The 72,089-nt window shown below is 42.6% G+C and overlaps 1 protein-coding gene across 1 annotated transcript; it reads right to left on the bottom strand.

Annotated features, from left to right (window-relative positions):
• Positions 1-13,148: 13,148 nt before the first annotated feature.
• LOC121531524 (sodium-dependent neutral amino acid transporter B(0)AT2-like) lies at positions 13,149-70,770 on the bottom strand. The gene is made up of 12 exons (XM_041836775.2): positions 70,597-70,770; positions 68,600-69,149; positions 55,521-55,678; positions 52,198-52,324; positions 51,754-51,935; positions 27,093-27,203; positions 22,180-22,421; positions 21,659-21,851; positions 18,356-18,548; positions 15,234-15,393; positions 14,756-14,918; positions 13,149-14,174 (listed from the first exon to the last, which is right to left on the bottom strand). Exons 2-12 carry the CDS (start codon positions 68,925-68,927, stop codon positions 13,800-13,802), a joined length of 2,232 nt encoding a protein of 743 aa, XP_041692709.1. The 5' UTR covers positions 68,928-69,149; positions 70,597-70,770; the 3' UTR covers positions 13,149-13,799.
• Positions 70,771-72,089: the final 1,319 nt, after the last annotated feature.

The raw sequence follows: 72,089 nt of genomic DNA, 5'->3' as shown, positions 1-72,089 counted from the left end.
TTTCTTGCAAAAAGATCAGCAAATTCATCTAGATTCAAGGCCTTTGCCCTCCTTGACTCAATACTTAATACACCTAAATTGCATAATTGCTCATCTGACATTGTGGACCTAAGATACATTTTCACCAGCTTTAGTGTAGAAAAACTCTGTTCACAAGAAGCGGTACTAACAGGGATTGAAACAGCTATTTTGCACAGTTTAAAGAACTCAAAGAAAACTTTTTTATAAGGCTCAATGAATAATGCTAGTTCTACTACACTGGAGGGTCTCTGCATGCCACTCTGTATTTTCCTTTGTAAAATTATTCTGAACTGATTTAGTTCATGCCCCAAGTCCTCAATATTTTATTCATACATTCTAGCAAATGGAAACAGGGACTTCTCTTTGAGAAATGCATCACTTTTGGGGTTTAGAGTTTGGATGCCATTCATTATGTCACAGTTTTTGCTAGAGAACCGTCTGTTAAGCTCATCAAGCATCTGATCTAAGACAGGGAAGAAAAAGGTTGTACGAAAACTGTCTTTATTTCTGAATCTGACCTCTGACCTACTATACTGAGTACACAGTCTCCATTAAATTGAGAGCGTAGCTCTTTTGGTCGTTTTGCAGGGGGCTGTATTGCAGTATCACATTGCTCAGCTATGTTCAGCACTTCATTCCATAGGTCATCAAAAAATGACTCATCCCTGTAGTCATTCAAAGTTTGAACTAAGGCTTCAACTAAATCAACAGCCTTTGAGTCGGCAACCTTTCTCATGTGTAATGCCAATTTATATTACAATTTCTACCAATCTGCGTGCCAGACAGTTTCATTTAATTTATAATAAAGTCTTCATATCTCAAAATCATTGTCACGGGGTAAATCAAAATTCTATCCAAATCTAAATTAACTTATACAAACCTAAAAAGTAACTTCTATTGCCATTGCCAACTATGTAGAAATAGCCTACATAAAGTAAACAAATAAAAACATTGCAGCCTGCAGGTAGAAAATATCCTGATAAAAATAAATATCCTATAAATCATATTGGCTACACATGGCCTGTCTGCAACGAACTTGAAACATTGTATCGTGGTCCTCTGTAGCTCAATTGGTAGTGGGTTTGATCCCCGGGACCACTCATTCGTAAAAATGTATGCACACATGACTGTCAGTCGCTTTGGATAAAAGCGTCTGCTAAATGGCATATTATTATTATCAACTATTAACTTGGGTCTGGCCTGAAGCTTGTGCTAGCAAACTTGTAACATTGTATAAAATATTCTGGGACCTCAGAGTTTCCTGTGACAGTGAGCTCGGGACAGACACAGCTGTAGGCTATTTGCGCTAGGGATAAGAAGCAGTGCTTGACTTGGGCAGGAGCTCACCGGAGCTGAGTACCAGCACCTCAAATGTTCTACTGCTTGAGTGTCACGCCCTGGCTCTGGGGACACTGTTATGTTGAGCCAGGGTGTGTAGATCTATGTTCCCTATTTCTATGTTGGCCTGAGTGACTCCCAATCAGAGGCAACGAGTGTCAGCTGGTTGCTGGTTGTCTCTGATTGGGAGCCATATTTAATCTGTCGGGTTTTCCTTTGTGTTTTGTGGGTTCTTGTTTCGAGTTGGTTGTGTTATACCGTGTACTGTCACGTTTCCGTCTTTTGTTGTTTTGATGTCGTTTCGCTTAATAAATGAGTATGTTTGCCTGCAACGCTGCGCCTTGGTCTACTCCTTACCCTGACGGTCGTGACATTGAGCTCCTGTTCCTCTTATATAATATTAGCTCAAAAATATTGTTGAGCTCCTGCACCTAAATATAAACAGTGCCAGCAACCAAAATGAGTACAGGAACCTATTTCAGTCCAAGTCAAGCATTAATAAGAAGTAATCAGGTAGGCCTATTTGATGATATTTCCATTAGATCAGAGCATGACATTTTCCCCTTTCACGCTGAGTGGTTATCGAAAGGGAGAGAGCTGGAAAGATTTTTCAAATACATTGAGGAACTATTGTAATTCCCAATGGATGTAAAAACCAGACTTCGTTTGCTTGCTGTTTGAGGTGAAGAAAAAATTACTTTGAGAAGCTCTACACGTCATTAGTGGTGGTACATTAAGCCAATCAGAAATACTATCAGATCCCCAAATAGGCACATTTATATGCCTACATTTGCATGCAGGCCAGGTAGCCTATAGGCCTACTTCTATGCACGTCCTGACAGGAGCTCTCCAAACAAAAGACAATGACTAAATTGACAAAACTCATAGATGGAATTAAAGAAAATGAACAATTGTTTCTCACAAATGTAGCATAGGTTGTGCACTCTGCAAACATTGTGTCCACTCCACCAATAAGAACTGGAAGACGGGAATAATAATATTGAATGCATTAAAATACATTACCGAAACCAAAGTAACAAACATAGTAGATAAGAAATTATAGGAATTACAGGTAAATGTACTACTGGTGATATACTCTACCGATCAAAAGTTTTAGAACACCTACTCATTCAAAGGCCATTTCACCGTAAATGCTGCATGGCCAATGCAGACGTCAGATTGACCATGCGTCCAGATGAACAATGCATTTCTCTCCCCTAAATACGGTCTCTCAATTTGTGCACATTCATTGTTTCATAACTTCATTGTGTGAATTGTTTGCGTTTGATTGTTAGTGTATATCAACTCCCCATTACATACACTACCGGTCAAAAGTTTTAGAAAACCTACTCATTCAACAGTTTCTTTATTTTTACTATTTTCTACATTGTAGAATAATAGTGAAGACATCAAAACTATGAAATAACACATATGGAATCATGTAGTAACCAAAAATATATATATTTTATATTTGAGATTCTTCAAATAGCCACCCTTTGCCTTGATGACAGCTTTGCACACTCTTGGCATTCTCTCAACCAGCTTCACCTGGAATGCTTTTCCAACAGTCTTGAAGGAGTTCCCACATATGCTGAGCACTTGTTGGTTGCTGGCTTCTTTTTTTTTTCTAGAATATTTCAACACTCAAAATCTTGCCAAAGCATATTCTGTGGGAGGATATGAATTTAAAATAATTTGACATGATTTATATGAATCGGGTCATGAACATATGGACTTTGAAATGAATAAGGGAGAGGTTAAACGTAGACTAAATCTGGCATAAGCTTATTCTCACACTTTACAATAAGTGCAGTGGTCTTAGGTAGTCTCCATATAGGCTACTCCCTCCATGGCGACACTGCTGTCCAGTTGAAGAGCTTGTGATCTCCATGCAGCACTACAGCACCATGCGCCTTGGGAAAAGCACACCACAGCCTCAGAAGATGCCCTTCTGGAGGCATGCAGCCATAGAGTCACTATACCCTAATGTAGGCCTATTTGCCTACTAGCCAAATAAAGTGCAGAGCATGCATGATGCGTGCAACTCATCATTCCAACATATTTGAACATTTAATTCATCCTTCATTGAGTTCAGTCAGTCAGTATGTCATCCATTCTGTCATTTGTCTGAGTTGTAATAGGAACTAAATCAAAGAGAATAGAACAGTCTTATCCATTTGTTTATTGAAATCCACGTGCGTATTCAAAATTATCTAAATACTTGAAGGCCTATCCCCAAAAAAAGAATAGGCCTTCAACTTGTAGGCATTGCAATTTAGGCTATCATTTTGGGTACTGGTGTCTTGCGGAATAGTTTTAGAACGCTAATTGTGTTTTATAACTGTTTTTATTATAGGCCTCCCCTTAAAAAGAGACCCTAGCTCACAGGCCTCTAAATATAGCCTCTAAATAAATGTTCAACAAAATAGTTGAAGAAGCACATGCAGTGGCTGATAGGGAAAACAGATCTGGCAATATGAATAGGCTATAGATAGTCTTGACCATTTGGGACCTCTTGGCTATTTCGCTCAGGACAGGTTATAGCCAAGCCTTAACCAATATTTGGTTTTGTCTCATTTATCGATATGGATATAGCCTCTGCGTAATGGGGTTGTGCAAAGCAAATGGCTATAACAAGCCAACATACAGAGTGGAATTCGCAAATACAATATAAGGCCTACAGTCCATGCTCCCAAATACTGGAAGAAGTGTGATTCATTAGGTTACATGACCACCACAGCAGCCCCACGTGTCTATAAAAATAAATTATGCAATTATATGGCCATTAAATACCGCACAACATCATGGCATATTATAACTTTTAATTTTACCCCCTTTTTCGATCTTGTCTTATCGATGCAACTCCCCAACAGGCTTGGGAGAGGCGAAGGTCAAGTCACACGTCCTCCGAAACATGATCCACCAAACCATGTTTCTTAACACCTGCTCGCTTAGCCCGGAAGCCATCTGCACCAATGTGTCGGAGGAAACACTGTTCAACTGACGACGAAGTCATCCTGCAGGCGCCCGGCCCGACACAAGGAGTCGCTAGAGCACTATGAGCCAAATAAAGCCCCCCCTCCCCGGCCAAACCCTCCCCTAACCCGGACGATGCTGGGCCAATTGTGCGCCGCCCTATGGGACTCCCGGTCACGGCCGGTTGTGACACAGCCTGGGATCAAACACAGGTCTGTAGTGACGCCTCAAGCACCTTAGACTGCTGCACACCTCGGGAGGCCAGCATGGCATATTTAGATAGTGGAATAGGCCTAGCCTAAATCATATTTACTTTCTATTTTGCAGCTCAGGCGATTATTCTAGACATTTACATTTACATTTACGTCATTTAGCAGACGCTCTTATAGGTGCATTCACCTTATAGCCAGTAGGGATAACCACTTTACAATGTTTTTTTTTTTGGGGGGTAGAAGGATTACTTTATCCTATCCCAGGTATTCCTTAAAGAGGTGGGGTTTCAAATGTCGCCGGAAGGTGGTGAGTGACTCCGCTGTCCTGGCGTCGTGAGGGAGCTTGTTCCACCATTGGGGTGCCAGAGCAGCGAACAGTTTTGACTGGGCTGAGCGGGAACTATGCTTCCGCAGAGGTAGGGGAACCAGCAGGCCAGAGATGGATGAACGCAGTGCCCTCGTTTGGGTGTAGGGACTGATCAGAGCCTGAAGGTACGGAGGTGCCGTTCCCCTCACAGCTCCGTAGGCAAGCACCATGGTCTTGTAGCAGATGCGATCTTCAACTGGAAGCCAGTGGAGTGTGCGGAGGAGCGGGGTGACGTGAGAGAACTTGGGAAGGTTGAACACCAGACGGGCTGCGGCATTCTGGATGAGTTGTAGGGGTTTAATGGCACAGGCAGGGAGCCCAGCCAACAGCGAGTTGCAGTAATCCAGACGGGAGATGACAAGTGCCTGGATTAGGACCTGTGCCGCTTCCTGTGTAAGGCAGGGTCGTACTCTCCGAATGTTGTAGAGCATGAACCTACAGGATCGGGTCACCGCCTTGATGTTAGCGGAGAACGACAGGGTGTTGTCCAGGGTCACGCCAAGGCTCTTCGCACTCTGGGAGGAGGACACAACAGAGTTGTCAACCGTGATGGCGAGATCATGGAACGGGCAGTCCTTCCCCGGGAGGAAGAGCAGCTTCGTCTGGCCGAGGTTCAGCTTGAGGTGGTGATCCGTCATCCATACTGATATGTCTGCCAGACATGCAGAGATGCGATTCGCCACCTGGTTATCAGAAGGGGGAAAGGAGAAGATTAGTTGTGTGTCGTCAGCGTAGCAATGATAGGAGAGGCCATGTGAGGATATGACAGAGCCAAGTGACTTGGTGTATAGCGAGAATAGGAGAGGGCCTAGAACTGAGCCCTGGGGGACACCAGTGTGAGAGCACGTGGTGCGGAGACAGCTTCTCGCCACGCCACTTGGTAGGAGCGACCGGTCAGGTAGGACGCAATCCAAGAGTGAGCCGCGCCGGAGATGCCCAGCTCGGAGAGGGTGGAGAGGAGGATCTGATGGTTCACTGTATCAAAGGCAGCAGACAGGTCTAGAAGGACAAGAGCAGAGGAGAGAGAGTTAGCTTTAGCAGTGCGGAGAGCCTCTGTGACACAGAGAAGAGCAGTCTCAGTTGAATGACCAGTCTTGAAGCCTGACTGGTTTTGATCAAGAAGGTCATTCTGAGAGAGATAGCAAGAGAGTTGGCTAAAGACGGCACGCTCAATAGTTTTGGAGAGAAAAGCAAGAAGGGATACTGGTCTGTAGTTGTTGACATCGGAGGGATCGAGTGTTGGTTTTTTGAGAAGGGGTGCAACTCTCGCTCTCTTGAAGACGGAAGGGACATAGCCAGCGGTCAAGGATGAGTTGATCAGCGAGGTGAGGTAAGGGAGAAGGTCACCGGAGATGGTCTGGAGAAGAGAGGAGGGGATAGGGTCAAGCGGGCAGGTTGTTGGGCGGCCTGCAGTCACAAGTCGCAAGATTTTATCTGGAGAGAGAGGGGAGAAAGAAGTCAAAGCATAGGGTAGGGCAGTGTGAGCAGGACCAGCAGTGTCATTTGACTTAACAAACGAGGATCGGATGTCGTCAACCTTCTTTTCAAAGTGGTTGACAAAGTCATCCACAGAGAGGGAGGAGGGGGGGGGGAGGATTCAGCAGGGAGGAGAATGTGGCAAAGAGCTTCTTAGGGTTAGAGGCGGATGCTTGGAATTTAGAGTGGTAGAAAGTGGCCTTAGCAGCAGAAACAGATGAAGAAAATGTAGAGAGGAGGGAGTGAAAAGATGCCAGGTCAGCAGGGAGTCTAGTTTTCTTCGATTTCCGCTCAGCTGCCCGGAGCGCTGTTCTGTGAGCTCGCAATGAGTCATCAAGCCACGGAGCTGGAGGGGAGGACCGAGCCGGCCGGGAGGATAGGGGACATAGAGAGTCAAAGGATGCAGAAAGGGAGGAGAGGAGGGTTGAGGAGGCAGTATCAGGAGATTGGAGGGAGAAGGATTGAGAAGAGGGAAGAGATGATAGGATGGAAGAGGAGAGAGTAGCGGGAGAGAGAGAGCGAAGGTTGCGACGGCGCATTACCATCTGTGTAGGGGCAGAGTGAGTAGTGTTGGAGGAGAGGGAGAGAGAAAAGGATACAAAGTAGTGGTCGGAGACTTGGAGGGGAGTTGCAGTGAGATTAGTAGAAGAACAGCATCTAGTAAAGATGAGGTCAAGCGTATTGCCTGCCTTGTGAGTAGGGGGACGGTGAGAGGGTGAGGTCAAAAGAGGAGAGGAGTGGAAAGAAGGAGGCAGAGAGAAATGAGTCAAATGTAGACGTAGGGAGGTTGAAATCCCCCAGAACTGTGAGGGGTGAGCCATCCTCAGGAAAGGAACTTATCAAGGCGTCAAGCTCATTGATGAACTCTCCAAGGGAACCTGGAGGGCGATAGATGACAAGGATATTAAGCTTAAATGGGCTAGTGACTGTGACAGCATGGAATTCAAATGAGAAGATAGACAGATGGGTCAGGGGAAAAATTGAGAATGTCCACTTGGGAGAGATGAGGATTCCTGTACCACCACCCCACTGACCAGATGCTCTCGGGGTATGCGAGAACACATGGTCAGACGAGGAGAGAGCAGCAGGAGTAGCAGTGTTTTCAGTGGTAATCCATGTTTCCGTCAGCGCCAAGAAGTCGAGGGACTGGAGGGTAGCATAGGCTGGGATGAAGTCTGCCTTGTTGGCAGCAGAACGGCAGTTCCAGAGGCTGCCTGAGACCTGGAACTCCACGTGGGTCGTGCGTGCAGGGACCACCAGGTTAGAGATGCAGCAGCCACGCGGTGTGAGGCGTTTGTGTAGCCTGTGCGGAGAGGAGAGAACAGGGATAGGCAGAGGCATAGTTGACAGGCTGCAGCAGATGGCTACAATAATGCAGAGGAGATCGGAATAAAATGAACTAAACATCTGGGAAAGGAGAGAGCGGGGCCTCCCTCACCACAACTCCCAAATATAACTCTCCCAACTTCCACCTCAGAAACTATAATTGTTGTAAACTACAGCGGTTCAATGTTTTCTAGGAATAGACTAACCTAGTTTATTCAGCTAGCTAACTAGGTGCAGTATTATTCCGTGAAAAACGTCCGGGCACCTCGTCATAAGACGCTACAGCCAGCTAGCATGCCGGTCTCCAGCAGCAGGGTTTAGCGCCAATACTCAGCCACAACAACCACCAGTGTATCAACACACAAGCAGATCGTTCGTGTCCGTGTCTAACGTTGTGGGTTAGTCCCGACAGCTTGAGCGAGTCCGTCGTCAACTTATTCAGCCAGTTAGTTAGCTAGAATAGTTAGCAAACTAGCTAGCCATTGCTTTCAGACAAAGAAGAACCCCTCCTTTCACGGCACGAACACACAGGAGAGCCAAACTAACGTTAACTAGTCACCCATGTCCCGAATTCCTTGAGCGACTCGGGCTATCAATATGTAAAAAACAAAACACAAGTGTAGGTTATGACTTACCCCTAGCAGCTACTGTTAGCTAGCCAAGTGCAAAGCTAGCCACTGAATTGACTCAGGCAGTTCGCGTCTGTTCGCTCGGTCGTTCCAGATATTGTTTACAAGTAGCTATCCAGGTTGCAACAAGCTTGCTAATTTTCAAGCACAGTAGCCACTTGCTACCTAACGTTAACGGTTCAGACAATGAGGTTAGAAAACAGCTGAATGGTAGGCAGTTATTGTATGTAATTATTGTAGGCAGCCAGCTGGCGTAATTACAGGCACTCTCAGGCGTGAAACAACTATACCGTTGCTAATAGCTACTCGCCAGCTAGTCCAGGTGGTGAGTTAGCTAGCTAGCTAGCTTCGTGCTACACCCGGCACCGACGAATACAATACTAACCTACAATAATTACATACAACAACTACCTACAACAACCCACGATACCTACCTACAATACCTAACTACAATCTAAATACATAGTTTAAGCCTTACTCGACAAAGCCCAAGCTATGTATAAAGCCAAACTTACCCGACGCCAAGCTTACTCGACGACCTCCTCCCAGCTCGGCACCAACCAGACAAGGCTCTTCTGTGTCTTTATAGTATCATTCTCACACAAGTCATTTGCTGAAGGCCCTAGCCTATACTACGCCATCTACTGGTATAATGTCATTTTCGATTGCTGTTCTAAAACAAGCTAAGACTTTTATTTTGGAAATGAAACCAGAAGCTGCAAAGCAACTAACGTCTTGGCTAGAGTTGCTTGATTGAAGGGGGGAGTGCGTTTGGAAGGAGTAAGATGGCGGAAGTGGATGCCGAGTTTGAATTAAGCAGCGCGTCGAGTAAATTTGTTGAAGATGAATGTTCTGAATGGACAACAGTAGTATCGAAAACTGGAACAAAAAGGAAATTGTCTAAAATTGGAGTGGCGGATACGTGTGTAAATGATAATGTATCGCTTCTTGTTGGGATGTGTGTGTTGAGTAAGGATGCATATGTGGGAAACCTGTTTGAGATGTCGAAAACGGTGAAGTATGCGCTTGGAAAAGTGGAGTCTGTCAGAGTGACCAGGAGTGGTCTTCTTTTGATTAATTGTATTTCTGAAGAGCAGAGGAAGATTGCAGTGGGCCTCAAAAGAATCCGGACAACAGAAGTTTTGTGTTTTGAACTTCGGAGTAGAGCACCAGTGAAAGGAGTCATCTCAGGGGTGAAGACGGATGTTCAGGTTGAATACCTGAAAATAATTCCTGGTGTGGTTGGTGCTCGGCGTCTGTACCGCTGGGTGAATGGAGAAATATAAGAAAGTCTGTCAGTTCTGTTGTTTTTTGATAAAGAGCAAATACCAACGCATGTGAAGCTTGGTTATGTAAGATACACTGTAAGATCTTTCGTCCCCAAACCACTGCAGTGTAAGCATTTTAACGGATTTGGCCATGTTTCAAGTGTGTGCAGACAAACAGAGTATACTGAAGAACAATGTGTAGAAGGACGACGGTTTTGCAATGGTGGTGGGGATCATGAACCTGAGTTCCTGGAGTGCCCTGTAAGGGTGAAGGAAATTGAGGTGGCAAAAGTTAGAGCGGTCAATCAAATCTCCTATGCGGAGGCGATTTAAAATAATTGAGAAAACAAGTGATGCTAGTGAAGAGATGGTAGTGGATACACCACAGCCTGTAGTAAATGTTTGCTGCCAGACAAAAGATACCTTGTGTGTTAAAAAGGTGGATTTTGTTGCATTCATTGCCACGGTTATAAACTGTACAGCACAAGTTTCAAAGAAGTCGAAGAAACTGGACATTATTGTGGCTGCGGCAGAAAAGTTTTTGGAACTGGCGCCGGAAGAACCACCCTCCCAGGTTCCCCCTTGAGCCTGTGTAGGGATCAGATATTTTTTATTTATGTATTTTTAACAGAAAAGTTGTTTGATTTAGTTTATTTTACTTATTTATTTTTTGGTCGTTTTTGGAATCCTGTTTCCATCCCGCATAGTAGGTGGCGGGATGCACATTAAATTGTGTGATCGCCAATATAACTTAGAAGAAGAAGAAGAGTTGCTTGATTGACTAGCTAACTTCGACAAGCTACGTTCGGTTCATGTCCTTTGCAGATGCCACATTCCTGACAAAAGTTTATACGTATAAAAAATATCTGTAACCGAGTAAAGGGAGACGTAAAGTAAGAATTGAACGTGTAAATGTTCATTCATAGTCATAACATAGGGTTTGTACAGTTACAGATCTAATTTAACGGTTACGTTCAATGTTTCACGCATGGCTTTTCTTACAATCCTAATGATATGTACATTCAACCTTTTGGCAGCTATCTGGCTCCATAAAAAGATGCGAGAAACTCTCGAAGTAGACTACGGAAAATAGTTTCCTCTGTTGCAAAAATACTGAATCTTTGGAGTCGATTCTGCTAGCTTGACACCCAGAAATGGGAGTCGACGGGCAAGGAGTCGAGGAATCTATTATTTTGGAGTCGACTCCCCACCAGGAAATGTGTGCCCACAAACAGGAATAGTCTCAGGGCTTGATAATGGAGGGCTGGCAGAAGGGGCAATGATACAATTAGCACTGGGATAAAACCATGCGGCCATCAGCAGCTTTAAAAACAGTGACATGCTGTCATACAAACATCAATGAAAAAAAGATTACTAAGTTAGCTAACTAGCTAATTAGATGAGTTGATAACGTTAGTTAACAGTCGCTCACAGCAAACAGAACTCTAAGTGAAGATAGCTAACTTTAACAGGCTAGGTTAGCTAACGTTAGCTTGGTAGATTATAGCCACGTTAATGTTAGACAACAATAAAAAAACTAGTGTACATCTATGAAGAACTTAGGCAGCTACACCATAGACACAGCTCAAAGTGAATGGCAAGACGTTAGCCTAACTGAAATTCCTTACTGTCATCTCTGCCGAGTACGACCAAGACCACACTCGGAAAGTTTGAAAATACAGCAGCCACGCAAAACGGTCTTGAGTGGCAACAAATCTGCCCATTAGCTGATTCGCTTTCCATACACCCACTTCTGTTGATCCTCCCACTTCTGTTGATACGCCCACTTCCAGAGATATTCCATGTATGCAGTTACCCATGACTCCAAAAAGCCCTTAACCTCTACGGGATTGGCGTCCCTTATATGGGACGGTTGTTGCTCAATATGCGATATGTGACTAGAATGGTGTTGTAAACAACAGCCAACTCTCTGGGACATAGACATGTCTTATATGGGCAGAAAGCTTAAATTCTTGTTAATCTAACTGCACTGTCCAATTTACAGTAGCTATTACAATGACAAAATACCATGCTATTGTTTGAGGATAGCGCACAACAACAAAACACTTGTATCACGGCAACTGTTTTGATATATTCACCTCTGAAGGTAAATAATGTACTTACATTCAGTAATCTTGCTCTGATTTGTCATCCTGAGGGTCCCAGAGATAAAATGTAGTGTAGTTTTGTTTGAAAAATCAATTGTTATATTCAAATGTAGGAACTGGGTTCTACAGTTTGACCTCTGACTCCACACCCACCCCACCCGTCCATCTAGATGTGTGAAGGTTAATGTATTTTCTGTAGGGAAGCTAATGATCCATCATTTATTACATTCCTGGAAGTGTGCAAACTTAAATGTTGTATTACCATAGCATTTTTGTATGTTCTCTATAGTTATGTACTGTACTTGAAAACCAATTCGGCACATTTGGGAATACTCTTGGCAGACTTGATAGAAAATATTGTGTAGTGATGTAATTCTTCATTGGATCAGTCTGAAACGTTGCACACACACTGCTGCCATCTGGTGGACAACATCTAAATTACATCTAGAATCCTACATCACTGCTGGCCTTTCTCTTGCACTTCAAAGATGACGCAACCCCCCCCCCCCACCCCAAAAAAAAAAAAATTGTTTGTAATCTTTGACCAGATCTAATGTGTTATATTCTCCTACATTAATTTCACATTTCCACAAACTTCAAAGTGTTTCCTTTCAAATTGTATCAGGAATATGCATATCCTTGCTTCAGGTCCTGAGCTACAGGCAGTTAGATTTTGGTATGTCATTTTAGTTGAAAATTGAAAAAAAGGGTCCGATCCTTAAGAGGTTAACCTTATGCACACTAGAGGGCAATGCAACACAGTTAAATACGCTACCTATTGACGTAGCCTTAACTCAATATAATATGAGTCTGTCTGCATCTGTTGTTTGATCTGACTCACGGTTAACGTTTCCCTGACAAACGGTGAGATGAGGACAACACTGAACTACATAGACATCAGTGCAAAGTATGGACCAAGTTTGATCTTTAATCTCGACAGGGAAAAAAATACATTGTGTTTTGAAGCCATTTCATGGAAAAAAGTATTTACACGTTATCAAGAGGAGTCAAACTCTTTACATAGACCGACAGCACATCAGTAGACAACAAAAGAGACCAGCGTTAAGGATTTTAAGCACTTCTTACCAAAAAACAAGGAGTTCTGATATCCAAACTATTCAGATAAATATATTTATAATATTTATATATATTTACAGAATACCTTAAATATACAACGTCCTCCATGTATTCTATAAACATATCATCATAAGTTATTTAGGCACACATTTTCTTTTAGAACAATCATTGGGGGGTATCAGTTTCAATGCCATCCTTTCGCTGTTTGCACTATATTGTACTTACACCAAAGAAATGTGGTCAGTATAGCATCATTGTCAACAAGTACGTCATCCAAAGCGCCTACACTGCTACTAACTCAGTACTCTGGGCCAGCGGTGAGGTCATTATGTACACAGCCTGTTGGGGGGGTTGGTTATCTCACATCTCCAAGAGACACACTGTGGACAGAAGGTCCAGTCCCAAACGGATCCCTCACTGGTCCATAGCCTATGACCCTTGTTGACTCTCCCTAGCAGAGCCTAGCATCAAGTTCGGGGTAAGTCCATTTCAATTCAATCAATTCAGAAAGTAAATTCAAAATCAATTAATTTTTTCATAGAGAAGCAATAAAGACAATTTTCATTTCAGTTTACTTACTGAATTGACATAATTGAATTCACCCCCACCCTGCCTAGCACTATAGTAGGCTTGGTGGAGTTTGATTCCACCTTATTGCTTACACTAATACCGTCCTGTTCTGTCCACTAGGGAGAGTCAACAACGTCTCCAGGACTGGGAGCTAGAGAGGATATATTTGGGACTGAGCCAAGGAGCGACTGGGTGGGGAAGTCAAAAGGAGATCGTATGTAGAGTGGACACACCTTTTTAATAATTTTCAGGGCAAAAGGGGACGATGACAACATGAAGGGGAGCAGCTACGATAACTACAAAGAATATACAGATACACTACAAATTAAAATATGCTGATGATGATTCTCATGACTAAACGCACGCAGAAAAGAGATTGGTTGGCCAGCCAGTAGGGCGGGAGGACCATAGACATCGCCCTACAAGTCGCTCTATAAGTCTGACTCGGGCATGTCTGGCATGTCAGCCATCAGGTAGCCGATGCCGTAGCGGCCATTGGGCGCAGCATCGGGGACCCCTCCATTCTGCTTACGATAGATGCTGTTGCCAGGCATGGGCGAGGGCGCTTCACTGCCGGGCGACTTGGCGTGGATGAGGCTGGCATCGTCGTCCTCCTCGGGCCTGGCGCTCTCCTTGATGATGCGGCCCTTCTTGTAGGAGATGGTGGACACCACGCCAGCGTTCTCGTCGATGATGTTGAAGTAGCGGAGGAAGAAGACCACGGGCACGGGCATGATGGCCATCACCACCAGGGAGATGCAGACCGCCAGGCCCCACGGAGGATAGCTAAGGGACTTCTCACTGGCCTAGGAGAGACAGGGAGGGAGTGAGAGGTTAGAACTGTATAGTATTCCTGCTACTAATGCTACTACTACTGTATATCACTATAGCTCAGAGACTTCTCACTGGCCTCATACACACGGGGAGGGAGGGAGAGCAAGAGGTTACTACTGTATATTACTTCTCACTGGCCTGAAACTGATACTAACACTAAAACCAAGTTGGGCCCATGTGACAATAGGTTGCATCTTAAATCACTTTTAAGTGTAAAGTCCTCTAGTCTAAGTTAAGTCCTCTCCTCCATCTGTGCTGATCTCATAATCCAAGAGGATTGGTGAAGCTATTATGGCAGAGGGCTATCAAGTAACCATCCAGGTTTCCAGGTATTTTACAATTAGTGTGGATAAAGGAAAAAAGGCAAGTACAGGAGGCAATTTGGACTATAGAAAAAGTTAACAGAGCTCTTGATGTGTAGTTGAATTTGGTGTTTTGGTACGGGAGTGTAATAAAAGCCTGTGTATCCCATTAATTGAACCAAAGGTAAACTGAACTAAAATACTGTATTTGACAGTTGCAACAGAGACCACAGACACCACAGATGACTCACCAGGTCCTCTATCCAGGCACTGTAGCTGGGTGGGGTCATTCCCAGCTGGATCACACTGGAGCCCAGCAGCAGGATGAGCAGCAGGGGGGTCACGTACTTCCACATGTAGTAGTAGAACCGGAACGGAGTGAAGCCCAGCATGTCCTTCAGGTCCTCAAAGAACCTGGGCGGAGGAACAAGGGAGAAGCAGGGACAGGATCCCACAGAAGGTGAGGATACATAATGGTACACACTTTAGACTGTGTTGAGTTTGGCAATTATGTTTAACATACAGTACCTGTACAAGATACCAGAGGTGATAGCAGGTAATATTAAAGTTAAGTGGTATAATTTCATGATAACTTTTCATGGTTAACTAATTCTGAATACTGAATTTAAATAATATTTGTCATTGTATTTGGACAGCTTTGAATTTGGAATTATAGTGGAGAAAACCACAGATTACTGACATTCTGTATATAATTTGACATGTACATACTTGTCAGTCCCGTAGACCCAAGCAACAGCCACGTTCTCCAGGATGACCACTATGAGCAGGGGCAGCGTGGCGGAGTAGTCATCAAACATGGCCACCCAGTAGTTCCCAGATCGTTGGACGAACAGCAGGCCAATGAAGAAGGCTAGCAGACAGACACCCACTGTTACAGGAGGGAGAATACATGGACATTAGTAAAAAGGGACAAGGGGGAGAAATGCCATCTGGGTCATTCTTGAATTACGGTGGCATTTGGGCATGGCATTTTGGAAGAAAATATGTTATTTTAACTTCCCATTCTAAATCAACTAATATGGTAGCTTAATGACTTGAAATCATTTGTACCATTATGATAACATTGTACCACCAGTAGGAGTAGTAACACCAATAATGGTAACACCAATGATACATTTTAGGTAAATTTTCTGAAATGGAGGCCACAAATTCTAAAATCTAAGGTCATCAATCCTTTAAAAATAATTTACTCAATTAATATGATTAATTATGTTACTCACAATGTTATTTCCCTTCATTAAAATGTTCTAACACCAAGTGATACTTTGGATGGCAACTGCTCAGCCTCCGACCGCAAGGCACTACAGAGGGTAGTGCGTACGGCCCAGTACATCACTGTGGCCAAGCCTCCTGCCATCCAGGAGGACCTCTATACCAGGCGGTGTCAGAGGAAGGCCCTAAAAATTGTCAAAGACTCCAGCCACCCTAGTCATAGACTGTTCTCTCTGCTACCGCACGGCAAGCGGTACCGGAGCGCCAAGTCTAGGTCTAAGAGGCTTCTAAACAGCTTCTACCCCCAAGCCATAAGACTCCTGAACATCTAATGAAATGGCTACCCAGACTATTTGCATTGTCATATTTGCATTGTCATTGCAGGCAATCTCAAAACTGTGCGTTACAGGGAAGACATCCTCCTCCCTCGTGTGGTACCCTTCCTGCAGGCTCATCCTGACATGACCCTCCAGCATGACAATGCCACCAGCCATACTGCTCATTCTGTGCGTGATTTCCTGCACGACAGGAATTTCAGTGTTCTGCCATGGCCAGTGAAGATCCCGGATCTCAATCCCATTGAGCACGTCTGGGACCTGTTGGATCGGAGGGTGAGGGCTAGGGCCATTCCCCCCAGAAATGTCTGGGAACTTGTAGGTGCCTTGGTGGAAGAGTGGGGTAACATCTCACAGCAAGAACGGACAAATCTGGTGCAGTCCATGAGGAGGAGATGCACTGCAGTACTTAATGCAGCTGTTGGCCACACCAGATACTGACTGTTACTTTTGATTTTGACCCCCCCTTTGTTCAGGGACACATTATTCAATTTCTGTTAGTCACATGTCTGTGGAACTTGTTCAGTTTATGTCTCAGTTTTTGAATCTTGTTATGTTCATCCAAATATTTACACATGTTAAGTTTGCTGAAAATAAACGCAGTTGACAGTGAGAGGACGTTTATTTTTTTGCTGAGTTTACATTTACATATTACCTCGACTAACCGGTGCCCACGCACATTGACTCGGTACCGGTACCCTCTGTATATAGCCTCGCTATTGTTATTTTTACTGCTGCTCTTTAATGATTTGTTACTTTTATTTCGTATTATTTTATATTGTAATTTTTTCTGTAATTATTTTGGTATTCTTTCTTAAAACTGCATTGTTGGTTAAGGTCTACACCTGTTGTATTCGGCGCATGTGACAAATACAATTTGATTTGATTTGATTCTTTGATTCCTTAATAACAAACTTGTATGCCATCTGTAAATACAAATAATATTGTTAAATTACTAGCCTAGTTTGTTTAGCCACAGAAAAAGACAGGAACCTTCCCGCTAGCCATGATTGGCTAACATAATGGATGGGCTGGACGCGAGATGAGTTCAGATTGGTCTGCCATGTAGCATGCTTGTGTCTATAACATGAGCTGCTCAGTACTACCACGGCTTTTTTGAAAGATATCATGACGAACTGCAAAAGTGTTGCTACTGCTCTCAATATTGCTGCCCTAAATTTAACAGGCGCTATCGACAAGGATCAGTGGGAAAAAGTTGTGATGGACTACTTACTACTCTTTGACTCTACAAATGAATCAGATGATGTTGAAATCCCTGATTTTTGTCAAAACATTTTCATTGAACAAGACATCGTAGAGTCTTCTGATGACAGTGATGGGGAAGAAACGGCGATCAACAGTGTTGTTGTCATGGAAGAAGTTGACCGAGTTTTGAAATCAGTGGAACGCCCGGTGGAAGCAGAGTATGATTGCAAATGCGCAGGGAGTCGAAAAGAGAACACAGAAGGCTGTTGTATAAAACACCTGTCTCCGGATGACATTTTCAAACTAAGGGCAACCATGGCATCCATGACAGAGAGGGAGAAGCGTTCATCCATGTATACCGGTAAGAGTCTCGCTACATTTTCAGATATTTTACGTTTCTAATTTTGTCAGAAAGTTGTTTTCATTGCAAGTATGGTGCAGGTGGTGGGTCACATACGTTTACTTATTAAATAACAGTTAAATAAAACGGAACATGTCTTATTTGTTCTGTTTTTGTCATTTTAAAGTTTTTTTTTTTTTTTTTACATGGTACCAAAGACAAGGGACAGGATTTACCACCGCAATTCAAGAATGACCCATCCTCATTAACAGAATTCATGCACAATATTGATCAACATGTGGCTGCAACTAAGTGCAACATAATTATGAAATTATCTTTGGTGCCACACATCTACTGTGCATTAGATTAGTATTATGCAATATTGAGCCAGAAGCATTAAAGCAAAAAGCCATAATACATCATACACGTAGGTAATACTTAATTGACCTGTTACTATAGCAAACACACATCAATAGAGTTCAGCTGAGGATACATTGTGGAAAAATGTCTACCTCCACACACTGACACAGGCTTTCTCTCTTTAATTTTTTCTCAATTACTCGCATCTTCTCTGCTTGCGTCCTCCTTCACAATGCATTGAAGAAGGTCCGATGGGGACCTTGGACCTTCTCCAATACGATTGAGAAGGAACGAGGAGATAAGATGAGAGGAATCATGGAAAGGTGAATTGAGATATAATGAGCCATATATTCCTCCATCCCCTGTCTCGGACTGACCTGTGAGGAACTCTTTGCGGACTTTGAAGGTGTCGACCAAAGGTGTGATGATGCCCTCGATGGTTCCGAACATGCTGCCCAGGCCCAGGTTAACCAGCATCAGGAAGAACATGACGGACCAGAAGGGAGATGCCGGAAAGTGGGTCATGGCCTCTGTGAAGGCAATGAAGGCCAGGCCTGTACCTTGCACTGCCTGAGGAGGAGGAGGAGGACAGGGAGGAGGAGGAAGACAGGGAAGAAGAAGAAGAAGAAGAAGAAGAAGGTTTTATGTAAGTAAGTCAGTAATATCCACTTCTAGTAAGAATATTTTCCTTAAGGTTTCTAATAATTGGAAAGTCAAATCTTGACGTGTACAGCCGTGGTAAAAAGTTTTGAGAATGACACAAGTATTGGTCTTCACAAAGTTCGCTGCTTCAGTGTTATGAGATATTTTTGTCAGATGTTACTATGGTATACTGAAGTATAATTACAAGCATTCCATAAGTGTCAAAGGCTTTTATTGACAATTACATTAAGTTTACGCAAAGAGTCAATATTTGCAGTGTTGACCCTTCTTTTTCAAGACCTCTGCAATCCGCCCTGGCATGCTGTCAATTAACTTCTGGGCCACATCCTGACTGATGGCAGCCCATTCTTGCATAATCAATGTTTGAAGTTTGTCAGAATTTGTGGGTTTTTGTTTGTCCACCCGCCTCTTGAGGATCGATGGGATTAAGGTCTGGGGAGATCCTGGCCATGGACCCAAAATGTCAATGTTTTGTTCCCCGAGCCACTTAGTTATCACTTTTGTCTTATGGCAAGGTGCTCCATCATGCTGGAAAAGGCATTGGTCGTCACAAACTGTTCTTGGATGGTTGGGAGAAGTTGCTCTCGGAGGATGTGTTGGTACCATTCTTTATTCATGGCTGTGTTCTTAGGCAAAATTGTGAGTGAGCCCACTCCCTTGGCTGAGTAGCAACCCCACACATGAATGGTCTCAGGATGCTTTACTGTTGGAATGACACAGGACTGATGGTAGCGCTCACCTTGTCTTCTCCGGACAAGGTGTTTTCCGGATGCCCCAAACAATCGGAAAGGGGATTCATCAGAGAAAATGACTTTACCCCAGTCCTCAGCAGTCCAAATCCCTGTACCTTTTGCAGAATATCAGTCTCTCCCTGATGTTTTACCTGGAGAGAAGTGGCTTCTTTGCTGCCCTTCTTGACACCAGGCCATCCTCCAAATATCTTCGCCTCACTGTGCGTGCAGATGCACTCACACCTGCCTGCTGCCATTCCTGAGCAAGCTCTGCACTGGTGGTGTCCCGATCCCGCAGCTGAATCAACTTTAGGAGACGGTCCTGGCGCTTGCTGGACTTTCTTGGGCGCCCTGACGCCTTCACAACAATCGAACCTCTCTCCTTGAAGTTCTTGATGATCCGATAAATGGTTGATTTTGGTGCAATCTTACTAGCAGCAATATCCTTGCCTGTGAAGCCCTTTTGTGCAAAGCAATGATGACGGCACGTGTTTCCTTGCAGGTAACCATGGTTAACAGAGGAAGAACAATGATTTCAAGCACCACCCTCCTTTTAAAGCTTCCAGTCTGTTATTCTAACTCAATCAGCATGACAGAGTGATCTCCAGCCTTGTCCTTGTCAACACTCTCACCTGTGTTAACAAGAGAATCACTGACATGATGGCAGCTGGTCCTTTTTTGGCAGGGCTGAAATGCAGTGGAAATGTTTTTTGGAGATTAAGTTCATTTTCATGGCAAAGAGGGACTTTGCAATTAATTGCAATTCATCTGATCACTCTTCATGACATTCTGGAGAATATGCACATTGCCATCATCAAAACTGAGGCAGCAGACTTTGTGAAAATGTGTATTTGTGTCATTCTCAAAATTTTTGACCACGACTGTAGACAACATCTAGAGACAAGTCTACCACAGTCTGTGGAAAACAGTGTTCAGTAACAGTTTACATTGCACTGTTATGACACAAAAAAATGTCATTGGATAGGAGTAGCCAGAGCCATATATTTAGGGTGTGGTCGTAAATTGCCTCCAGTGTGTCAGAGTGCGCTCTGGGTCATTTTGTAAATTCTGAGTGTTTCGCACTCAGAGCATTTAGAGCGCACACCAGACGCTCTGGCCGAGTAGAAGGGTTGATCCAAGCGTTCTAACATCACAACGGCAGTCAAACACCCAAGATAACCGGCTAAAGTTGGCTAGCTTGCTAGCTACTTCCAGACACAAATGAGAGAACACCTCACTCTGACCATTTTACTCGCTCTAGCAGAGCTGGTTAGGATGTTTTCATTTTATCTAGAGCGTTAGTGACTGTAACTGTGCTGCTTGCAACAATTTAACAATGTTTTTTTGCCGACACCAGTCATTTTCAACGGATGTTGCACGTTCATAAATTCATCAATTATTCTGCGCTCTGGCACACTCAGATGAGAGTGCTCTGAAATCCGAGTAGATAGCCAGAGTGAATTTACGAACGCACCCTTAGAAAGCTAGGACATTGAGGTTTCTGCATTATGATGCATTTACATGACACTACATTCCATGGCAGCCATGTTATCTCCCTATGGGCTATATTTAAGCAATAAGGTATGAGGGGGTATGGTATATGGCCAATATACCACTGCTAAGGGATGTTCTTAAGCACAATGCAACGCGGAGTGCCTGGATACAGCCCTTAGCTGTGGTATATTGGCCATATTCAACAAACCCCCGAGGTGCCTTATTGCTATTATAAACTGGTTACCAACGTAATGAGAGCAGTAAAAATAAATGTTTTGTCATACCCGTGGTATACGGTCTGATATACCATGGCTGTCAGCCAATGAGCATTCAGGGCTCGAACCACCCAGTTTATAATGACCAATAGCATTTCACTGAATTTTCTGAGTTTTAAACAATGCTATGTACAAGATTCCAAATTCTCATCATGTATGGATAAATGAAATGCTCACAGGCGCAAACATGGCGTCCATTCTAAAAGTTGGCCCAACTCTCTAAATATATGGCTCTGGGCGTAGCTAATCCTGGTTTGTGACATGACAGTGCAAAGTCAGTTGACGTGATGATACCATGTCTGGCACAAGTTTTTATGACTGTTTATGGGTTTTCTTCAAGTAAAATGCTACCTAAAAGCGATTGTTATGATTATAAAAGATGCAAAAAGATAATGATATTATACATTCCTTGAGCCCCCTCACCCATTGCCTTACGTCAGATGTTGCGACGGCTGTCTCCACTGACCAACTCGTTGCATTAGAATGATGTAGCTGTTGGAAGACAATGGCCCCTCACCTTGTTGAGCTCTTCCTCAATGCTGCAGGAGTCCAGGCCCAGATGCGGGTAATCCTTCTCCGTCACCCCTCTGATGATCTCTGTCATCTGTTGGTAGTCCTCAGCACTCACAGTAGCGCTGAAGTTGATGTGGTGGGGGATCAGGTCGTGGCTGACCTCATTCCCTAGCAAAGCAATTATCTTCTTAGTGTTCCTGAGAGATTGAAAATAATATAAAACCAGATCAAAATGGATACTCTATCATACAAGACCATGCTAATATCTTATCGGCCTTATCACATGGCTCAGTGTTTACAGCATGATTCAAGTATTGGCCACATACATTGCATTGAATATACTGTGTGTCTCTATGAAATGTACGATCGATAAAAGCATCTTCTTAACTAAAAGTCACAATCAAACAGGCATATTATATTGGCCTATTGGCAATATTGGCCTATAATCACCAAAGGGTAATGCTTTGGGGGATTAGGCTACATTCCGGTGTTCTAAAAGTGAGTGGCTTATAGTGTACTACTCACAGTGCGACACACTTGGTGTTCATGATGTTGGCCTTGAAGCCGAGCACGGCGAACACCACCAGGGTGGCCAGCACAGAGGTGAAGAAGTTGATGAAGGAGACCAGCACCGCGTCGAAGTGACAGTTGTTATCCCGTTTGTTGTAGCTGGAGAAGGCTATGACCCCTCCAAAACCCAGGCCTAGGGCGAAGAAGACCTGTGTGGCCGCTTCGCGCCACACCTTGGCCTCCAGCATGATCTCCAACTGGAAGGAAATAAATAAAGAATGCACATTTAGGTGAGGTGCTAAAGGAAGATAAACTATAGTTCCAGACTCATCTCTCCTTGCTGTGGATTCATTTGACCAACATTTGGCTCTTTAGGACAACACTACGTCATTTAGTAGTGGACAAACCATTGTTTGGACCAGTGGAGCAGATCAGTGGACATGTGAATCATGGTTGAGTTACATCACTTTGTCAAAACTGGTGAAGATCAAACAAGGACACAACAAGGAGAGTATATCCAGCATGCTACTGCTATCTTTGTGTGGTGGAAGGCTTAACCCAGTTAGAAGGCACACACTACAAATCACACAATGAGCCCTGCTTTTGATGTCTTTCTCACTGCACATACAGTGGCTTGCGAAAGTATTCACCCCCCTTGGCATTTTTCCTATTTTGTTGCCTTACAACCTGGAATTAAAATGGATTTTTTGGGGTTTTGTATCATTTGATTTAAACAACATGCCTACCACTTTGAAGATGCAAAATATTTTTTATTGTGAAACAAACAAGAAATAAGACAAAAAAACAGAAAACTTGAGCGTGCATAACTATTCACCACCCCAAATTCAATACTTTGTAGAGCTACCTTTTGCAGAAATTACAGCTGCAAGTCTCTTGGGGTATGTCTCTATAAGCTTGGCACATCTAGCCACTGGGATTTTTGCCCATTCTTCAAGGCAAAACTGCTCCAGCTCCTTCAAGTTGGATTGGTTCCACTGGTGTACAGCAATCTTTAAGTCATACCACAGATTCTCAATTGGATTGAGGTCTGGGCTTTGACTGGGCCATTCCAAGACATTTAAATGTTTACCCATAAACCACTCGAGTGTCGCTTTAGCAGTATGCTTAGGGTCATTGTCCTGCTGGAAGGTGAACCTCCGTCCCAGTCTCAAATCTCTGGAAGACTGAAACAGGTTTCCCTCAAGAATTTCCCTGTATTTAGCGCCAACCATTATTCCTTCAATTCTGACCAGTTTCCCAGTCCCTGCCGATGAAAAACATCCCCACAGCATGATGCTGCCACCACCATGCTTCACTATGGGGATGGTGTTCTCGGGTGATGAGAGGTGTTGGGTTTGCGACAGACATGTCATTTTCCTTGATGGACTAAAAGCTCAATTTTAGTCTAATCTGACCAGTGTACCTTCTTCCATATGTTTGGGGAGTCTCCCACATGTCTTTTGGCGAACACCAAACGTGTTTGCTTATTTTTTTCTTTAAGCAATGGCTTTTATCTGGCCACTCCTCTGTAAAGCCCAGCTCTGTGGAGTGTACGGCTTAAAGTGGTCCTATGGACAGATACTCCAATCACCGCTGTGGAGCTTTGCAGCTCCTTCAGGGTTATCTTTGGTCTCTTTGTTGCCTCTGATTAATGCCCTCCTTGCCTGGTCCGTGAGTTTTGGTGAGCGGCCCTCTCTTGGCAGTTTTGTTGTGGTGCCATATTCTTCCCATTTCTGAAATAATGGATTTAATGGTGCTCCGTGGGATGTTCAAAATTTCTGATATTTTTTTATAACCCAACCCTGATCCGTACTTTTCCACAACTTTGTCCCTGACCTGTTTGGAGAGCTCCTTGGTCTTCATGGTGCCGCTTGCTTGATGGTGCCCCTTGCTTAGTGGTGTTGCAGATTCTGGGGCCTTTCAGAACAGGTGTACACAGAAAGCGGCACAGGTCCTAATCCAGGCACTTGTCATCTCCCTTCTGGATTACTGCAACTCGCTGTTGGCTGGGCTCCCTGCCTGTGCCATTAAACCCCTACAACTTATCCAGAACGCCGCAGCCCGTCTGGTGTTCAACCTTCCCAAGTTCTCTCATGTCACCCGCTCCTCCGCACACTCCACTGGCTTCCAGTTGAGGCTTGCATCTACTACAAGACCATGGTGCTTGCCTACGGAGCTGTGAGGGGAACGGCACCTCCTTACCTTCAGGATCAGACCCTACACCCAAACGAGGGCACTACGTTCATCCACCTCTGGCCTGCTAGCTCCCCTATCTCTACAGAAGCACAGTTCCCGCTCAGCCCAGTCAAAGCTATTTGCTGCTCTGGCACCCCAATGGTGGAACAAGCTCCCCCACGACGCCAGGACAGCGGAGTCACTGACCACCTTCCGGAGACACTTGAAACCCTACCTCTTTAAAGAATACCTGGAATTCTGGCACATTTTCAGTCAATATACACTACCGTTCAAAAGTTTGGGGTCACTTAGAAATGTCCTTGTTTTTGAAAGAAAAGCAATTTTGGGGTCCATTAAAATATTATCAAATTGATCAGAAATACAGTGTAGACATTGTTAATGTTGTAAATGGCTATTGTAGCTGAAAACGGCTAATTTTTTATGGAATATCTACATAGGCGTACAGAGGCCCATTATCAGCAACCATCAGTCCTGTGTTCCAATGGCACATTGTGTTTGCTAATCCAAGTTTATCATTTTAAAAGGCTAATTGATCATTAGAAAACCCTTTTGCAATTATGTTAGCACAGCTGAAAACTGTTGTGCTGATTAAAGAAGCAATAAAACTGGCCTTCTTGAGACTAGTTGGGTATCTGGAGCATCAGCAATTGTGGGTTCGATTACAGGCTCAAAATGGCCAGAAACAAAAAACGTTATTCTGAAACTCGTCAGTCTATTCTTGTTCTGAGAAATGAAGGCAATTCTATGCGAGAAATTGCCAAGAAACTGAAGATCTCGTACAACGCTGTGTACTACTCCCTTCACAGAACAGCGCAAACTGGCTCTAACCAGAATAGAAAGAGGAGTGGGAGGCCCCAGTGCACAACTGAGCAAGAGGTCAAATACATTAGAGTGTCTCGTTTGAGAAATAGGCGCCTCACAGGTCCTCAACTGGCAGCTTCATTACCCGCAAAACACCAGTCTCAACGTAAACAGTGAAGAGGCGACTCCGGGATGCTGACCTTCTAGGCAGAGTTGCAAAGAAAAAGCCATATCTCAGACTGGCCAATAAAAATAAAAGGTTAAGATGGGCAGTCTGAGATATGGCTTTTTCTTTGCAACTCTGCGGGTGGGGAGAGAGCGAGATAGGGTGGAGGATGCTTGGCTTGAAGCGCTGGGCATCTTGTTATGACATGCATTATTTGAATTAGGCCCACAGAATTATACATACGGATGAGCGACTTCTATGGAGGAATTTTGATTGTCTTTGAACTTCCGAGAGTTGGCTTAACGTTGAACCAGAGCTAGTTAGCTAGCTAACAAGCTTGTGTGTGCAGAGCGGCACCAGAATTAAAATAAAAACAAGTCTTACCTTTTTGTAGTTAATAAATCCAACTTGAAATGTGATAACTATAGTATCCTTAACTAGCATTGAAAAAGTTAATCCATTCTTCTCTAATTAAAAATCTCTCTCCCTAATTTCTGAATCATGCATGTAACATCAGTAGGCTACAGTAGCCTATGCTTCAGAGGCGGAGGGGCAGGTAGCCTACACATGCACACACACTGGCAAAGATTTCCAGTTGGCAGGCAGACACTGGAATAAAGCCCCATTTCCACTGGTACTTAAAATTAGGGCTATATTCGAGCTGGCTCGAATGAAAATCTCAAATTCGAGCTGGGTCGAGGGAAACACAGGCCAGCGCAGCCCAGTTTCACAGCTGGTGCCAGCTAAATTAGAAATTGGGCTGGTGACGCCCTTAATATGTAACCGCAAAGCTGATCACTGCTGGATGCTGTCAAAACGTTTAGCTAGCTCATCTGGGCTTGTTGCTGTTAGCTAGCACATGGACAAGCAGTACTGCAGTAGTCAGACATGACACGAATAACCACCATAGCTGGATCCTTCATTCATTTTTGCACTACACAATAAACTTTTATGAGAACATTCAGCCCTTGAATGCTAGCTACCTAACGTTAGCCAGCAAATCAGAGTTGAAACAAGCTAGCTAGATAGCTAACGTGAGCTAGCAGGAATTTTAGCTGGCCAGGTCATATTGAAAGCTAGCTAGCTAACTAGCTACATCATATCAAACCTATTGACTCGTTTGCTTAGTTAGGTAGCTATCTAATAACCAATGTCATGGCAAGCAAGGTAGGAATTAAGCTAGCTAGCCTGTTATTCTAGCAACGACGCTAACTGTTTAGCTAGCTAGATAGCTAACATTAGCAAGCAAAATACATGGCTCTGAATCTGGCTGGTACTTGCAGAAGTATGGGGTAACGTTTGTTACAGCATGGTGAGGGTGAATGAAATTATTCAACATCTTCCATCTAGCTAGCAACATTAGCGAAGCCAGCTGCAGTCACATATTGGCTACTTAGCAACATTGCATAATTTCTCATTTCTGGGGGCAGTGGAAACACAATTTGAGCTAGCCCACCAAGGCCAGCCCAACCCGGTTTGACTTCAAATTGCCAATTGAAACGGGGCTTACGTTTCTGAGTGACAGAGTTTTGTGAGACTGGAAAAAAATGGCGGAACGTAAAATAATGTTATTAACCAGTTCTCATGCTTTTAAAACAACGGTTTTGATCCGGAACAGTATAGATCACCTTCGCTCCCGGTTCTGATTCTGTTCCTCTGAAAATTGGTCATTATCCAGTTTTCTGTTCTGTTCCCTGAACCGGTTCCAACCCCAGGACTGTACTGTACTGTACCTTGGGTAAGCTTTAGGGTTAGGATACTGTACCTTGGGTGTGAACATGTGTCGGATCCCATCCATAGATCCCTTGAGGAGCAGAGCCCTGACCAGGAAGCAGATCAGCACTACGTAGGGGAACAACGAGCTGAAGTACATCACCTGAAAAAACAACCACAACATAAGGACAACCTTATTATAACTCATACATTACAAAGTGAGTGGCTGACTTGAGACTCGACCCGAAAACGTCCTCAAAGACTTGAGACTTGAATCTCCTATGGGAACAGCCGCAGAACCCTTTTGGAACCCTTTTTTCTAAGAGTGTAGTCTCCTGAACTGCTTTAGGTGCCCACCTGCATCTGGGCTGGGGCCCACACAAGAGCTTTTGTCTCACTGTCCCACTAAGCTGACAGAGAGAGAGGCCTCCTTGCTTGGTGATATACTGTATTATCTTGGAGGATACTAGGGGACTTTGGATTGGAGGGTGTTGTGGGTGGGGAGAGTAAATTGAGTCACCCCACAGGCTCTGAGGCGTGGGGGTTTCAGGGTTGGGTCGGGGGAGGCTGGGGGGTTTCAGGAATGATTCAGGGTTGGTCCTCTTGGGCCTGGTCAAAAATATCATAATCATTCGAAAATATATTACTCACTCCTTGAATATGCACATTTCTCCAAAAATCAGTTGTTCTGAGTCTGCACAGAACTGCCAGGACGTCGGATCATTGGAAATACTCAAGTTTTTTAATCCTGTATCTCTCGAAACATTCACAAAAATAGTCACAGCCTCTAAACCTTCCAGCTGTCTACTGGACCATATTCCAACTAAACTACTGAAAGAGCTACTTCCTATGCTTGGCCCTCCTATGCTGAACATAATAAACGGCTCCCTATCCTCTGGATGTGTACCAAACTCACTAAAAGGGGCAGTAATAAAGCATTTCCTGAAAAAGCCTAACCTTGAACCGGAAAATTGAAAACAATATCAGCCTATATCAAATTGCCCATTCCTCTCAAACATTTTAGAAAAAGCTGTTGCTCAGCAACTTGCTGCCTTCCTGAAGACAAAATAATGTATACAAAATGCTCCAGTCTGGTTTTAGACCCCATCATAGTACTGAGACTGCACTCGTGAAGGTGGTAAAGTACCTTTTAATGGCGTCAGACCAAGGCTCTGCGTCTATCCTCGTGTTCCTAGACCTTAGTACCGCTTTCGACACCATCGATCACCACATTCTTCTGGAGAGATTGTGAACCTTAATTGGTCTACACAGACAAGTTCTTGCCTGGTTTAGATCCTATCTATCGGAAAGATATCAGTTCGTCTCTGTGGATGGTTTGTCCTCTGAAAAATCAATGGTAAGTTTTAGTATTCCTCAAGGTTACGTTCTAGGACCACTATTATTTTCACTATATATGCTACCTCTTGGTGATGTCATTCGGAAATAAAATGTAAACTTTCACCTGTATGCAGATGACACACAGCTGTACATTTCGATGAAACATAGTGAACCCCAAAATTGCCTACCCTGGAAGCCTGTGTTTCAGTGGATGGCGGCAAATGTTTTACTTTTAAACTCGGACAAAACAGAGATGCTAGTTCTAGGTCCCAAGAAACAAAAATATCTGCTGTCGGATCTGACAATTAATCTCGGTGGTTGTACAGTTGTTTCAAATAAAAATGAAGGACCTCAGTGTTACTCTGGACCCTGATCTCTCTTTTGACAAACATATCAAAAATATTTCAAGAGCAGCCTTTTTCCATCTTCCTTACATTTCAAAAATCTGAAACTTTTTGTCCAAAAATGATGCAGAAAATCTAATCCATGCTTTTGTCACTTCAAGATTAGACTACATTTACATTTTAGTCATTTAGCAGACAGTCTTATCCAGAGCAACTTACAGTAGAGTGCATACATTTTCATACAAGGCACTGGAGTGACAAACCACCCTTGCTGTCTCTCTCCACTGGGATTCTTTGCCTCTGACCCTATTACGGGGGCTGAGTCACTGGCTTGCTCGAGCTCTCCCATCCTTCGTGTCCTTGGGCTTGTGTGGTTGGGGAGATCTTCGTGGGCTATACACGGTAATTATGTGTTCTTTTGTAGCTGCACAGAACTGCTGTCTATCAAGAATGCAAGCAAAAATTAGATTGAGTGGAAAATTAATAAGCCATTTAATACACATGATTAAAGTTTTTTTCTTTCAATTTTTTGTGAGTAGACCCCTAACAATTACACAAAGTAAAAGAGTGCGTATAACCATGGCAACCATGCTCCCCCTCGGTCTCTCTTGCACCCTCACAACCACACACAGAAATTAAAAAGAAACTGTAGATCACAGCCTAGGAATAGGCTTTTGTGAACAAGGGGCGAAAGCGACATTAATATTCTTTTGTGTGGTAAAGCCCTGATTAAGCTTCAAAGGGTCTCCCACTCTGGCCCCTTCACCAGGAGGGAAACCGGAAAGCTCATGGCCATTTCCATGACCTCACACTAGGCGACAGACAAACAGGACATGGAAGATTGGGACACTACAGATGGTTTCCCTGCTGTCATGCCATCACCATGGCAGTGGACCAAGATTAAAGCACTTCTGTCTGTTTGAGAGGCCAGGGCATCCATCTTGTTTTGTCTGTGTGTGTTGTGGAGACGGTTTTGTCTGTGTTTGTTGTGGAGACAGGGGCTTGAATTGAACCAAGCAAACACCAGACAGCTGTTGGGATAAGACCAGGGAGAGGGACAATGGCTGGATCAAATGCTGCACTCAGATAGCACAGGATAGGGCCATGTTCCTATAAGACCAGAAATACTCTAAAGCGAGTGAAAATGGTCTTTGCTAAAATGCTCAAGGAACAATACTCTAAAAGGAGTAGAGACTTTCTTTGCTAAGACGCACAAGCAATGATAAGGACCCAATGGTGTTCTCAATGGTGTTCTCTTTCAAGTACTTGTTTCGATGTATCACATGTGGGGGTTTGCTAGGGCCACCTACTCTCTCGGAAGTACCTATCAAAAGCGTCTGCTGGAGACAGACAGGTAGAGTGGCACATGAGGTGAAACCCTCACTTCCATAAAAGAAGCCACTCTCCGGCCCTCTGTTTATGCTCGCTTCTCTTCCTCACGAAGAGTGTCATTACTCTAGCTCTCCTCATATCGACTGGATACCTGTTTGCCTGCTTAATCTGCTCACAATCGAACCGTGAAGGATATCGCTGCCGAGCGTAGGTCTTCAGACCCTGTCGAGAGGTTGAGTAGTAACCGTAAGGTTTTTGTTTAGGAGTAGAAATTCAATTTCTACTTCTCAGTCTCCTTTGGTAGCTAGTGTCACTGCTAGCTATTGAGACTTGGTTAACACTAGAACCGCCTGGCCTTTCAGCCTATAAGTACCCACTACAAAACGTTGCGAACGTTGCTTGGTGTCCCCTTTACCATACGCATCAGATGCATATCAACCTGCAAGGTGTGCACCAATGCTTGATAGTGCATAAACAATTATAAAGGATGAATTGCATGAAGAAATATTTGTGGAAATATACCCATGTAAAAAATATAACAATAGTTATTTGTTTAGATAGAGTCAAGGATATGTTTTGTATAATTCTACAAAGTCCTAGTGAAAAACGTAGGTCTAAAGCCAATCTTCCACACTTCCAGGCAATGATGCACCAACATTCTAACAGTCTAATTTCATTTATTTCATACGTGCTATCCGAAGAATAATAATTTGGTTTTGTTCATGAAGGTCTTAGGTAACATTAGAATACTAAAAAACTATTATTTCAAAGAACAAAATAGCATATTCATTAGTTTGCGTTACTCTAGGCTATCAGTAAAAACAACAGACCACTAGTTCAAGTCCATCACAAAGAAATCCAGTATAATTTCATTTTGGCAGGTCTAAAGAAACATTGTGGAAATAAGAAAATGTATTTAAACAAAAACAGAATATAATATTTTACGTTTATTATGTTACTAGTCTTTGCTTAGTAGCCAGAGCAATGCCGCTGCGCGAGTGGTCATGTGCTGAACGCATAGACAGCGCTGATATTCTTGGAAAAATTATATTTAGAAATAGAGATCCACTTCTTGAATTTTGAGAGTTATTTGACAAAGGTAAGTGTCATAGAAACTGCAGAATATGCTCGTTATGATACTACACTGCTCAAAAAAATAAAGGGAACACTAAAATAACACATCCTAGATCTGAATGAATGAAATAATCTTATTAAATACTTTTTTCTTTACATAGTTGAATGTGCTGACAACAAAATCACACAAAAATGATCAATGGAAATCAAATGTATCAACCCATGGAGGTCTGGATTTGGAGTCACCCTCAAAATTAAAGTGGAAAACCACACTACAGGCTGATCCAACTTTGATGTAATGTCCTTAAAACAAGTCAAAATGAGGCTCAGTAGTGTGTGTGGCCTCCACGTGCCTGTATGACCTCCCCTACAATGCCTGGGCATGCTCCTGATGAGGTGCGGATGGTCTCCTGAGGGATCTCCTCCCAGACCTGGACTAAAGCATCCGCCAACTCCTGGACAGTCTGTGGTGCAACGTGGCGTTGGTGGATGGAGCGAGACATGATGTCCCAGATGTGCTCAATTGGATTCAGGTCTGGGGAACGGGCGGGCCAGTCCATAGCATCAATGCCTTCCTCTTGCAGGAACTGCTGACACACTCCAGCCACATGAGGTCTAGCATTGTCTTGCATTAGGAGGAACCCAAGGCCAACCGCACCAGCATATGGTCTCACAAGGGGTCTGAGGATCTCATCTCGGTACCTAATGGCAGTCAGGCTACCTCTGGCGAGCACATGGAGGGCTGTGCGGCCCCCCCAAAGAAATGCCACCCCACACCATGACTGACCCACCGCCAAACCGGTCATGCTGGAGGATGTTGCAGGCAGCAGAACGTTCTCCACGGGCGTCTCCAGACTCTGTCACATCTGTCACGTGCTCAGTGTGAACCTGCTTTCATCTGTGAAGAGCACAGGGCGCCAGTGGTGAATTTGCCAATCTTGGTGTTCTCTGGCAAATGCCAAACGTCCTGCACGGTGTTGGGCTGTAAGCACAACCCCCACCTGTGGACTTCGGGCCCTCATACCACCCTCATGGAGTCTGTTTCTGACCGTTTGAGCAGAGACATGCACATTTGTGGCCTGCTGGAGGTCATTTTGCAGGGCTCTGGCAGTGCTCCTCCTGCTCCTCCTTGCACAAAGGTGGAGGTAGCAGTCCTGCTGCTGGGTTGTTGCCCTCCTATGGCCTCCTCCACGTCTCCTGATGTACTGGCCTGTCTCCTGGTAGCGCCTCCATGCTCTGGACACTACGCTGACAGACACAGCAAACCGTCTTGCCACAGCTCGCATTGATGTGCCATCCTGGATGAGCTGCACTACCTGAGCCACTTGTGTGGGTTGTAGACTCCGTCTCATGCTACCACTAGAGTGAAAGCACCGCCAGCATTCAAAAGTGACCAAAACATCAGCCAGGAAGCATAGGAACTGAGAAGTGGTCTGTGGTCACCATCTGCAAAACCAGTCCTTTATTGGGGGTGTCTTGCTAATTGCCTATAATTTCCACCTGTTGTCTATTCCATTTGCACAACAGCATGTGACATTTATTGTCAATCAGTGTTGCTTCCTAAGTGGACAGTTTGATTTCACAGAAGTGTGATTGACTTGGAGTTACATTGTGTTGTTTAAGTGTTCCCTTTATTTTTTTGAGCAGTGTATATAGAAATCAAAACATTTTACATTTTACCTGCAAGTGTTGCTCCTTTCCCTGCATCTGTCAATTCCAAGCTGCGCCAATCTCTTCACGTACAATTTGACAACTGATAATATTGTCACTCATCAGACTATCGTCGATTGAATCTTGTCTTTAGGCTAGCTTTTATTATGTGTGAAATTAGTTTGGGTATAGTTTAGGTGTAGTTTTGATGGGCTGGCTGTGCAGGCTGACTGGCATTGTTTGTTTCCCCTCACTCATCAACCTGGATAGAGTCAAGGATATGTTTTGCATTATTCTAAAAGCCTACTGCAACAAATAGCATGTTTTGTTTCCCTTACAATAAATGTGATTAGTCATAGAGATATAATAAATAAAACTGTCCTGTAACAGCTTATTTTTACAAAGTAAAACGTAAAAGAGAATGGTATCAAATGATTAACATGTGCTCCAACGCTGATTAATAGGCATAACATAAACTCATCATTACACCTAATCTAAATTCAATTGTGAAATAACATGCACAATTATAAGCCATTTGTCATTCATTCAGTGAGGAGAGACTGGCTGGGTACCAACGTCCTACCACAGCGCATTGTCTTGGCTGATTAAGTTGGGAATAGGTGTGAGAAAAAAACAAAAAACAGGTAAAAAGGCTCCAAATACTTTTCTGTTTGTGATTTCAAAAAATTCGGACAAATGAGAAATGCAAAATACAAACATTTACGAAAAATTAGGGAAGGAGCAGGACATTGCAATTATTTTTTGGGGGGCTGATTAATTTTATTTACAAAATCAAATGTCAGTGGCCATTGGCCTATGGCGGTTCTAGTGTTAAGACATGCTGCAAGGCTAACTTGGCTAGCTTGCTGACAGGCAAGCTACACAACTTCCCTAGCATACCCTACCAGCAATATGGTAGCATTGCTGGCTCCCTTCTCTAGTCTAGTTAACCTGCGTTCACATGTTGTGTTAACTACACCGACTCTCTCAGCCTTCATGGCATTGTCGGTCGCGGGAGCACTCTTTCTCAATCACTCGGTTTCCTTCAGCCAGCACTAAGCTAGACACGGCACACCTTCACCACGAGGTAGCTGCTAGCTAACTAACGCCCCACTAGCCTCATGGCTATAGCGTTATACGGTGATCAATATTGCTAGCTGTTAGCCACAAGGCTCCTAACTACAGTGCATTTGGAAAGTATTCAGACCCCTTCCCTTTTTCCACATTTTGTTACGTTACAGCCTTATTCCAAAATTGATTAAATAAATAAAAATGGTCCTCAATCTAGACACAATACACGATAATGACAAAGTGAAAACATGTTTTTAGACATTTTTGCACATTTATAAAAAATAAAAAACAGAAATACGTTATTTATATAAGTATTCAGACCAGTGGCCATTTTCGCATGTAAATCTTGGTGGGGCAAACAAAACACAAAATGTGTGGATGCATGCCAGCAAAGCCACTACACAACACAACACAACACTAAACAATACATTTATTGTACTATAAAGGTGACAAACGGTGCCCACAAACTGTTAGGGCCTACATACAGTGGGGAAAAAAAGTATTTAGTCAGCCACCAATTGTGCAAGTTCTCCCACTTAAAAAGATGAGAGAGGCCTGTAATTTTCATCATAGGTACACGTCAACTATGACAGACAAATTGAGAATTTTTTTTCCAGAAAATCACATTGTAGGATTTTTAATGAATTTATTTGCAATTTATGGTGGAAAATAAGTATTTGGTCACCTACAAACAAGCAAGATTTCTGGCTCTCACAGACCTGTAACTTCTTCTTTAAGAGGCTCCTCTGTCCTCCACTCGTTACCTTTATTAATGGCACCTGTTTGAACTTGTTATCAGTATAAAAGACACCTGTCCACAACCTCAAACAGTCTCACTCCAAACTCCACTATGGCCAAGACCAAAGAGCTGTCAAAGGACACCAGAAACAAAATTGTAGACCTGCACCAGGCTGGGAAGACTGAATCTGCAATAGGTAAGCAGCTTGGTTTGGAGAAATCAATTGTGGGAGCAATTATTAGGAAATGGAAGACATACAAGACCACTGATAATCTCCCTCGATCTGGGGCTCCACGCAAGATCTCACCCCGTGGGGTCAAAATGATCACAAGAACGGTGAGCAAAATCCCAGAACCACACGGGGGACCTAGTGAATGACCTGCAGAGAGCTGGGACCAAAGTAACAAAGCCTACCATCAGTAACACACTATGCCGCCAGGGACTCAAATCCTGCAGTGCCAGACGTGTCCCCCTGCTTAAGCCAGTACATGTCCAGGCCCGTCTGAAGTTTGCTAGAGTGCATTTGGATGATCCAGAAGAGGATTGGGAGAATGTCATATGATCAGATGAAACCAAAATAGAACATTTTGGTAAAAACTCAACTCGTCGTGTTTGGAGGACAAAGAATGCTGAGTTGCATCCAAAGAACACCATACCTACTGTAAAGCATGGGGGTGGAAACATCATGCTTTGGGGCTGTTTTTCTGCAAAGGGACCAGGACGACTGATCCGTGTAAAGGAAAGAATGAATGGGGCCATGTATCGTGAGATTTTGAGTGAAAACCTCCTTCCATCAGCAAGGGCATTGAAGATGAAACGTGGCTGGGTCTTTCAGCATGACAATGATCCCAAACACACCGCCCGGGCAACGAAGGAGTGGCTTCGTAAGAAGCATTTCAAGGTCCTGGAGTGGCCTAGCCAGTCTCCAGATCTCAACCCCATAGAAAATCTTTGAAAGTCTGTGATGCCCAGCGACAGCCCCAAAACATCACTGCTCTAGAGGAGATCTGCATGGAGGAATGGGCCAAAATACCAGCAACAGTGTGTGAAAACCTTGTGAAGACTTACAGAAAACGTTTGACCTGTGTCACTGCCAACAAAGGTTATATAACAAAGTATTGAGAAAGTTTTGTTATTGACCAAATACTTATTTTCCACCATAATTTGCAAATAAATTCATAAAAAATCCTACAATGTGATTTTCTGGAAAAGAAATTCTCATTTTGTCTGTCCTAGTTGACGTGTACCTATGATGAAAATTACAGGCCTCTCTCATCTTTTTAAGTGGGAGAACTTGCACAATTGGTGGCTGACTAAATACTTTTTTCCCCCACTGTAAAGCTGTCCCAATAGCAGTCCCAACACCTTACCACTGCTACACCTGGCTATCAGCGGAGCCTTGTCTGGCAGCGAAACAGTTCATTCAGCCTCATTTACTGCCTTTAAAAAAAACATAGCTGAAATAGTTGACACGCTTCAACAAATGTGGTTTCTACTGACAATTGAGATGCATAAACTATGGCATAAGGGGACGACAAGCGGATAAGAGGCAATCCGTAATTTCGATTAAGACATTAATGAGAGAGCTAGGACGGACGTAGTCAATATAACTATTTGTTCAGCACTTTTGAAATGTACAGCGACAGAATTCAGAACATGGGCCGTTCTTACAGTGTTCTCCCTGTACAACAAGTCAGAACCGTAGGATAAATAAAGGGGGCATATAAGCAGACAATGAAAGCTATTACAATATTCGATGATTACATTTCTCTAAAACAGGTTATAGGCTACATGTGCACCACCAAGTCAGAACAGTAGGCGAAATTAAGAGGGGAAAATATACCAAATTATTAGGGTGAGGCACATTGGCTACTAACAGCTTACACAACATACACTTAGTATTACTTTCTTAGCTACAGTATACATATCTCCCTGGCATATTACATCATTTATGCAGCAGCATACAAGACATTTTTGGACTCACCTTGTTGTGCTGTGCTCACTTGAACAGGAAGGTGGCGCGACGGTCCTTCGTGGGCAAATTTTGTCATGCAATTTTGTCATAAAAGTCTGGCATTCTTTGGATTTATGGTGCTTTCAAGACAACTGGGAACTCTGAAAAAAACAAGGTTGAATCATGATGTCGTCAGTGATCTTCAGGTCGTAGCTCTAGAAAGAGGCCCGAGTTCCCGACTTACAATTCTGAGTTGCATGACCCTTCAAAACGTATTTTCCCAGTCGGAGCTAGTTTTTTCTTGAGTTCCCAGTAGTCTTGAACTCACTGAAGTCAGATTTCCCAGTTCTGAGTTAACAGTTGTTTTGAGCGCGGCAGAAATCATGCTGGATTGAATGTTTATCATTTTAAGCTTGGAAAAGAGACCCTTAAACTGAGAATTGGGACCACACACCCACTCCACTGAATAGCAGGCTAGTGATTGCTTTGCAATTCGTTCCAAACCACTTATTGTTGAATTAGCTATTTCCAACTTGTTGTGTATTGTTTATGTCCAATGGCCGATGAGCACCGATACGTTGTATCTATAATTTCTATTCATTATTTATCTTCATATGACAAGGATTAAAAAGGATTTGCCAGTAGATTGACGACTTGATTCATGATGATGACTGCTAGCTAAGATTTTGAAAGTATGATGTTGACATGATCAGTCCAATCAAAGCTACTGTAGATATAACGTGATTTGACGTCATTTTATCTGTGGCCAACGACCTTGAGCCTTCTTGGATGGGCACTTCTAATGTGACTCTATGGCAGCACCGAAGGGGCTTGAATTTTCGAGCTCTACCCTTAGATTTGGCTGTGACGTAGTGTCCCCATGAGTGACAGAACACTGAGCCAATCACGGCGCAACTAGAGAACATTACCAACCCCTACGCTCCATATTTTCCGCTGGCTGCCCCACCACCACAGAAAGCACTGAGCTAGGTTGAAACACCTGCATTTTGGAGCTGCCTTACTCAAGAAAGCAAAAAAGAGACCATGTTTGTATGGAGGCCTTATTAACTGAATGATTATTTATTTTTTGATGTTGTTTGCAAACTGATATATGCCCCACCTGCCCTGAATGACAGGTCGCCACTGACTCAGACCCTTTGCTATTAGACTCGAAATTGAGCTCAGGTGCATCCTGTTTCCATTGATCATCCTTGAGATGTTTCTACAACTTGATTGGAGTCCACCTGTGGTAAATTCCATTGATGGACATGATTTGGAAAGACACACACCTGTCTATATAAGGTCCCACAGTTGACAGTGCATGTAAGAGCAAAAACCAAGCCATGAGGTCGAAGGAATTGTCCGTAGAGCTCCGAGACAGGATTGTGTCGAGGCACAAATCTGGGGAAGAGTACCAAAACATTTCTGCAGCACAGTGGCCTCCATCATCCTTAAATGGAAGAAGTTTGGACCCACCAAGACTCTTCCTAGAGCTGGCTGCCCGGCCAAACTGAGCAATCAGGGGAGAAGGGCCTTGGTCAGGGAGGTGACCAAAAACCCGATGGTCACTCTGACAGAGCTCCAGAGTTCCTCTGTGGAGATGGGAGAACCTTCCAGAAGGACAACCATCTATGCAGCACTCCACCAATCAGGCCTTTATGGTAAAGTGGCCAGACGGAAGCCACTCCTCAGAAAAAGGCACATGACCGCCTGCTTGGAGTTTGCCAAAAGGCACCTAAAGGACTCTCAGACCATGAGAAACAAGATTCTCTGGTCTGATGAAACTAAGATTGAACTCTTTGGCCTGAATGCCAACTGTCACGTCTGGAGGAAATCTGGCACCATCCCTACGGTGAAGCATAGTGATGGCAGCATCATGTTATGGGGATGTTTTTTAGCAGCAGGGACTGGGAGACTAGTCAGGATCGAGGGAAAGCTGAACGGAGCAAAGTACAGAGAGATTGATGAAAATCTCCTGCAGAGCACTCAGGACCTCAGACTGGGGCGAAGGTTCCCCTTTCAACATGACAATGACCCTAAGCACACAGCACACAGCCAAGACAACGCAGGAGTGGCTTCGGGACAAGTCTCTGAATGTCCTTGAGTGGCCCAGCCAGAGTCCGGACTTGAACCCGATCGAACATCTCTGGAGAGACCTGAAAATAGCTGTGCAGCGACGCTCCCCATCCAACCTGACAGCTTGAGAGGATCTGCAGAGAAGAATGGGAGAAACTCCACAAATACAGGTGTGCCAAGCTTGTAGCGTCATAACTAAGAAGACTCGAGGCTGTAATCGCTGCCAAAGGTGCTTCAACAAAGTACTGAGTATAGGGTCTGCATACATATGTAAATGTAGCATTTTTTAAATTTGTATTTAATAAATTAGCAACATTTTCTAAACCTGTTTTTGATTCGTTATTTTGGGGTATTGTGTGTAGAGGGGAAAAAACAAACAATTTAATCAACTTTAGAATAAGGCTGTAACATAACAAAATGTGGAAAAAGTCAAGGGTTCTGAATACTTTCCGAATGCACTGTCTATAGCTTGGTACACCGTTTACGCAAGCAACTATTTGCTAGCCACCAGCCACAGGGCTTATAACTAGCTAGCCTATGCTGTCTACACGCTGTTCTTACAACAGGCATTGCTCAGTCCCCCTAGCAAGCCTAGTCCCTCGCAACGGCCACTGCTCTCCCGTCCCAGGACGAGCCCAGCACTATCAACCAATCACTCAATAACATTTATTTATAAAGACCTTTTTACGGCAGTTGTCACAAAGTGCTTATACAGAAACCGAGCCAAAAATCCCAGAGATCAAGCAATGCAGATGTAGAAGCACTGTGGCTAGGAAAAACTCCATAGAACGGCTGGAAACTAGGAAGAAACCTACAGAGGAACCAGGCTCTGTGGGGTGGCCAGTCCTCTCCTGGGTGTGGCGGGTGGACATTATAAGAGTACATGGCCATTAACGCTAGATCGTTCTCCAAGATGTTCAAACGTTCATAGATGACCAGCAGGGTCAAATAATAATCACAGTGGTTATCGAGGTTGCAACAGGTCAGCATCTCAGGAGTAAATGTCAGTTGGCTTTTCATAGCCGAGCATTCAGAGGTCGACAGCAGGTGTGGTAGATAGAGAGAGGGAGAGCGAGAGAGAGGGTCAAAACAGAAGGTCCGGGACAAGGTAGCAAGACCAGTGAACAGGTTAGGATTCCATAGCCGCAGGCATAAAAGCAGAAACTGGATCAGCAGCACAACAAGGTAGCACATCTGGTGAACAGTTCAGGGTTCGGAACAGGTCAGGGTTTGATAGCCGCAGGCAGAATAGCAGAAACTGGATCAGCAGCACGATCAGCAGCATGTTCTTGTGCTTGCGGCTCCATGATAGCGGGGAAAGATTCCCATCTTCTATGCATCAATTGCTTGGGTAGGGAACATGGCCAGGAGGCGCTCGAGGACCAGTGAGCACTGCAGACTGCTTACGAGAGCAGGAATTGGGGACTGACGTCTCCGCCCACTCAGGTACGCAGACCTGATGGCCCGAGAGCAGTGGAGCTGCCCCTCCTTCAGTGGAGTTTGGGCTCCTTCATGTCTGCAAGCGGGCCGTGGCCAGGCTCAACGTCAAGTGGTCATCTTCTGTAGGGGCTCAGGGCCGGCAAAGGACATATACGATGGGAAGAGACTCCAGTCCCATACAGCACAGATAAAGGAACTGCTCCCTGCAGTATCAGCTTGCCTCAGGAAAGCTAAGAGCGCGTGTGAGGTTACCCTGAGTCTGGACATACACAATATGAAGGAATCTGGGTTTGGCAACCATCCCATGGTTTAGCTGTCACTGGCTCACCACCTCAGCCCCTCACGCTGTGTTATTAACGACACAAGTGCCCCACTCCCTGGGAAGGCGGAGTGCTTTACTGCCTCCTTTTCTCAGAAAAAGGACTCAGCCCAAGCAATTAGAGCCCTCAATGTGACCTCTTTATTGTTGGCATATATGACTATAGACCTAAACCTCCGTGCCTCCCGTAGTGCCATCCAAGGCTGTGGTCGTACCATGAACCTAGTGGTGGAGGGAGAAAGGGCACTTTGGCTGAGCATATCCAGCTTAACAGATAAGGAAAGAGTGGACCTTCTGGATGCCCCAGTGACACCCAAGGACTTGTTCGAGCCCACTTTCGCCGCCGTGTGGCAGAAGTGTGACATGCGCAAAAAGGAAGGCAAAGCCTTCAACTTCTGCCCGCCCTGCAGACCCGGGCCCTGAATCTTGCCACAGCCTCACAGCTGGGAGGGGGCAACAAGCTGGCTCCCCGGCTATGCAGCAGTTTGCCATGACTCAGGCTGGGCCCCTGAACCAGGCCAAAGCTGTAGGGAAACTTACCCTTCAGACGCAGCAAGGATCCGCCCTTCTATCCCTCCTAGGGGAGGTAAGAAGGGTCAGCCAACCTAGGGCGCAGCCCTGGCGGTTGAGGAGGATAGTGTGCAAGGCCTACAGCACTCTGCCCTACCCTCTCTCTTTGGGTTTAACGGTTGCTACTCCTTCCCCTCGTCAAGTTTCGTAGCAGTGGGATGGCAGGGCTGAATTAAGACAAAAACCCTATTCTCTGTACAGTATCTCTTTTTCGTGACCGAGACACTTTTTGCTCATAGGGATATTGGTATCCACAGTGGTCCACCAATTATTAATTTTTCAACTTAATACTTATTGTATTCCCCCAATTATGTAAATCAAAATGTACATACATGCACTGTCATTTAAAGCTAGAATCCTTAGTTGCTACATCCATTTTTGGTATGGAATACCATGATATACCAATTGATTCTTAAATAATATAACTTACATGAGCCTCATGAGCTTAGTTCAACTCTCATACCCCATCAGAACCTAACATATAAGCTTGTTTTACTCCAATGTTTGAAAACAATGTAAATGTAAATGCAAACACTGTATAGATATAATTTTGATACCATGGATGGTCAGTGCTTGCATCCATAGCTCTGTCTATGAATTTGAGAGTGGTTACACTTCTCCAGGCCCATCCCTCAGCTTTTTACCAAAACAGAGGTGTGTAGAATTGCAGGAAATTAGCTTGAAAACTGCAATATTTTCTCTATGACACCAAGGTGGCCCAGCTAGCACATAACGTTCTGAGAACCATATGTTTCTTAGCGCTTGGTGAGAGCGTAGTTGTCCCATGGTTATTTTGCATACAACCTTCCCACAACATTCTGGGAATGGTGCAGGATACCCAGCTAGCACTTAACGTTCTGAGAAACATTTGTTTCTTAGGTGGGTACTTTCAGTACGTTTCCTACAGGTTTCCTCATTGTTCTATTGAAAGTAATGTTCTCAAATTGTTCCAAGAATGTTAACAAACAACGTTCTTCTGTGGGAATTTCAGTACTTCAGCATAACATTTACAGGTTTCCTCATGGTTCTATTTAACGTCATATTCTCAGAACATTAAGAAAACTTTCCATAAAAACACAAGAAAATGTTATTAACATTCAAATAACGTTCTAAGAATGTCATTTAAAAACATATACATTACGTTCTCAGTGTCAACAAAACTATCGCTATCCTCTATCTTGTTAAGTGTGTTCATGTGTTGGCCACACCCACAAATTGGCCACACCTGATTTTTTTTCTTATTTTTCTTTGAGGGGGGTAGATCAGCTTAATATTGCAGATAGATTGTAATTTCCATCAATGTAATTGTCTGCATCACTTCCAATCCCCCATGTTTTTATCTATTTTGGTTCCATCTGACCATATGACATTCTCCCAATCCTCTTCTGGATCATCCAAATGCACTCTAGCAAACTTCAGACGGGCCTGGACATGTACTGGCTTAAGCAGGGGGACACGTCTGGCACTGTAGGATTTGAGTCCCTGGCGGCGTAGTGTGTTACTGATGGTAGGCTTTGTTACTTTGGTCCCAGCTCTCTGCAGGTCATTCACTAGGTCCCCCCCGTGTGGTTCTGGGATTTTTGCTCACCGTTCTTGTGATCATTTTGACCCCACGGGGTGAGATCTTGCGTGGAGCCCCAGATCGAGGGAGATTATCAGTGGTCTTGTATGTCTTCCATTTCCTAATAATTGCTCCCACAGTTGATTTCTTCAAACCAAGCTGCTTACCTATTGCAGATTCAGTCTTCCCAGCCTGGTGCAGGTCTACAATTTTGTTTCTGGTGTCCTTTGACAGCTCTTTGGTCTTGGCCATAGTGGAGTTTGGAGTGTGACTGTTTGAGGTTGTGGACAGGTGTCTTTTATACTGATAACAAGTTCAAACAGGTGCCATTAATACAGGTAACGAGTGGAGGACAGAGGAGCCTCTTAAAGAAGAAGTTACAGGTCTGTGAGAGCCAGAAATCTTGCTTGTTTGTAGGTGACCAAATACTTATTTTCCACCATAATTTGCAAATAAATTCATTAAAAATCCTACAATGTGATTTTCTGGATTTTTTTCCCTCAATTTGTCTGTCATAGTTGACGTGTACCTATGATGAAAATTACAGGCCTCTCTCATCTTTTTAAGTGGGAGAACTTGCACAATTGGTGGCTGACTAAATACTTTTTTCCCCACTGTATATATATATATACACACACACATACACACATACATACATACATACATACATACATACATACATACACATATACATATACACACATACACACACACATAAACACCCACATACATACATACACATACATATCCTTTAAAATATATATATATATTCCCCTTTATTACTTTCCAATCCCGCCACCCTTTCCCCACTTGGAGTAAACTAGTGAACAACAACGCCTAGGCCTCTACTTCCAGCCCATACCCACTATCTACATTTTATGGACACAGTCAATTTTACAATAATTACATTTTGTTTGTTCTTTCTCCTGAACTTCTTCTACTCTCAACCTCTCCGATCATTTTCATGATGTCCATCCGGTTTGCTTCTATATGCCATATATTTCTAACTGTGCTCCTTCACAAAAGCTCCCAACCTACAACCCATACACTTATTATGGACACAGCGTGCCTACATTATTAGTTATCTTGTTATTGTTTGTTGTTAGTTGTTATTAGTCCCATCCTTCAATTCCATTCAACACCTCCCATCTATCTTTTAACACCATCCATATAGGATTTCTATTTGCCATATATATTTCAACTGTACTGTGATGTCTTACAAAAGTTCTGAACCTTTCTATTCTCATTGTTTCTACAGATTGTGAATTGAAAATAAAACATTTTTGCTAATAGTATTATTATGTCATTGATCGATTGACTATGACTTTTCAGATCACCCAGTAGTGCTATCTGCAGGGTTAGCTCCAGGTAAATATTGCAATCCTTTAGCCATTCCTGGACCTGTGTCCAAAAACAAGCTACAAATGGACAGTACCAAAACAAATTATCTAATGATTCTGTCTCTTCGCAGCAAAATCTGCAGAGCTTGGAGGATTGTATCCCCCATATAAATAACATTCTATTGGTAGCAAGAATTTTAGATAATAATTTAAATTGAAAGATTCTAAGTTTTGAATCCGGTATCGTTTTGCGTATCAGTTCATAAACACTATGCCATGGGATCGGTACGTCAAAAATCTCTTCCCAACCATTTTGCAATCTATATGGGACGGCTGTCAATCCTTTGGTCCTTAAATGAAACTGATATACTTTTTCATTTATCACAGTTTTCCTTAACCAATTATGTTCTTTAATGCAAGGCCGACAGACAAGTTTCTTACTTTCTCCTCCTTCCACTTTCCTCTTCCATTTTTGCGGTAAGGCTGCAATTATTTGGTTGTAATTTTGGGTAGAGCAGACATTTCCATATGTTTATGTTAGCTGCATGTGCGACATAACTCCACCAGTCCTACCGATGATATCATTTACAAAGATTATACCTTTTTTAAACATTTTGTCAAAAAAAATAAGTTTTTTTGTCAATTAGTATATTTGAGTTTAACCACAATATTTGTTGCATTATCTGTTCTGTCGTTTCTGGAGGATTAAATTGAAATCGCAACCAACTTTCTATGGCTTGTTTTAGAAATAGTGATATCTGGGAGATGATATCCTTTTCAAATAACTGAAAGTGAGTGGTTGTAATCTGAATAAAGGGAAAAAGGCCATTCTTGAACATTGGGTGAGACAATTTTACTAATTTGCTAGAGAACCAGTTCGGATTTAAGTATAACTTTTATATGACTGAAGCTTTTAGTGATAGGTCTAATGCTTTAATATTTAATAATTTCTGTCCTCCGAATTCATATTCATTATATAAATAGGCCCGTTTAATTTTGTCTGGCATGCCGTTCCAAATAAAATTGAATATTTTTTTCTCATATAATTTAAAAAACTGTTCGCTAGGTGTAAGCAAGACCATAAGCAAATAGGTAAACTGGGATAATACTAAAGAGTTAATCAGGGTGATTTTTCCACAAATTAACAGGCACCCACCTTTCCATGGTAGCAATATCTTATCTATTTTTGCTAACTTTCTATTATAATTTATTGAAGTGAGATCATTTATTTCCTTTGGGATATGTATTCCGAGTATATCCACATCACCATGAGACCATTTTATTGGTAAACTACATGGCAATGTACATTTTTTATTTTTTATTGATCCAATACGTAATATAGTACATTTGTCATAATTTGGTTATAATCCAGAGAGGTTAGAAAATGTATCTAGATCCTCTATGAGGCTGTGGAGTGATTCTAGTTTTGGATTTAAAAGAAAACATGAATCATCAGCATACAATGACACCTTTATTTTTAAGCCCTGGATTTCTAATCCCCTGATATTATTGTCGGATCTGATTTTAATCGCTAACATCTCGATGGCCACAATAAATAGATATGCCGATAGTGGACAACCTTGTTTCACTCCTCTTGACAGTTTAAAACTTTCTGAGAAATAGCCATTATTAACTTTTTTACACCTAGGGTTACTATACATGATTTTGACCCATTTTATAAGAGATTCTCCAAAATTGAAATGCTCCAGGCATTTATATATAAACCCCAGTCGTATTTTATCAAATGCCTTTTCGAAGTCTGCTATGAATAGCAGGCCTGGTTTCTCAGATTTTCCATAATGTTCTATTGTTTCCAATACTTGCCTTATATTATCTCCAATGTATCTTCCATGTAAAAAACCTGTCTGATTAGAATTAATAATATCCGACAATACCTTTTTAATTCTATGCGCTATACATTTTGCTAGAATTTTTGCATCACAACACTGAAGTGTAAGGGGCCTCCAATTTTTTTAATGGACTGGATCTTTATATTTTCCACTTGTATCCTGTTTCAGTAATAATGAGATCAGACCTTCTTCTTGAGTGTCAGATAATCGACCATTTACATAGGAGTGGTTAAAACATGATAATCTTAGTATATCAAAAAAGGTTTGGTATACTTCGACTGGTATGCCATACAACCCTGGAGTTTTCCCGGACTTAAAGTCTTTAATTGCATCCAGAAATTCCTCCTCTGTAATTTCACCTTCACAGGAGTCTTTCTGTTTGGCTGTTAATTTTACATTATCAATAGAAAACAAATCTCTACAATTAGTTTCAGTTAGAGGAGATGGAGAGCGACTGAAACGAAAACATATGCTTAAAGTACCTTGTTTCCTCCTTCAAAATATAATTTGGTGAATCATGGGTTACTCCGTCAATTGTAACCAGTTTCATTAAATTCTTTTTGGTAGCATTCCTATGTTGAAGATTAAAAAAGAATTTGGTGCATTTTTCCCCATATTCCATCCAGTTTGCTTTATTTTTATAATATATTACACTTGATCTTTCTTGAATAAGTTTCTCCATTTCTTTTTGTTTTTCCTCTAATTCTGAGCCTCTTTGTTACAGTTTTTATTGCCATCTATCTGTTCTGTTAGACTTTCTATTTCCTTTGTTAGTATAAACTCTTTTGACCTAAATTGCTTTTGTTTTCGAGATGAGTACTGAATTGCATGGCCTCTAAAGGCACATTTAAAGGTGTCCCATACAATAAGGGGATTTGCTGTACCTATGTTATGTCGGAAAAAGTTAGTTATAAATTCCTTTGTCCTAGTTAAAAATAAATTAGCATCCAATAGGCTTTGATTACATTTCCAATATCCTCGCCCACGTGGAAATTCAGTAAGAGTAATGTATATGCCAATTATATGATGGTCCGACCGCATTCTGTCCCCTATCAACACTTTTTAAACTTTTGGTGCCAACGAGAATGAGATAAGAAAGAAGTCAAGACGACTAGTTTGATTGAGTCTCCGCCATGTATATCTCACTAGATCAGGATATTTAAGCCTCCATATATCTACTAGTTCTAATGTATCCATGACATTCACGATTTTCTTAAGAGCATGTGGGTGATTGTTTGTGGTGTGATTTCCTTTACGGTCCATTGAGCTATTTAAAACAATATTATAATCCCCCACCATAATAATATTGTCTTGAATTGCATGCAGGGTTGATAATTTATTATATATATTGTCAAAGAAGTGTGGATCATCATTATTTGGTCCGTAAATGTTAATGAGCCATATCTGTTTATTGTCCAATAACATATTTAAAATAATCCATGTACCTTGCATATCTATTTGGACAATTTGCACATTCGGATCGAAATTACTATTAATTAATATCATCACCCCTTTTGAATTTCTTTGCCCATGGGAGAAGTATATTTCGCCCCCCCATTCCTTTTTCCACGCAACTTCATCTAGAATTGTTGAATGAGTTTCCTGTAAACAATAGATATTATATTCCTTCTCTTTGAGCCATGTAAATATTGTTCTTCTTTTGTTATTATCAGCTAAGCCATTACAATTATAACTGGCTATACTTATTTCCCCATACACCATAATGAGACACAAGTTTCAAGTCTATTTATCATTATATATGTTTGTAAATTTACCAATAAAAAATACCGTAATGATTGAGTGTCCATATAGCTGTACCATGATATTTGCATTGCTACTAAGTATCCCTTCAATTGTTCTCCACTAATTCCCCCGCTAAAGCCCCTCCCCATCCCAAGTTGAGCCGTCATCCCAGTGATCGGCATCCCACCCACATCCCTCCGGATCCCTAGGGCCCCGAGAGGCCAGGACCCATCCATCGAAAACAGCACACAGTGCCACGCACAAAACAGAAGCAGATTAACCGCCAAAAGCATTTCCAATGCTGTCACCTCTATATATAACTATATAAAAATATATATCTATTCAAATATCTTGCATATCTTATTTTCCATCATTATACATTAATATGCGTAATAATGTCGGCAGTTCATGCGTAGGATTTTAACATATAACACGGATTTCCATTGTATTACATTTAATTTATTGACAAGCAATTATTATCCTAGCAAATAATTACTGTGGTCCATCCCATACCCCTCCCCAACATCCCCACCCCCCCACAACAGAAGCCGGACAAACATACACGCACATACTCCAACACACTCAACCCCCCTCCTCCACAATCCACCATAAAATCAGATACTCAACGGTTGTTATATCCCAGAGCCCAACTCAAGAAAGGACCTGATTTACGAGTGCACATACAGTTACAGCTGATTGAGAAAGCATGCAAGATTGAGCAGAAATTGACAACAATGTGAGATTTGATTAATCTACTTAATCTTTGTCAAGTCCTAGGGGATGGAGATCAGATCCACCCTCTTTACCTGAGACACAAACACTCTGGTCCCCCGTTGTAACCATTTTTCCCAAGCATCTCCGTGCAGTCAGACCTTTGATTATTTTGTGCCACCTGGGCCACAATGATAAACCCCCTCTCTGATTGTCCGAGTGTGACCCCCTCCCCATGGGTTACTGCAGCCAGTGTTGCCAGCACTGCAACTACCTGGGTGAGGGTACCCCACCGGAATCCCCACCGGCTAGGTAACAGGTCGTCAAGGTTCTCATTAGCAGCTTTGAGAATTTCCTTGTATATTATGCTCTCCCATCAGGGGGCTCTGGCTTTGTAGGACCAACCCTGCCAGGCAGGCTCAGAATCTTGAGGGGGCGGTGCTGCTCAAGTAGGTCTCTGACCGCATTTATTTATCTGTTTAGGCTGCATACTCACAGCAGGTCCAGAAAAGAGATGGGAACTTCTCTTTGGTGTATGGGTCACTCAGGTGGGTGTCCAGGATATAGGGTTGGGGATCTTTCCATCATGATAGGACAATAAAAAATTAGATTAGATGTATACTATATTTAAAAATGTATATCCCTCATCTACACAAAATTGAAAGCTCTCTCTCACTACCCCTGCTCATAGACACCCGTCGGCTCTAGGACATGCAACCATTTCCCCTCTCACTCAATTAACACCGCACCTTTCCAAACACAAAAATGCACACCACATGGTTGACTGCGGAGGAAATGGGCCGAGCGTGCAAACGCACCCACATCCCACACCTGCCGCAAGGGGGAAAGGACGCCAGGGAGAACACAGGACCAACCTCAACAACCGTCACCTGATATTAATGAGCGCTTGTTTCCTTTGAAATAGGGTCTGTTTGCATAGACTAAAATGAACAGCTTTGTATGAGTTAAAAAACCACAGCATGCTAGCTTCATCCTGGTTGCTCAGTGGAATAATTCCATGGATAGAGAGCAGAAAATCATAGGTTTAAATTTCACTGATGCCTTGCCACAATAAAAAATACATGTATTTGCATGATTAATGCCTAAGCAAATTAATTTCCATGTGTCCTATCTGTGCTTGGTGTTCATAACAGTTAAACTAAGCTAGCAGTGTTATTAAAAGTCTTATTGAAATATATTCTCAGAACATTATTTAATTACTTTCAAATAACCTATAATTTCTGTTCTCAGAACGTTAATAAAACCTCCCAGGAAAACTTTCAGGGAACCATAGTAAAACATTCTCAGAACCTCACTGAAACCTAAAAATGTACGTTCCCAGAAAAGGTGAAATCACTTCCGTTCTCAGAACATTTAAAAACCTTTCTCTTTCACCGGTCAGGAAACGTATGGCTTCGTTCTCAGAACCAATGGGAAACCAAAAAAATATGTTCCCACAACTTCCAAGGAATCAAATATGCTAGCTGGGGGGCCTTTAAAATGTTTCTTCCCAGGGCCCGAGACTTGGTTTGTCTGGCCATGCTCTGCCGAAGTCATAGTAAAACACCTTGTATGCTATTTCTATCTCCCTCGAGTTATGAGGGGGTCCCTGATGAATGTGCTATCACAAAAGGGTTTCCCAGCCCCAGAAATGTGAGAACCTGACCTAGCGAACGAAGCAATTCTCCATCCTCATCCGGATGATTTAGCCTTCGGGGGATAGCTGGTGAGAGAGAAAAAAATATATACAGTTTATAAAAAAAGAATGGAAAGAGTCTTGGAAAAGAGTGCCAGCCCCTAATGCACACCCAGTTGGTGCGTTTTTGTCGTGGAAAAGTGTTGTGACTATACAGATTGTTCTATCCTACACTCTGTTTTCCATGGTCCTATGCGCCTTGCAGGATCTTTTGGACGGAGAGAAGGTTCATCTTGTTAAGTTAATTTTGCCGCTTTCTCGGCCTGCCAAGGCCCCGACAGTGATACATAACTGTAGTGTAGTCTCTAAGGGGGGCACGTCGCTTACGCCAAGTCTTTAAGCATTTAGCTTGTCCTGGGACGTGACTATTGTGCTTAAATCGTGGCAACGTTATATACCTCCTTTCGCTTTACTACTGCCCTTGGCGTCCCTAAGCGTATGGGTGGACTGTGCTCGACCAGCAAATGCCCACAGTCTGCCCAGGGATTTTTCAGGTTAATGTACTAAACCAATCTTTGGCCCGGTTGACTTTTTCCCTATTGTTACACCTTTGAGCCTATGGCTTTTCGCCTGTCGCCTTACCTAGAAGGGTGTCCCTGTCGTTGTCCAGTATGTACGGTTCGCATTTACTTGGATTGTAGGAGAGCTCGGGCAAGGGTGTCATGCTCTTTACTCATTGGGCAAACACCCTTGGAAGAAGGTGGGCCCATCTCTTTCAGCAATATCCTGCTGGATCATGGGACCATTATATTTATTTATAATATTGCAAGGGTGATAGCCTTTGGAGGGGCCTGAATGGGCCCTCTCCTACAGAGGGGTTTACCTCTTTGACACTGTTTTTGGGACATCTCATTATACAGAGATTTTGTGCTTCCCCTCACTTTGTTATGAGGTTGCTCCCAACGGGTTGTCTCTGCACCTTCTCGGAGCGTACTCCCTTAGTTTCGGGACCTCTGAGGGTGGCTTCGGAAAGCCTGTTTTGCAATACAGGAGTTGGCCATATCCCCACATGTGATACATCGAAATGAGTATTTGAAAGAGAACTTAACGTTACTTGCGTAACCCCAGTTATCTGACAATATGAGTGAGATGTAGCACCGCATTCAGAGCGAGAGGAAGAGAAGCATGCTTGAGAATAACCAGAGGGTGGGAGACTGGCTCCTTTGTGGAAGTGAGAGTCTCACCTCATTTGCCACTTTACCTGTCTATCTCCAACAGACGCTTTTGATAGGTACTTCAGAGAGAGTAGGCAGTCCTAGCGAACCCCTCACTCATATTATCAGAGAACCAGGGTTATGCAAGTAACTTTACGTTTTTCACACTTATGGTAGATTAAGAAAGACCTGACACAGTTTCTCCTGACCTGGCTCCAGCCTGACACGGAATGGAGGGCTAACGCTAAAAACAACAGTGACGTTATCATAATGGAATTTTCCGATGGGGATTAAAGCCTTTTAAAAAAAATTGAGTTATTTAACCAACGACCTTAACTCTGACCTTGTAACTGGCTAGCTAATAGTAGTCATATGACAAGAGAAAACCTGGATAAAGGATCAAGATGACCTGCTAAAGAAGACGGTAACGTTAGCCAGTTGGGCAAATCCGTCCGGATGCTAGTCATGCTACTGTCAACTTGGCTACAGTAACATCCAAACCCGGATCACATGAGCTCCAGATAATTTCCAGTCAGTTATCATTAGGAAGACCTGTCAAGGGACATCACTGAGGCCAAACGGCGGTGTCGTTTAACTATACACACACACGGCTAACAGGTCAATGGCTAACCAACTAGGCCAGGTCTATCAGGTATACAGTAACTAACTAATAAGCTTCCCCCCCCCCTTTACTCTCTCACTCTCTCTCTCTCTCTTTCTCTCTTTCTCTCTCTCTCTCTCTTTCTCTCACCTTCCCAGAGGACTGGATGCCCTTGATCATGGCAAGGCAGACCATGGACCAGGCGGCCAGCAGACAGATGGTCATCCTCCAGTTGAGGCCTCCGCTCTCAGAGATGGAGTCAGAGATATTCAAAGCCTCACGGTACCAGTAGTAGGTGGTGGCCGAACTCTTCTCACACTCAGCCACCACAACTGGAGGGAGGAGGGACAGACAAAACGGTGGTTGTTACTGATTAAACTAGAGCACACTTTATAATGGATTACTGTATGACTATAGTATGGCTAATGCCTTACTGTATCACTTTCACTGGGGGGTATCTAAACACTATGACTTTATTACATGCTTTTTTATGAACTTGTATGCTAGTTATGAAGAGCCACCTGTATAGTTCTTGCCTCTTGTGTCATGAAGGTGTGAGCATGTGCTGGATGAAGGTGAGTGTGTGTGTCTTACACATAGTCGTTTTGTTTTTGACCAGGGGACACTCGTGCCATGGCAGAGGCTGCTGGAAGGACTGGGAGAAGTAGAACAGACTCCACCCAATGATCACATTGTAGTAGAGGGCCACAAAGAAGCACACCTGCAGAACAAAAAGTTATAGTGTTGAATCCACACACAGCAAATTTGAGATCAGAATTTTAACACCCACAATGTTAAATTCAACACTTTCTTAGAAATTATATATGACCCACCAAAATAGTGTTCAACTAACACTTTTCAAGGTGTTGATAAACTAATACCCCCAGAGGGTTGGATCCCTAACACTGTGGGTGTTGCAAATTCCGACTTGTGACAGAGACATGGGTGTTGCAAATTGTAATTCCTATTGGAATCCAGCCATAGGGAGGATATTCAATAATTGGAACTTCTTATCACCCATAATCTGCATTCAGAATGAGTGCTATGGTTAGGAACTTAAACTAAATCACCTAAACCATCTAAACTGGAACAATGGGTGCAATAAACCCAACCCCAGTAATGGGTGCAATAAACCCAACCCCAGTAATGGGTGCAATAAACCCAACCCCAGTAATGGGTGCAATAAGCCCAACCACTTACAGATTGGATTAGTTTAGAAAATGTTTAGTTATTTATCTTAGATCAATTAATCAATCAATGTGCATGCAGAAACATACAGTGAGGGAAAAAGGTATTTGATCCCCTGCTGATTTTGTACGTTTGCCCACTGACAAAGAAATGATCAGTCTATAATTTTAATGGTAGGTTTATTTGAACAGTGAGAGACAGAATAACAACAAAAAAAAATTGTAAATTGATTTGCATTTTAATGAGGGAAATAAGTATTTGACCCCCTCTCAATCAGAAAGATTTCTGGCTCCCATGTGTCTTTTATACAGGTAACAAACTGAGATTAGGAGCACACTCTTAAAGGGAGTGCTCCTAATCTCAGTTTGTTAACTGCATAAAAGTCTGTCCACAGAAGCAATCAATCAATCAGATTCCAAACTCTCCACCATGGCCAAGACCAAAGAGCTCTCCAAGGATGTCAGGGACAAGATTGTAGTCCTACACAAGGCTGGAATGGGCTACAAGACCATCGCCAAGCAGCTTGGTGAGAAGGTGACAACAGTTGGTGCGATTATTCGCAAATGGAAGAAACATAAAATAACTGTCAATCTCCCTCGGCCTGGGGCTCCATGCAAGATCTCACCTCGTGGAGTTGCAATGATCATGAGAACGGTGAGGAATCAGCCCAGAACCCAGAGGATCTTGTCATTGATCTCAAGGCAGCTGGGACCATAGTCACCAAGAAAACAATTGGTAACACACTACGCCGTGAAGGACTGAAATCCTGCAGCGCCCGCAAGGTCCCCCTGCTCAAGAAAGCACATATACATGCCCGTCTGAAGTTTGCAAATGAACATCTGAATGATTCAGAGGAGAACTGGGTGAAAGTGTTGTGGTCAGATGAGACCAAAATCGAGCTCTTTAGCATCAACTCAAGAAGAAGCACATTAAGGTCCCGGAGTGGCCTAACCAGTCTCCAGACCTTAATCCCATAGAAAATCTGTGGAGGGAGCTGAAGGTTCGAGTTGCCAAACGTCAGCCTCTAAACCTTAATGACTTGGAGAAGATCTGCAAAGAGGAGTGGGACAAAATCCCTCCTGAGATGTGTGCAAACCTGGTGGCCAACTACAAGAAACGTCTGACCTCTGTGATTGTCAACAAGGGTTTTGCCACCAAGTACTAAGTCATGTTTGCAGAGGGGTCAAATACTTATTTCCCTCATTAAATGCATATCAATTTATAACATTTTTGACATGCGTTTTTCTGGATTTTTTTGTTGTTATTCTGTCTCTCACTGTTCAAATAAACCTACCATTAAAATTATAGTCTGATCATGTCTTTGTCAGTGGGCAAACGTACAAAATCAGCAGGGGATCAAATACTTTTTTCCCTCACTGTATATATATATATATATATATATATATATATATTTTTTTTTTTTACTATTATAAAAATCTACCTGCAACAAAGCATGCTAGGAAATAGGATAATGAGACGGAAATTAACTCAACAGCCACACCATGAAGTGTTGATTAAATTTCAATCCCACTGGTGTCAACCCCACTAGAATCATCACTCAGATATAATACTCACAACACTTTTACCTCAACACCGAGTGTAACTGATTGAGGTTTACAACTGGGTTATGGTGATGCCCATCTACTGTCAGATTATTGTTAGAGAGCAGGCAGAGGCCGAGATGCAATTTGGTTTAAGAGTCTTTATATATTCAGGTGATGGAGATGATATATGGCATGGAATGACTGACAGTTGTTGACATGAGACTTGGTTTTTTGAATTGGATGGACTAGCCAGTGGGTCTGTAGCAGTGAAGGCTGCTGAGGGGAGGACTGCTCATAATAATGGCTGGAAGGGAGCAAATGGAATGGCATCAAACACAAGGAAACCATGTGTTCGATGTATTTGATACCATTCCACTAATTCTGCTCCAGCCATTACCACGGGCCCGTCCTCCACAATTAAGGTGCTACCAACCTCCTGTGGTCTGTAGAGTATGTTTGTATGGCTTCTATTTCCATGATGCATACTGTTTTTTGGTGTGAGAGTTGTATGACGTGCCCAACTGCTCAACTTTGTCTTGGTGAAGGACCCCGGATTGAAAAGAGGTGCCCTCAAACCTGCCCGTTTAAATACCTGGCCATAGCGTTATATAGAGGGCACACGTGACCATAGAGTTGGGTAGGGGGCACACCTGCCACGAATGCCCTCTCCCCACCTCCACATCACCAATCAGGGAATTCTGAACACAGAAGTTTTAACCACAAATTTGCTGTGCACAATCCAAAATCATTACTACCTGAACACAATCAATCCATCTAAAGTTATCGTTATAATGCTTTTATCAATAAAAACATCTTCACAGCAACTTGACAGCAACCCAAACCTAAACCCCAGAGGAGCAAGGCCAAGGCAACACACTAGTTAAACAACACAGACCCTGAATACAGAACACTGATCTACATTAAACCATGCTCAACCAACATGTGCTGCCAGTTAGTTCGCAGAAAGGTGTCAGTGCCCTATTTAAAACCCAGAATTTCCTCTGCTCTAACCTGTTACTCTTTAAAGCAGCTTGTCCTTTCTCAATTATTTTCCTTTGTCTGTCTCTCTCTCTGTGTGTGTGTGTGTGTGTGTATGAACACAAAAAATCCTTCTCGTGTGTGTGTGCTTTCCCCTTTTTCTAAGATGTGGTGCCCACAGTGGTAGTGGTAGTGCCCCTGACTTACCACACAGCTGGCAAACCCGATGCCCCCCAGACGAGGGCTGATGTAGTTCCACACCCCGATGCTGCCTCTGCGGATCCGCTGCCCCACTGACAGCTCCAGGAAGAACAGGGGGATGCCAATCACGATCAGCAGGATTAGGTAGGGCACCAGGTACGCCCCTGTGGAGAAGGAGAAACAGTGTCAGAAATGGTCTCTCTCTCTCTCTCTCTCTCTCTCTCTCTCTCTCTCTCTCTCTCTCTCTCTTTCTCTCTCTTTCTCTTTCTCTCTCTCACACCATGTAGTGACTGCACACCACACCAGTTTCTGCCTCAGTGTGTCCTAGCATGACTCTGGTAATTTTTCCTCATCATGGTGTGTGGTGTCACCAAATAGTATATCCAGTTGGAATTTACTCAGGTCTCAAATTACCCAAATTGAGCTGTGGCTACTTGAGTCCACATCAGAGAGATTACATTCCTTATTTCCTTTATAGACAGCTTCAGGGAGAATTACTAAGACACAGCCCATAATAGCACAGCTCTGTAAAACACAGGGTCTGTCTGTCTGTGAAGATACTCTCAGGGCATCTGGACATACTCAGAAGACATGAGACTGCAACTGGAAGACACATGGTAGATTGAGATAATACAAAAACCTTTGTTCAAAGGAAATTGTGGTTGGCATTTAGCATGTACTATAATCTTTGTATGTTTTTACTGCCAGAGCCATATTGCCAAAAGTAACTGGAATAGATTAATACAATGTATAGCCAGTAGATCACTTGAATAAAAACAAACCTCCAAGCCTTTAACTGTTTTGCTTCAAACTAATATTCTGGCAACTGCAAAGTCAATCTTGGTGAATCAGAAATAAGGATATCACATCTGACAATAAGCTATAGTTTCAAAACAAAGGTTGTTTTGTCTGGCTTGCCTTTAAGGAAAACAGAAGAAAAGTCACTGGTTGAGGAAAATTCTCTGGTTTCAGCCTCCCAAAACCAAGATTCGCTGTCCCGGAATGGCAGATAGGCCTACTTGTCAACCAGGAAGCAAAGCACATTGGCAATTCATCTATTATTTGAAACCTACTGTATCTTCTCTCATATTGGCTCAACATGTTTTCAACCCCACTGATAGTTTTTCACCGTTATTCAACCTTTATTGAACCTTTAGTGGCCACACACATCTCCAACTCAATCAAGTTTGTTGACGACACAACAGTGGTAGGCCTGATTACCAACAATGACGAGACCGCCTACAGGGAGCAGGAACGAGCCCTGGTGAAGTGGTGCCAGGAAAATAACCTCTCCCTCAATGTCAACAAAACAAAGGAGCTGATCATGGACTACAGGACACAGCAGAGAGAGCATGCCCCCATCCACATCGACGGAGCCACAGTGGAGAGAGTCAAAAGCTTCAAGTTCCTCAGCGTTCACATCAATGATGACCTGAAATGTTCCATTCACACAGACGGTTTGGTGAAGAAGGCACAACAGCACCTCTTCAATCTCAGGAGGCTGAATAATTTTATATTGGCCCCAAGACCCTCACAATCTTCTACAGATGCATCATTGAGAGCACCCTGTCGGGCTGTATCACCGCCTGGTACGGCAATTGCACCGTCCGCAACCGGGATTGTGCGGTCAGCCCAACACATCATCGGGGGCACACTGCTTGCCCTCCAGGACATCTACAGTACCCGGTGTCACAGGAAGGCCAAGAAGATCATCAAGAAGCTCAGCCACCCGAGCCACAGCCTGTTCACCCTGCTACCATCTAGAAGGAGGAGACAGTACAGGTGCATCAAAGTTGGGACCGAGAGACTGATAAACAGCTTTTATCTCCAGGCCATCAGACTGTTAAATAGTCACCACTTGCCAGCCTCCGTCCAGTACCTTGCCCTAAACCTTAGTCACTGTTACTAGCCGACTACCACCCGGTACTATACCCTGCAAGAGACTGCTTTGCCCTATGTACAAAGAGTAATTGAACACGGGTCACTTTAATAATGATTACATACTATTTTACCCACTTTATATGTATATACTGTATTCTAGTCATGGCTCATCCTACATAACTACTGCTGTTCACACCTTTTCTAATAATATACAGTCAATGGCCTACACACAATACCCCATAATGTCAAAGTGGAATTATGCTTTTCTACATTTTACAAAAATTACAAATGAAAAGTTGAAATGTATTAAGTCAATAAGTATTCAACCCCTTTGTTATGGCAAGTCTAAATAAGTTCAGGAGTAAAAATTGGCTTAACAAGTCACATAATATGTTGCATGGAGTCACTGTGTACGATAATAGTGTTTAACATTTAAAAAAGTATGACTACCTCATCTCTCTACCCAACACATACAATTATCTGTAAGATCCCTCAGTCGAGCAGTGAATTTGAAACACAGATTCAACCACAAAGACCAGGTTTCCAATACCTCGCAAAGAAGGGCACCTATTGGTAGATGGGTATTGAATATCCCTTTGAGCATGGTGAAGTTATTAATTACACTTTGGATGGTGTATCAATACACCCAGTCACTACAAAGATACAGGTGTCCTTCCTAACTCAGTTGCCGGAGAGGAAGGAAACCACTCAGGGATTTCACCATGAGGCCAATGGTGAATTTAATACAGTTAATACAGGTTTCCTGATCTTTCTTATACCTCTCAGATATAGGATAGACACTTAAGAACAAACTTCCTTTAGATATTTTTTTGGGGCACTACCTGTTGTTCCACGTAGTGAATCTGATATTAATTGCGTTTGTATGGGCTAATAGCAGTAAGGCCAAATAATATTTTTCATCAAATAATTGTTTTATATATTTTTTTATACTTCAAGGAGTCTTAAAATCAAATAGCAAAATTATCCTTGGTATGACCTTAAAACAATTCCATATAGGGTGCATTCTGAAAGTATTCAGACCCCTTCACTTTCTCCACATTTTGTTACGTTACTGCCTTATTCTAAAATTGATTAAATATCTTCACACAATACCCCATAATGAAAAAGCAAAAACTGGTTTTTAGACATTTTTGCAAATTAAAAACAGAAATACCTTATTTACATAAATATTCAGACCCTTTGCTATGAGACTGGAAATTGAGCTCAGGTACATCCTGTTTCCATTGATCATCCTTAAGATGTTTCTACAACTTGATTGGAGTCCACTTGTGGTAAATGCAATTGATTGGACATGATTTGGAAAGGTACACACATGTCTATATAATAATAATAATAATATGCCATTTAGCAGACGCTTTTATCCAAAGCGACTTACAGTCATTCGTGCATACATTTTTTGTGTATGGGTGGTCCCGGGGATCGAACCCACTACCTTGGCGTTATAAGCGCCGTGCTCTACCAGCTGAGCTACAGAGGACCATATAAGTTCCCACAGTTGACAGTGCATGTCTGAGCAAAACCCAAGCCATGAGGTCGAAGGAATTGTCCGTAGAGCTCCGAGACAGGATTGTGTAGAGGCACAGATCTGGGGAAGGGTACCAAAACAATTCTGCAGCATTGAAGGTCCCTAAGAACACAGTGGCCTCCATCATTCTTAAATGGAAGAAGTTTGGAACCACCAAGACTCTTCCTAGAGCTGGCCGCCCGACCAAACTGAGCAATCGGGGGAGAAGGGCCTTGGTCAGGGAGGTGACCAAGAACCCGATGGTCACTCTGACAGAGCTCCAGTTCCTCTGTGGCGATGGGAGAACCTTCCAGAAGGACAACCATCTCTGCATCACTCCACCAATCAGGCATTTATGGTAGAGTGGCCAGACGGAAGCCACTCCTCAGTAAAGGGCATATGACAGCCCGCTTGTAGTTTGACAAAAGGCATCTAAAAGGACTCTCAGACCATGAGAAACAAGATTCCCTGGTTTGATGAAACCAAGATTGAACTCTTTGGTCTGAATGCCAAGCGTCAGGTCTGGAGGAATCCTGGCACCATCCCTACTGTGAATCATGGTGGTGGCAGCATCATGCTGTGGGGATGTTTTTCAGCGGCAGGGACTGGGACACTAGTCAGGATCGAGGGAAAAATGAACGGAGCAAAGTACAGAGAGATCCTTGATGAAAACCTGCTCCAGAGCGCTCAGGACCTCAAACTGGGGTGAAGGTTAATCTTCCAACAGGACAACGACCCTAAGCAAACAGCCAAGACAACGCAGGAGTGGCTTTGGGAAAAGTCTCTGAATGTCCTTGAGTGGCCCAGCCAGAGCCCGGACTTGAACCCGATCGAACATCTCTGGAGAGACCTGAAAATAGCTGTGCAGCGATGCTCCCCATCCAACCTGACAGAGCTTGAGAGGATCTGCAGAGAAGAGAGAAACTCCCCAAATACAGGTGTGCCAAGCTTGTAGCGTCATACCCAAGAAGACTCGAGGCTGTAATCACTGTATATTTCAGTGTTTTATTTTGAATAAATTTGCAAACATTTCTAAAAACCTGTTTTTGCTTTGTCATTATGGGGCATTGTGTGTAGATTGATGAGGGGAAAAAACAATTTAACTCATTTTAGAATAAGGCTGTAACTTCACAAAATGTGGAAAAAGTCAAGGGGTCTGAATAATTTCCAAATGTACTGTAGCTTAGTAGAACCCTCCCCCTCCCCCGGCTTAGACAGGGCTTAGACTCTTATGGGTTAAAAACTGAGGATAGATCAACAACATTGTAGTTACTCCACATAATGTAAGTATTAGAGTTTGATGAGTCTGACACGGTGGCTGTGGCTGGTTTAACTTGTGAACAGTATATTTTCTGTAACACACCTGATAGTCACTATATGGTTTTGGTTCTTCCATCCCTAAGCCCCCTACATTGAGTCTGAGAACTGCCAGCATACAGCTGACATTAAGGAATGTTGTCCACAAAAGTAGTTGCGTTGTGTATAGTATTTGTAATTTATCCTTGAAAATCATATTTTGCCATTCCATTGTGTGGGTTGTTGTCTTACAGTTGATGTATCTTGTGTCATTGGGGCTGATCATGATGATTAGGGGGTAAGGGGGTATTATTATTTGACTTTCCATCTCCTTTTGTCTTTCCACTATCATCAAGCTGTAATGATGGACATTTTAGAAAATTCAACATCTACTCTGTCTGCACAGCTTCCCGGGCAATCACCGCGGCAGGAATGCTGTGATACAAAATCAGCTTTCCCAAGGCAAAGAAGGGGGGATATGATGTGAAGCCTGTGAAAACAGACCCAACATACTGTAAGTCATAGTTATTCATTTAAAATCAATTGACCATTTCAGGCACACACATTCCAAATACAAAAGTAAAACTTGCGCTTAACTTTTTATTTTATTTTTTCCCCTTACTAGCTCTGACTTTGCTGATAGCTACTTTATTGAGGAAAAATGTACTTACTATGACTGTGATATCTGTTTGTCCCACTTAGCTATCTTAAGATGAATGCAATAACTGTAAGTCCCTCTGGATAAGAGCGTCTGCTAAATGACTCAAATGTAAACATGTAAATCAATCTCTGTAGTTGGTTGCATTTCCTAAAGCCTAAGTAATTCACTTTTACGTGATATGATATCACATTTTGTTACTTTGCATTGTTATTTTCAAGCATTCGGATGGGAGATGAGTGTTACAAACTGTACGAATCAATGGGGTCATACACACTGTAGTGTGGCCGGGTGCAATTTGACAGAGCTTGAAGATTTTGGAAAATAATCATGGGCGAATATTGTACAATCGAGGTGGGCAAAACTCTTAGAGACTTATCCAGAAAGACTCACAGCTCTAATCGGCTAAATGGGTGAAAAATAAATCTATTTAATCCGTTTTGAATTCAGGCTGTAACACAACAAAATGTGTAATACGCCAAGGGGTATGAATACTTTCTGAAGGCACAGTATCTTGATTAGATAAGTATTCAGCCCCCTGAGTCAATACATGTTAGAATCACCTTTGGCAGCGATTATAGCTGTGAGTCTTTGTGCAACATTTGTCTGGGTAAGAATCATCTAATAACTATAAAATATTTATAAAATATTTATCTGGACACTTTCTATTTCTGATATTGCTACTATGCAAATATGCAATTCACTGTACCATTTACACCTGCTGTATCCTGTGCATGTGACAAATAAATGTTGATTTTATTTGATATAGTGTGTGTTTACCAGAGATGGTAATGTAAAGAACAACATGACCTGCACCAAACTCAGATTTGGATATAGGCCTAGAACTAGATAAAGTGTTTTTTTGCTACTACTTTCAACACTTTTAGTCTTGAAATCTTTGGTTGTTTACTACACTACCTTACTCACTCTGTTTAGCACATGGCCTCATGTGAATTCTTAAAGAGATGGGTGGGGTGAAGGCTTAAGAGGGTGTGAACGATGCTGAATGGGTGAACAACACAGGAGGTTGGTGGCACCTTAATTGGGGAGGATGAGCTTGTGGTAATGGCTGGAGCGGAATATTCTCTACTTTTATTCAACGTAAAAAACACAATTTCAACATATGACCGAATCGAGCCGGTCAGTCACAAATGAGTTTACATCCCTGTTAGAGAGCATTTCTCCTTTGTCAAGATAATCCATCCACCTGACAGTTGTGGCATATCAAGAAGCTAATTAAACAGCATAATCATTACACAGGTGCACCTTGTGCTGGTGACCGTAAAAGGCCACTCTAAAATGTGTAGTTTTGTCACACAACACAATGCCACAGATGTCTCAAGTTTTGAGAGATCGTGCAATTGGCATGCTGACTGCAGGAATGTCCACCAGAGCTGTTGCCAGAGAATTTAATGTTCATTTCTCTACCATAAGCCGCCTCCAATGCAGTTATAGAGAATTTGGCAGTACGTCCAACCAGCCTCACAACCGCAGACCACGTATAACCACGCCAGCCCAGGACCTCCACATACGGTTTCTTCACCTAAGGGATCGTCTGAGAACAGCCACCGGACAGTTGATGAAACTGTGGGTTTGCACAACCGAAGAATTTCTGCAAAAACTGTCATAAAGTGTCTCAGGTAAGGTCCTCTGCATGCTCATCACAGATGAATCCCGGTTTCAACTGTACCGGGCAGATGGCAGTCAGCATGTATGGCATCGTTTTGGAGAGTGGTTTGCTGATGTCAACGTTGTCTATATAGTCCAAATCAGGATGATCCATACTTCTTCAAAAATATTTATACCAATCTATTGAATTTACAGGCAACAAACGATCAAATCATTATGGTGGGAGACTATAACACAGTGTTAAGTACCTCAATTGACAGTAAAGGAAATCACTCTACAAACTATCATCACTGTGCCCTTAAGGAAATCACAAATATTATGGACACATTAGAAATAGTGGATATTTGGAGACTAAAAAACCCTGACCTAGTGAGATATACATGGAGGAGACTTAATCAAGCTGGTCGTCTTGACTACTTCTGGAAAATACAGGAACTAATAGTGCAGGTAGATAGAAATAGAAACAGTATTACAGAGATACAAAACAAGTTAGAGAAAAAACAAAAAGAACTGGAGGAATGAAAAATTAACAAATTCACAAAAAGATCAGTGCGAAGGCCAGGAATAACTTTTTGAGGCTATTAAATCCTTTCAGTCTGGAGAAATCCCCGGGGCATTATGGCATATCGGTAACATCCATTATTAACTTGTTTTAACTACTTCTAGAGAAATGGTAGTCTGTCAGGTACTCAGCAGGAAGGTCTGATTTCACTACTATTAAAACAAGACCCAGATGGCAAATATAAAGATCCAGTCCAGTCTTACACTTTAATGTTGTGATGCAAAAATACTAGCGAAATGCATAGCACTCAGAATGAAAAAGGTTTTACCAGGTATTGTTCATCCTGATCAGACAGGTTTTTTACATGGATGATACATTGGAGATAATATACGACAAATACTAGAAATAATAGAACAACATGAAACATCTAAGAAGCCAGGCCTGGTATTCATAGTGGATTTTGAAAAGGCCTTTGATTAATTAAAAATGTATATGCCATTTAGCAGATGCTTTTATCCAAAGCGACTTACAGTCATGTGTGCATACATTATTACGTATGGGTGGTCCCGGGGATCGAACCCACTACCCTGGCGTTACCAATTGAGCTACAGAGGACCACCCAAAGTAAGACTGTATTTTATATATAAATACCTAGATTTTTTCAATTTCGGTGAGTCTCTTATTCAATGGGTAAAAGTAATGTATAGCAACCCCAGGTGTAAAATAGTAAATAATGGCTACTTCTCTGAGAGTTTTGAACTGTCAAGACGCGTTAAACAAGGGTGTCCGCTGTCACCATATCTATTCGTTATGGCCATCAAAATGCTAACTATTCAAATCAGATCAAATAACAACATTAGAGGATTAGAAATCCAAGGCTTAAAAACAAAGATGTCCATGTATGCCGATGGCTCAAGTTTTAAGTCTGCAAGCTAGATCCCTGCAATGTCTCAATGAAGGTCTAGATAACTTTTCTGGCCTCTCTAGACTAAAACCTAATTATGATAAGTGTACCATATTACGTACTGGATCTTTAAAAAAATGCAACTTTTACATTACCCTGCAGTTTACCTATAAAATGGGCTGACGATGAAGTAGACATACTTGATATTAATATAAAAAATATATATAAATGAGCTCTCTACAATTAATTCCAATAGAAAACTAGTCAAAATAGACAAGATCCTTCAACCATGGAGAGGTAAATAGCTGTCTATTTATGGAAAAATTACACTGATTAACTCCTTAGTCATATCTCTCTTTACTCACTAATGGCGCTGCCTACTCCTGATGATTCGTTTTTCAAATCATATGAGCAAAAAATATTTCACTTTATCTGGGATGCTAAACCAGACAAGATAAAGTGTGCCTATCTATATAATGAATATGAACTGGGTGGGCTGAGATTATTAAATATAAAAGCACTAAACCTCTCTCTCAAAGCTTCACTTAAACAAACGTTTTACTTGAACCTGAAATGGTTCTCAAGTAGATTACTAAGAAAAGCTCATCCCTTGTTTAAAAATGGCCTTATTGCCTTTGTGCAGATTGCCATGTCTGATTTTCTTCGGCTTGCAAGCACCCCCTTCCTCCAAACATAACGATGGTCATTATGGCCAAACAGTTCTATTTTTGTTTCATCAGACCAGAGGACATTTCTCCAAAAACTACAATCTTTGTCCCCATGTGCAGTTGCAAAACATAGTCTGGCTTTTTTTAATGGCGGTTTTGGAGCAGTGGCTTCTTCCTTGCTGAGCGGCCTTTCAGGTTATGTCGATATAGGACTCGTTTTACTGTGGATATAGATACTTTTGTACCTGTTTCCTCAAGCATCTTCACCATGTCCTTTGCTGTTGTTCTGGGATTGATTTGCACTTTTCGCACCAAAGTACGTTCATCTCTAGGAGACAGAACGCGTCTCCTTCCTGAGCGGTATTTAGGCTGCGTGGTCCCATGGTGTTTATACTTGCGTACTATTGTTTGAACGTGGTACCTTCAGGCGTTTGGAAATTGCTCCCAAGGATGAACCAGACTTGTGGAGGTCTACAATTATTTTTCTGAGGTCTTGACTGATTTCTTTTGATTATCCAATGATGTCAAGCACTGAGTGGCACTGAGTTTGAAGGTAGGCTTGAAATACAGTGAGGGAAAAAAGTATTTGATCCCCTGCTGATTTTGTACGTTTGCCCACTGACAAAGAAATGATCAGTCTATAATTTTAATGGTAGGTTTATTTGAACAGTGAGAGACAGAATAACAACAACAAAATCCAGAAAAACGCATGTCAAAAATGTTATAAATTGATTTGCATTTTAATGAGGGAAATAAGTATTTGACCCCCTCTCAATCAGAAGGATTTCTGGCTCCCAGGTGTCTTTTATACAGGTAACGAGCTGAGATTAGGAGCACACTCTTAAAGGGAGTGCTCCTAATCTCAGCTTGTTACCTGTACAAAAGACACCTGTCCACAGAAGCAATCAATCAATCAGATTCCAAACTCTCCACCATGGCCAAGACCAATGAGCTCTCCAAGGATGTCAGGGACACGATTGTAGACCTACACAAGGCTGGAATGGGCTACAAGACCATCGCCAAGCAGCTTGGTGAGAAGGTGACAACAGTTGGTGCGATTATTCGCAAATGGAAAAAACATAAAATAACTGTCAATCTCCCTCGGCCTGGGGCTCCCTGCAAGATCTCACCTCATGGAGTTGCAATGATCATGAGAACGGTGAGGAATCAGCCCAGAACTACACGGGAGGATCTTGTCAATGATCTCAAGGCAGCTGGGACCATAGTCACCAAGAAAACAATTGGTAACACACTACGCCGTGAAGGACTGAAATCCTGCAGCGCCCGCAAGGTCCCCCTGCTCAAGAAAGCACATATACAGGCCCGTCTGAAGTTTGCCAACGAACATCTGAATGATTCAGAGGAGAACTGGGTGAAAGTGTTGTGGTCAGATGAGACCAAAATCGAGCTCTTTGGCATCAACTCAACGTGTTTGGAGGAGGAGGAATGCTGCCTATGACCCCAAGAACACCATCCCCACCGTCAAACACGGAGGTGGAAACATTATGCTTTGGGGGTGTTTTACTGCTAAGGGGACAGGACAACTTCACCGCATCAAAGGGACGATGGACGGGGCCATGTACCGTCAAATCTTGGGTGAGAACCTCCTTCCCTCAGCCAGGGCATTGAAAATGGGTCGTGGATGGGTATTCCAGCATGACAATGACCCAAAACACACGGCCAACGCAACAAAGGAGTGGCTCAAGAAGAAGCACATTAAGGTCCTGGAGTGGCCTAGCCAGTCTCCAGACCTTAATCCCATAGAAAATCTGTGGAGGGAGCTTAAGGTTCGAGTTGTCAAACGTCAGCCTCGAAACCTTAATGACTAACTACAAGAAACGTCTGACCTCTGTGATTGCCAACAAGGGTTTTGCCACCAAGTACTAAGGCATGTTTTGCCCAGAGGGGTCAAATACTTATTTCCCTCATTAAAATGCAAATTAATTTATAACATTTTTGACATGCGTTTTTCTTGATTTTGTTGTTGTTATTCTGTCTCTCACTGTTCAAATAAACCTACCATTAAAATTATAGACTGATCATGTCTTTGTCAGTGGGCAAACGTACAAAATCAGCAGGGGAACAAATACTTTTTTTCCCTCACTGTATTTACAGATGGCATACAAGTTTGTTATTAAGGCACATGATAATTATATATTTAATGTTCGAGAAGGCATTTCTGCCAAAAAACGCATTTAGATTTTTTTATTTAAGTTTCAGTTCAAATGTCTCTCTTGTGAAGTAGTGTCCCGCGACATACGCCTAGTTTCCTGAAATGGTTCACAAATGAACTGTAACTCAGTAAAATCTTTGACATTGTTGCATGTTGCTTTTTTTGGGGTTCAGTGTGTATATATTCCGGACTCTGACATTGCTGCTCCTAATATTTCTTAATTCCTTTCTTACATTTTTGGGGATTATGTGCGTTTTTTGTTGTTGTTGTATTGCTAGTTATTATTAATGCACTCCTGGCGCTAGAAACCCAAGCATTTCGCTGCACCTGCGATAACATCTGCAAATCTGTGTACGCCACCAATAAACTTTGGTTTGATTTAGTTTATGATAAATAAATAAAGACTTGGCATTGGTTTTTAATACAGTATTACAGAAGCACATGTTATTATTCCCCACAACTTCCTGACTATGTGACCTGATCAGGAAATACTCCTGGCCCTACTCTCCTCTTTCAAATGTTTTATTTTATTTTTAATTTGTACTTTTTTAATAACTTTTGAGTAATAAATTACTCATGTGGCCTGGGTGTTCTTGTTAGTCTCGCCACTATACCGCACACATAAATACTGTTATCTGTGTGGGTTCGAAAGCAACCCACTGTCTATGTGAGACACTTTCTCCTATCTTTCCCACTTTTCCCCACTCCTTAAAAACAAAACTACTGAGTCATCCTGTAGTGGTGCCCAGGCTGTGCCAGGGTGCCTCCCTTTGACGTCACAGCCACTGATGCCACTTGTAAACCAGGCAGGGTTGGTAGCTTGGTTGAGTCAGTGGAACTAGTGAGTCTTGAGGCCATGTTACTAAGGCTAGATTCATTCATAAAAGCATGTTCAGGATGTGATTTTGGAGACAATTCAACCCACTCACCCATAAGAAACGGCTTTGATAACTTGTATAACTGCTTTTATAGCTCTGCATCAAAATGCAGTTAGCATTAAATACTGAGAACGTGATGCTAGTGACAACCTATCAGAAACCATTTACAGATCCACACATGCATAGACATGCATTCACACACACCCTTCCAGACAGACACATACAGGCAGGGAAATCCAATAAAATTCACACCGACAACACGCATCCACTAGGGCTAGTCATTACTGTGTATCTGCCCACACTGTCTGAGAGAGCTAGACATAATAGTGGCTGCTAAGTAATCAGCTTTCACTTAGCCAGCAGTAAAAGGCTTTGGATGATGATCATCTCCAGGTAGAACTCCACATGACATGTAGATGACACGTGTCTTGTGACACATGGAGACGTGATCAGACCTCTTTAGTATGACGGCCAGCGACGGCCACTACGCCTTATTTACACTGTCTGTAATGTAACGGAGATTAACTAGACTCCTGGGGTTAAGAAGGCAGGAGGCTGTAATAGCTTCTCTGGCTATTTATATACTGCTGTTTTTTTGATTATATTGTTGCTGTATTGGTTCAGTTATGGATGGTGTTTTGGTTGATATTAAGTTGTTGCTGTGCTGGTGTAGTTGTGGACACCAATGATGTGCTAGGTGTTTTGTTATTGGTTGTTGCTGTGTGGTTAAAATAACTGTTATTTAGGGGGGTTACTGTTATTGTTGCCTATTGCAATGTGGTTCATTGTGTTATTTGGTGATTGTTACCAGGTTAGCTGTTAGCTACTAAAAGAGGAGACAGAGAAACTCATACAGTCATGTGACCACTGTGATGTTGATCAGCAGGAGGTGGCAGGCTAACCTCCCCAAATCCTAACCCCATGGGCAGGCGACTTCTATACCCTAACCAATAAGCACAACAGCCACTCACCCCCTCCGTTCTTCTGACACAGGTAGGGGAACCTCCAGACATTGCCCAGGCCTACAGAGAAGCCCACCTGGGCCAGGATGTACTGCAGCTTGCTGTTCCAGGCTGGCCTCGCTGCGTCATCTTCTGCATCCGAGCCTCTGTCCTCCATGTCCATGTCTCCGTTAAGGTTAAGCTCCTTCCCTTCCCCATCACCTCCGCCGCTACCCACGATGAGCGAGCTCTTCTTAAAGGAATCATCACACGTGTCCTCATTGGATAGCAGGTCTTTGACGGACTCTGTGACTTCATCGTCAAGCTCTCTCTTGACGGCCTTGCTGTTTTTGGGCATTTGATAAAGCAGACCAGGGCGAGGGGCGGAATGTCTTTGGGCTAGTAGCGGGAGGGGTGTGGGGGCAGTGCAGTTCTGGTAGTTATTCTGAGTTCAGGGTACTGTCTGTACAAGGCAAGGGCTTAGAGTTGGTCTGTCAGGGGTTGGATAAAGTATCTGTCTTGGAGGTGTGTGATGGAGGGTTGAGAAGGAGTTGTTTATTTCTTCATTATCACAAAATGCCTGAGGGGAAAGAAATCCAAAAACAAAATTACTTAGGGTACAATATAAATCTTCAAAATGCAATATTAATTACTTCAGGGAAAACAGCATGGGGGTGTATGATTCATGGGGATGCAATAACTGTTAGATGTTTAGATGTGTAAAAAAACCAAGTTTCCATTCCTCTTTTCAACTAAACCACAACTAGTTCTATTAATGTAATTTCCTTCCTATACACAGTCTGTGATCACACTTGATTAGAATAGAATCACCCCTCATACTTCATCAGCCAGACATTGTAGTCTGGATGGTCTCCAACCTGTTGTGTGTGCATGTTAGAAAACTTGCCTTGGGCAATTGTTGAGGACAAGGAATGATAACATAAATGCAAGGACATTCTTTGTGTTCCTGTTTTTAATTAACTGAATATCTTAGAATAATCAATTTCTCACAAGGAAATCCTCATATGACAAATGTGACCAAAATCTATGGATGTGCCATTGTCTATTTATTGTTTACTTTTACCCAAACATGGAATGGACTTTTGCTATGACAGGTCTGATATCGAGACGATCAGGTATCCACGCATCTAAATAATTGAACCCCAACGCTGAGCACGAGGCAATTTGCATACCAACCCAAACACGCATTGTCCTCCCAGCTCAACAAAACCAACAAACGAAAAATGTAATAAAAAAGACCCAGAATATAGCACTTAATGTATTAGTATAATAGTTGTGATGTGATCATGCTTCGGACGATAGTTTTTTAAATCCCCATTGTGCACAAAAGAAACCCCCCAAAAACCCGAAATTATACAATGTTGCAATGGTGCAGACTATAGCCGTCTATCTATCGCTTTTGACCGACCCGTGGTTTAAGTGATTAAATGATTTCCTTTGACCACTTCCAGATTAGACTTGTTCATTTACTACGTATGGGCTTAATTTCATCCGCAAATAAACGTTAATGGTAATAAACGTACATTTTAGGGTGTAGGTGGAGTAGTAAGCTAGGCTGTAGCCTGTATACAGAACGATTGTCTTGATAATAACATTTGACTACTGTATTAAATGTGCATGTGCATTTCCATCTATGATGAAATAAGAAATCGTTCCATGTTCGTATTGAATACGTCGCTGTATGGCATATTCCACTATAAAGTGCTAAATTAGGCTATTAAAAAGGCTAGACATGCATGCGTATGTGAATACATAAATGCATGATTAAATACATAGGCTACATGTCGAAAAAGCAATGGATCCGATGAATACCTGGCGCCATGTTATTTATTCAAGAGACAATTTGTTCTAGGAATGAACATAAATTAATGCCTCCCTCCCCGCCCAGCCGCATCTCCTCTGTAGTGCCATCCATGTGCGGTATTTCATCATACTGCCCACATCCTGCGCACTGCCACAGTATTCTATTCAGCCCAACACATATATTTCCTCTAAATTATTTTTACCTTTAGTATAGATTCGTCTTCTGTAAAATTGGGATGTTGGTCTTTTTCGGAATGAAGCGTCTCAAGGAATGAAATTGTGACAGAAGCACATGCACGGGGCAGACATCATCACTCGTGTTGCGTCTCTGGTCCTGTATCGCCGGTGTGGTTTTGTGTGAAACAGACTCAAGTGCCTCGCCTCGTCTGCGTTTTAGCAATAGGCTACAGGCAGCGCGGTAATAGGGGTGTTCGGCTTCTCTCTTTGTCAATATTTGATCCAAATGCCCATTATTTTTTGCTCAATTTATCTCTCTACATATTTAGGTCGATTTAAAATGGTAAAACTCTCGTGAATGTGCACGATAAGCTAAATACTTGTTTAAAAAAAAGTATAATCTCCCCTATTTGTACTTGGTATGCTCTACTACGACTAACCCCTTTTATTACGCTGAACAAAAAAATATAAACACAACATGTAGTGTTGGTCTCATGTTTCATGAGCTGAAATAAAATATCCCATTAATATTCCATATGCATTAAAAGGTTATTTCACTCAATGTTTTTGAAATATTTGTTTACATCCCTGTTAGTGAGCATGTCTCCTTTGCCAAGATAATCCATCCACCTGATAGTGATCATTACACCTTGTGCTGGGGACAATAAAAGGCCACTCTAAAATGTGTAGTTTTGTCACACAACACAATGCCACAGATGTCTCAAGTTTTGAGGGAGCGTGCAATTGGCATGCTGACTGCAGGAATGTCCACCAGAGTTGTTGCCAGAGAATTTAATGTTCATTTCTTTACCATAAGACACCTCTAATGTCGTTTTAGAGAATTTGGCACTACGTCCATGTCACGGATTCTGCCGAGGCTGCTCCTCCTCCTTGCTCGGGCAGGCTTCGGCGTTCGTCGTCCCCGGAGTACTAGCTACTGCCGATCGATGTTTTCGGTGTTTGTCTTGTGTTGTCTAGTTTATACACCTGTTGCTTATTAGTGTTGATTGTGTAGCATATAAGTTCCCTTGTTTTACGTTTGGCCTTTGTGTGTTATTGTGTATTGTCTCGTTGATGTTCGGCATAGCTATTTCGCCTCATTACGCACAGGGTGTTTTTCCCCTCCAGTGTTTTGGAGACTTTTGATTGTGCGTTTGCATTCAGTAAAGTAGTCATCCTGATTCTCTGTGTCCTGCGTCTGACTTCACTTGCCGCGTACACATCACCCTTTTGACAGTCCAACAGGCCTCACAACCGCAGACCCTGTGTATGCAAAGCTGTCATCAAGGCAAAGGGTGGCTACTTTGAAGAATCTCAAATATAAAATATATTTTGATTTGTTTAACACTTTTTTGGTTACTACATGATTCCATATGTGTTATTTCATAGTTTTGATGTCTTCACTATTATTCTACAATGTAGAAAATAGTAAAAAAAAATAAAGAAAAACCCTTGAATGAGTAGGTGTGTCCAAACTTTTTACTGGTACTGTAATGATGTTTTTTGTGTGATTTGCCTT

Source organism: Coregonus clupeaformis, chromosome 11 (genome assembly GCF_020615455.1).
Source record: "Coregonus clupeaformis isolate EN_2021a chromosome 11, ASM2061545v1, whole genome shotgun sequence".
Taxonomy (NCBI): domain Eukaryota; kingdom Metazoa; phylum Chordata; class Actinopteri; order Salmoniformes; family Salmonidae; genus Coregonus; species Coregonus clupeaformis.
This window is presented reverse-complemented; position numbering and strand designations above follow the sequence as displayed.

What these genes read in the sequence shown, in the direction of transcription:
- LOC121531524 (XM_041836775.2), bottom strand. Translation starts at nt 68,927, where the DNA reads ATGCCCAAAAACAGCAAGGCCGTCAAGAGAGAGCTTGACGATGAAGTC. An exon ending in AACACCAAGTGTGTCGCACT is followed by an intron (nt 21,852 to 22,179) that starts GTGAGTAGTACA and finishes TCAATCTCTCAG; the next exon opens with GAACACTAAGAAGATAATTG. An exon ending in TTGAGGAAGAGCTCAACAAG is followed by an intron (nt 18,549 to 21,658) that starts GTGAGGGGCCAT and finishes CCTCCTCCTCAG; the next exon opens with GCAGTGCAAGGTACAGGCCT.